This window comes from Acomys russatus, chromosome 6, assembly GCF_903995435.1.
Source record: "Acomys russatus chromosome 6, mAcoRus1.1, whole genome shotgun sequence".
In the NCBI taxonomy this organism is placed as follows: domain Eukaryota; kingdom Metazoa; phylum Chordata; class Mammalia; order Rodentia; family Muridae; genus Acomys; species Acomys russatus.
The window spans coordinates 35,264,674-35,315,834 of NC_067142.1; the positions used below are offsets into that span (position 1 = coordinate 35,264,674).

Below are 51,161 nucleotides of genomic sequence, written 5' to 3' on the forward strand. Positions count from 1 at the left end.
CTCGGTTTTTGTACATTTGCCAAAATTCATCAGCGTGTACATTTTAGGCCTGTGCCTTCTGCTGTGGGAAGAATGTATCCCAATGGCGTTTAAAAGTTGTTGGAAGGAGGCAGACTCGGAAGGAGGGAAGTTATGAATGGGGCCACCAGGCACATGTGCACTACCTTTACAAAGCCTGAGGAGAGAGGATAGCAGCAGTGCAGGGAGATGGGTGTGGCTCCCTGTCCCAGCTGGGAGCCCAGAGAGCGACAAGATGGATGTCTTGTCCAGAAGCCATGGCCGGACACACCCATCTTATGTGTGGACATTTTTGTCAGAACCTTCACCAACACCTGCTTCCCAGCTGTTCCAGTCTAATTTTTTTTTCCAGTCTAATTTTACTCTTGTTTCTTTCTGTCCTCCTCACCTGCTCCCTAAGGACACACACACACACACACACACACACACACACACACACACACACAGAGAGAGAGAGAGAGAGAGAGAGAGAGAGAGAGAGAGAGAGAGAGAGAGAGAGAGAGAGAGAGAGAGAGAGAGAGAGAGAGATTCCTTCACCTACAGCTTTGCCTCCCAGTATTCCACCACTGCCCTCCCTTCTGCAGAGGAACAGGACCTGGACCCATTGCCCACAGGGAGAGTTGGGAGCAGTCATGGACCAGCTGCAGAGAAGGGATCGGGGAGCACAAAAGGAGCTGTAGCCACCTCAGATGACAGGGTGTAAGCCGCCAGCGGCTTGGGAAGGCAGGCTGGGAGCCGTGTCTCATCGCTTGGGAAGCCCAGTGCAAGCGCCGACAGCTCCCCTGACGCAGGCAGTGTGTGTGTGTGTGGGGGGGGTAGTGTGGGTGCTGCTGCCAGAGGAACAGCAACTCATACCTGGGAACACACACCAGCCCCCACTCTGGGACCTCCCCAGGCCAGCGGAGTGGATGCACCTGGTACATTTTTCCTGGGAGTCCAGGCAACATTAGACCCTCTCCTGTCTTCCTGGGTAGTCCTTCCTGGCTGTGCCATAGGAAGCCTCCTCGGTGACACCTCCCTGGGGGTGCCAGGCTTCAGGTAGGAAGCCTACTGGTTACAACCAATAGGAAACAACCATGCCACACTTATGTTATCTGGAACAGGTGAGATCTCCCCCACTCTGTCCTCCCTGGGCTAGACCCATCTTCTGCCCTCCCTGACCTCTCCTAAGTGCTGTGATGAGGCATCGCTGACCCTGCCATCTTCCCCCTTATGAGCTGTCCTGTAGCAGTATGGAACCCAGCCCTCCCAATTCCTGGAGGCCACCATTTCTCAGCTACATGATACAGGCCCCCTGTAAAAGGATTGAAGGAGCTCATGGGGTCCCCAGCTCCTAGATGGAAGGCCAACACTACCCACTTCCATGGTACAGAAGGACCCAGAGAAGTTCGCAGCTCCTGGGTTGCTTGGTGAATTGGGCAGGGCCTGCACTGCTGTCAAGATGAGCAAGGGGAATGGATCTCTGATCATTAAAAGTCAAATGCACAGTTCCCAGAAGGAATCTGAAAAGCGTCAGTTCAGCAACACTAGAGCCTTTCCTCGCCTGGCACCAGGGGTGACACGGCAATAAATGGAGAGACTAGACTAGACCTCTGGGCGGTGTGTACACATGCCACCCTCTCCTCTGTGGCAGCCTGCCTCTGTCCATCACTGTCTTGCATCTCTTTGCCCACAGCTTTACTCCCGTTTCGAGGCTGCGATTGGGTTGTGTTGGCTGATGCTGGCATCAGAGATGGCACAGGGCACTGGTGTGAGGGGTGCCTGACTGCTTTGTGGACTGGAATCTGCTCCCCAGTCTAAACATGAGTGGATTCTATGTGCTGTAATACACCTTGGTGATGGGTAGCCACACCCTACAGCGTGAACCATGACTGTGCCCATGAGAGCTGAAAACTGGAGGACTGGCCCTGGCTGCTTGTTCCTGGAATAGGGCACAGGAGGTGAGGGAGTGGAGGGATGCGGCTGAGTTTTCTGGATTGGGGGAATGTCCACAGGGAAGCAGCAACGCACTGAGAACTGCCCGGGCCAGCATCCTGGATGGTTGGACTTAGCCCTGGGACGGCCAAGAGAAGACAGGAGATGGTAGGCCTGGCCATCTGAGGAGATCCCCCTCAGCTGTGAGCCTGCAGCTCCCAGCTTAGCTGCTCCACGGGACAATTGTGGCATAGGTGCTCCCGTTCCCTCCCCTGAGCCCCTCCCTCACCAGCCTGTGCCCAGCCTGTGCCCCACATCTCAGGCACCTCACCCAGGACATCGTGTCCTTGGAGTATGAGAGAGCTGTCAGCAGCTAAGACCACACCCTGAGGTGTCTTTTCTTTCTCCTGGCCAGCCCCACCAGATTCCCCAGGCTGAGATGGGCAAGGCAAGAAGGACAAATCCAACTCCATCTTCCAGGAAGAATGCCTATTCTGGGAGCCCAATGCCAGCTCCTAGCCAGAGCCCCGCCCCCCCGACCCCTGTTGACCTGATTTCATTTATGACCATGTCTACTGTCATTTTGTCCCTTGATTAGACTCTGCACTCTTGTCCAGATCACCTGAGCTGAGGTTCTGAGGGAACTCCACTCTTACTGGGCCCCAAGAGGTCCCTTCCCTGGCCCTCAGCAAGACAGCCCCTAGCTCTGGACGTTGAGCAGAAGAGATGATGAGATGGTGTGTAGGACAATTTTTACCATCTTCCCACACCCTGTGTCCAGCAGGGGTTGAGAAGGAAGTCTGAAATCTGTCTGGCATCACTGAGGGAAGGAAGCAGAAAAGAGGGATTTCAGGGGAGGCTTAGGAGGACTAAGCAAGTGCATGTGGGCATGGGGTTGGCAACAGGAAAAGAAAGTGGCACCAGGCTGTCCTAGAGTCTATCCTCTGCCCTGCATTCAGTCCCTTCCAGTAGATGCCAGGAACCAAGCTCCAAGCTCCAGAGTGAGGGGCTGCTCAGGCAGAGAGCTAGGCACAGAAGGTAAACAGGAACAGGAGCCGAGAAAGGAGACATCTCTTTTCCAGGCCAGAAACAAGGCCCACGGGAACAGCATGCAGTTCTCCCCAGAGAAGCCTGTAGAGAACAAACCACAATCCGTTGGCACCCACAGCTCCAGTCTGACTTCCACTTTGCTCCCCCATCTTCAGGGCTATCGCTGCATCTCCCCCACCCCCCCCATCTGTCTCCTTAGGCATCCAGAACCTCTCTAGGCCAAAGGCAAGGACTGTATCACCCCCTGGTGGTACACCTGGAAAATACTGTGATGGACGATAGTGTCCATGGAAGCTCCCGACACTGACAGGCACTGACCCCTTCCAGCTGTGCCTACAGCCTCTGCCTCCACTGCCACCTCCCTCTGTTGCATGGACCTCATGATACTGGGACTTGGTCTGCCAACCTTACACCAGCTCCAGCTCAGGAAGCTCCTCCGTGATGGAGAAAGTGGGGCCACACTGCCTCACCCTGCCCCCGCCACCCCACTGGGCGCATGGGCATGGCATATGAGATTTAGAAGGAACAAGGGCACCATGACTGAAGGCATTGACGATCAATAGCCAAGGAGAATGTCTTTTCTTGGAGCCCGATGCTAGTTCCTAGCCAGAGGCCCTGATTAACCTAGTTTCCTTTCTGGCCATGTCTCCTGTCATCTTGTCCCTTGATGGGGCTCCGCGGTCTTGTCCATGTCACCCGAGCTGAAGTTCTGAGGGAGTAGAACAACTCTAGAGAGAGTAGCCGATGGCTTTCATTTTGCAGATGAGGAGCTGAGCTCAGCATTGTTAACTAACGTGTCCAAGACAACGAGACCAGTGATGATGGAGCCAGGTTTAACCATGGCATCCAGGGAGCCCTGAGCAAGAGGTGCCTGTGGAATGCCTATCTGCAAATCCAGAACTAACTAGTGTGGGGAGGGGCTCTGCGCTCCACCACCAATTCACTGAGGACTCCGGACGAGGACCTTTCCCTCTCTGGGCCTTGTTTGTTCTTTGAGGGAGTTAGACTACACTATTCCAGTGTCTGCCCTGAGCTCATGCCTAGAAGTGGACTTGGTGGGGTTAGGGATCCCAACTGATGCCCCAGAGGTAAGCTAGCTGCAACCCCCATCTTCAGTACCCACAGAGGACTACATGGGCCCCTCGAGTTTTAAGGGGTGATGTTTAAAGTGGGCGATCAGACTGTAGGTCAGCCCTCAGGGATGCAGTCTTCTTGTTCCAGCGTCCCTCTTTCAGGAAGAGACATTTCCCTTAAAGCCTTGACTTTCGATGCTATGATCAGAGCGGGGGGTTTTTTTTGTTTGTTTTTTGTTTTTTAACAGTACCTTCTAGGTCACCAGAGGGCGCTCTTACCTATTGCTTCAATGCTGCCCTCTAGGCCCTGGTCAGGATCTGCTTTGCTTCCTGTATCACATGGCTTTATACAACCAGGAACTGCCCCCCTAGATTAAGACATCCCTCTGAGAGCCTCACAAGGAGCAGCCCGCCTGCTCTTATGCCCTGCAGGGCCTGATGCTGCCTGGGGCATGCACAAAACAAGCCCCAAGCCTAAAACCCGAACAGCTGTGCTTGGCTCTGTGAAATTCCTGGCCCTATTTTATTACCACTCAGTAACAGAACCATGCACCACTGTTTTTGACTTTCCTACCCTCGTGTTGCCCTCCTTTCCGGGAGGCATGATTTGTTGTCACATAAAGGCTGGCGAGAGGCTCCTTCTGGGTGGTTCTCATGACCAATTCCAGCATGCCCTGTTGGCCACCAGATGCCCGGGTCACAAGGCATCCTGGGGAACCTTCCTGTTACAGGGCAGCAGGTAAAGCCATGCTTGCTCTGGGCACTAGGGCGCACCCATAGGACGACAGATTCATAAAATGTAGGAGGGAGCAAGGCCCAGCACATCCGCACTGTCAGAAGCAGAGCAAGCCGGAAGGCATCGTATGTACCTCTAGCTCAGAGAACTAAACAGGCACAGATTGGGCTGGGAACTTGACAAAGTCTCTCAGACCTCAGGCCTGGATGCAGGGCTCAGGTGTTGTCTATGGTCCCGGTGCTGTAGAAAGGGTTTCCATGGAGACTGGTGGCCCTGACCTACCTCCTGACACGGTGGGGTCCTCTGAGACTAAAGCTGTTGCCTAGGGACTGGGATAAAAGGACAAAGTAGATGGGCTGGCAGAGTGGGGCCTGTTGTCCATTTTTGAAGGTTACTTACCCCTCCCTCCCTTCCAGTAAACTGAGGCTGGTTCCAAAGGACACAAAACCCTCCCCAGGGAGCTGCCCACACGAAGGTGTGCTCTGCCTGGTGTGCTGTGGGAAGGGCTCTGTCTACTCCCTCAAAGCATCCTTCAAAGAAAGTTAACATTCCTCCTTAGTGGGGGGAGGGGGGCAGGAAGATGGACATGACCTTGCACCGAAACATGCAGTCCTCTGCCACCATAGCAGGCAAGCCCAAGGCTCCTAGCTTTTGCTTATATCAGCTCACCCAGCCCTCCTACCCAGCCAATAGGAAGATTGATCTGGACACATATCGGGAGATTCATCTTGACCAGCAAGTCTTCCAAGGCTGCGCTCAGGTGTCACCTCCTTCAGGAAGCCTTTCTCGATTCCTTGATCTTAGTTAAATGTCTCTCCTACCTTTTTTCCCTCATAGGCCCCCCTGTGATTATCTAAGCAACTATTGATCCAATTGTCCTGAAACTGCTTGGCCATTGGCCAATGTGCCCTGAAGTTAGGGCTACTCTAGGGCACAGGCTAAGGTGTTCCCTCAGCAACCAAATGGTACCTGGCATGCAGCAAGTATTGGATACCTGCTCTTGAGGCAATGTATAAATTAAGGGGACAATTTGGGAAGCCTGGAGTCTTTGAGGCTGGGCAAACATCCCCAAGGACAGAAGTAAGGCTGACCACAAAGTCCCCTTTGGCTTGTCAGAACTGTCTCGCTACCAGTATTTGCATGGGTAACAACACAGCACAGGAGGGCAGGGGCAGGACCTATTTTAACCCAGGTATACTCATCCTCAGAGAACAGAGGCCCCTGAGGGCCTCTGAGGTACAAGAACATCAGCTTGTTTGGCGGTGGTGGCACACACCTTTAATCCCAGCACTCAAGAGGCAGAGGCAGGTGGATCTTTGTGAGTTCGAGGCCAGCCTGGTCTACAAAGCAAGTTCAGGACAGTTAAGGCTATAAAGAGAAACCCTGTCTTGAAAAAACAAAACAAAAACAAAAACAAAAAAAGAACATCAGCTCCCATCTCTGTTCCAGCCCCCAGACCATCTCCTGGTCCTCTCACACTCCCCTATCCAGAGGCTGGAGTAGAGGCTGGGACTCCTGGAGGCTGGTGGTCAGAGACCAAGTCAGGCACTCCAGACAAGAGCTTAATGCCTGCCTGCATCAGTGCAGCCCAGGGCTACACTGCCTCTGGCTCAGTGATTAAGAGGACTGGCTATTCTTCCAAAACACCTGGGTTTGATTCCTAGCACTCGCATGGTAGCTGGCAATATTTTGTAACTTTGGTTTCAGGGGGTCTTATGACCTTTTCTGGCTTTTGCAAGTGCCAGAGACTCACGTGGTACACAGACATATGTGCAGGAAAAACACCCACACACATTAAAATACACACACACACACACACACACACACACACACACACACACACACAGACAGACATATACTTCCCACCCCATCCTCTCTTACAGAGATGGTCAGTTGGTCCAGCTGCTTTATTCTAGCCTGAAATACCAGTAGGCATTTGTTGAGGAGGGGGTGGTTGGCCAGCACCTGCATGGCCAACCCTGTTGCTTCTAAAGCCACAGCCACAGCTGGGCCTGTACCACTTGAAGCTCAGATAGCTTCTCATTCCATAGCTACAAGACACAACTCTGAACCCAGAAAACCAGCACATTACTTTTCCTTAAGAAAGGTCCTGGGGAGCTGGAGAGATGGCTCAGTGGTTAAGAGCTATCTTGCAGAGGACTAAGCTTCAATTCCAGCATCCACATAATGGCTCACAGCCATCTGTAACCCCAGTTCTAGGGGATACAAAAGGGATGTACATGGTGCCCATACGGACAAGCTGGCAAAACATGCATACAGATAAAGTAAAACAAATAGGGTTTTTTTTTTGTTTGTTTGTTTGTTTGTTTTTTTAAAGAAAAAAGAAGCCGGGCGTGGTCTCAGCACTCGGGAGGCAGAAGCAGGCAGATCACTGTGAGTTCAAGGCCAGCCTGGTCTACAAAGCGAGTCCAGGACAGCCAAGGCTACACAGAGAAACCCTGTCTCGAAAACTAAAAAAAAAAAAAAAAAAAAAAAAAAAGAGAAAGGTCCTGCAACACTGCTGTGTTTAAGCTCACAGTTACCGCAGACACACCACCTTCTCCTGCCAGACTCAGGGAAGCATTTTTAGCACGTTTAATTCTTACAATTCTTTGAAAAGAAGTGGCTTTGTGTCCCTTTTCACCAATAAAGAAGTCCAGTCTCAGAGAGTTTAAGTCACTTGCTTAACATGGCACAGCTGGCGAATTGAGGCAGCAGTTTGACTCTGAGCTTACAATTTAATCGCTGCCACACTAACTATCTGCTAAATAGTTGGCTATCTACTGTGAGCTAGGTAGACACTCCTTTGGGCTGGAAACAGAGCAATAAACATGAAAGACAAGCCCTTGTGGCTCTGTCATGCTCACCAGAGGAAATCGTTACAGTGCAAACTATACAAACAATTGTGCCATACTGTGATAGATGTGTGGAGGAAGCTATACCAGAGAGCTTGCCAGGAAGAAAGCTGCCATTTTAGATAAGGCAGCCAAGAGAGGCCTCAGGGAGAAGGTACCATTAAGTATACTGACCTAATGGGGCTATATGGGCCATTGGGTTGTCTGGAGGGTGAGTGTTATGTGCAGGAAACAGCAAAGAGACCAGTGTGTCAGGAACAAAGACAGTTGAGGCTGGGGGCTGGCTGAGAGAGGTTGGGAAAGGCCTAGAGTGGCCTCCCTGAGATAAGATAGCTGGATATAATATCCCATCCTACTAATGGCAATTCTTGGAAATCTCCAGATATCCGCTCTCCTCAGAGTTGGCACTCTCCATCTGCCGTGTCATTTCATTGACCCATCCATGGCAAGCTGTGGATGAGGGAGGGTCTGCCCACTCTTACTTAACAAGAAAGGGAAACTGGGGCCCAGAGAGCATAGATAACTCAGTCATTCAGCCAAGTCCATGGGAAACAAGGTCAAGAGCAGAACGTGTTTCTGCCTGCTCTGGGGCTCCTCTGTTTACCTCTCTGGCCCATGAAGTTTCCTGACTTTGGGTGGCCCCCTCAGCCAGAGAACAGTGAATTCTCCCACTAGGGTGTCTGTCCTTTGCCTGCAAAGAGTCAGGAGATGGGGGCAGTGCAACTGGGAAGAAATGGATTGATCCTCTTGTTTGTGTAAGCTGCCCCCACCCAGAAATGCTCCACTCTTTAGAAGGCTCCAGGAAAAGGTGCCACAGTTAAACATCAGAGCAGGGAAGGCTCCTGGCAGAGCACAACAGCAGTAGCAAAAGGGAGGTGACACACTGTGGAGGTCAGAAGCCACAGCGCATGGCAGCCAGAATGTCACTGGGGCAGAGTCCCCTTCTCAGGATGTTGATATCACTGATTATAGAATCCAAAACAGGAGTGGGACAAGGACATGGGGTGGTGTGGGCTTCTGAGAAGACAAGAGGAATCTGTGTCAAGTGTAGGTGGTAGGGCTGCCTTGGTAGAGGGCAGACAGAGCCTCAGATACAACAGGAAGAGTCATTAGCATGAGGGAGTGCGTGGGGACTCCAGGAGAGTTGAATACGAGGTTAGATATGAAATAGTCAAGGGCCTTTGGATGGTAGGACACTATTATGAGCCCTCTGAAATCCAAGATTGGGTCTACAGTAGAATTTTAGCAGAGCCATTGTATATGTCATGAAGCTGGAGTGATGGCACCTAAGCTTCAAAGGAGCCTGTTGTCAGAGATTGCTTTCTGAGATTTTATGGGATTATTCTTCTGAAGGATTCTCAGAGCCTTTGCATAACTTGGTCAGACAGGCCTGGCAAAGCAGGAGTCTCCTGTGGCTGAGAATTGTTTAGGTGATGGGTCTTTCAAGACAACCCTTTGGTCAGATAAGAAGTTTGGGTATGCAGGGCGGTGGTGGCGCACGTCTTTAATCCCAGCACTTGGGAGGCAGAGGCAGGTGGATAGCTGTGAGTTCGAGGCCAGCCTGGTCTACAGAGTGAGTCCAGGACAACCAAGGCTACACAGAGAAACCCTGTCTCGAAAAACCAAATAATAATAATAATAATAATAATAATAATAATAATAATAATAATAATAATAATAATAAGAAGAAGAAGAAGAAGAAGAAGAAGAAGTAGTTTTGGTATGCGGGAATTGACTTGCCTTTTGTGTTATCTTCTAGGGTCCAGTCCTTCCTAGGCTGAGCTCCCTGATGCTGAGAAGTCTGAACTCATCCTGCAGTAGCTCTCTTTTCTTCTTCTCCTCCTCCTCTTCCTACTCCTCCTCGCCTCCTCTTCTTCTCCTTCTCTTTCTCACCCTCCTCCTCTCCCTCCTCCTCTTCCTCCTCCTCTCCCTCCTCCTCTTCTCCTCTTCTTCTTCTCTTTCTTGTCTTCCTTCTCCTCCTCTCATCCTCTTCTTCTCCTCATCCTACTCCTCCTCTTCCTCTTCCTCCTCTTCCCCCTCCTCCTTCTATCAATCATCCACATAACCCAGAACACCCACGTGGATCCACAATGGACTCAGTGCCTGAGAGCAGCTCTTCCACACACATGGCCTCTCCACAGGTACTCAGAAGTTTCTAACAAACCCAGCCAACTGTGTGGGTTTTTTTCCCCACTTTTGCTGTTCTGTGACGTGAATCCCAGTCCCGAACCATGCTAAGCAGATGCTCTACCACTGATCTGTACCCCAGCCCTTATATTTTGACACCAAGTCCTTCTGTACAGCCTAGGCTAATCTCAGATTTTGCAGTTCTCCTGTAATTCTGGATGTGTGTCACCACAACACATTGGCTACATGATTTTCCTAACAGCTGTGACCAAATGCGAGAGGTGAGAGGGCTCAGGACTCTGAACAAAGCTAATGTCGGGAGGCTGGCGAAGTGACTCAGTAGGTAGAGTTGCTTGCTGACAAGCCTGAGTTTGATCACCAGGACCCACATGGTGGAAGGAGAGACTCCTCTCACAAAAGTTCTCTGACCTCAGTGGTAACGTTAGTGTAAGCAACCACAGTAACAGTGCATGCATCTCTTGGAATGACTGCTCAGTGCCACTTCTACTCTGCAGCTTGCCAGGCAGTACATGGTGAAACTACATCTTTTCCCATCGAAAAGAAATGTATTGCTGGGGCTGGAGAGATGGCTCAGAAGTTAAGAACACGGCTTGCTCTTCCACAGGTCCTGAGTTCAATTCCCAGCAACCACATGGTAGCTCACAACCATCTATAATGAGATCTGGTGCCCTCTGCTGGTGTACATGCAGGCAAAACACTGTATACTTAATAAATAAATAAATCTTTAAAAAAAAGAAAGAAGAAATGTATTGCTGTTGAAGATGGCAAACGCAGAGCATGAGGCCAAATGAGAGGCCATTATAAACCAGGACTGCGTAACAATAGCCCACCCCACTGAACCCATCAGAGACGCCATGACCTCTGTCCACCTGTCCTCCAGCTACTCACCTCCATTCCAAGCAATGGAACTTGATGAAGGATGCACGCCCAGTTTACCTAGTGACACCCTGGGGGTGCACGGTAGCCCCATCTCAGCTGAGATGGTCACCTACAAGTGAAAGTCTGTCTAGGAAGGGATTTAAGCAAAGGGGGGGGGGGACTGGCAGTGCTCAGGGCAGAGAGTAGATACTATGCAGACAACCTAACTTTAGAACAACAGCCACCAAGGCTGGGCCATTAAGGTTATCATTGCTAATGCCACTGTGGGGAGATACCAATTCCAAAGTGATTATTTGTCTTCCTAAGTGACCCCACTGCCTTTATAATAGTAGCTTCCAACCCATTATTTATTCCAACCCAAACGTCCACTTATGTTTTTTCCACTAATGTTTCATTTTTTCCTCATGTAGGTTTTGTTCATCTCTTATTCTATTTATTCCTAGGTGTTTCATGTATTTGTTGCTACCCAAAGCGGTTTTTGTTTTTTGTTTTTTTTGAGACAGAGTTTCTCTGTGAAGCCTTGGCCATCCTAGACTCACTTTGTAGACCAGGTTGGCCTCCAACTCACAGAGATATGCCTGCTTCTGCCTCTCAAGTGCTGGGATTAAAGGTGTGCGCCGCCATGCCTGGCTTAAAGTGGTAATGTTTTTATGGTGATATTTTCTAGCTGATTTCTGCTGATTATGGAAATACAAACCATTTTTAGATAGATTCTTTTATCCAAACTCCTGTTAAATTCGTTTAGTAGTTTGTGTTGTGGAATTCCGTCCTTTGAGCATGGCATAGCCATGGCCATATTGAAATCAGAACAGCTGTGATTCCTCATGAGACCCTCACAAGGTTGGACACACTAAAACATTCTCTCACAGAAGGAAGGAAGGGCTATGAAGTCTTATGGGGCACAGGCACAAAGCTGCATGAAACCTCATCCTTAGGAGTACACATAAGTAGTCAATGGTTGTGGTGGGGCGAGTCACTCTTTATCAGTGGTGTGCTCACCTATAAATGTCCATGCTCAGACAAGCAACCCCAACTAAGTTTTGATCACCAAGCTAGAGCTGGGCAGGACTATAGAAGAAATCTCCTGTGTACTGTATGGATGCACTGCCTGTCAACTAAAAACTATGGCCTATGGCTGAGGCAGGAAACAGGTGGGACATCCGGCAGGCATAAGGGATTCTGGGATAGAGCCAGGCATACAAGATTCAGCCAGCAAGGTGTGAGGAGGACAGGACACATGGTACCTGAGCCCAGATAACCAGCCACGTGGCAGAAAGTAGATTAGAATAATGGGTTATTTTAAGTTATGAGCTACTCAGAGAAGAACCTAGCTATATTGCCTAAGTATTTGTATAGCATTTAGTGAGTCTCATGAGTCCCAGGAGCATTGGGCAGGAGGAAAAACACAGAATCATTTCTTTGGCTAGATGTTGCCCCTCTTTCTGGGATGAATAGAAACAGACTCCTCAGGAAACTCCATGCAACACTTGCTGCCTGGGGAGGGACACCATAGAACTGGGAATAAGATACAGAATCGAGGTTTCGTCTTCTGAAGGTGGGGTGTCCCTGGGGGGATTTCTAGGGTAGTATGGAATGGTATGCCTTTTAGCAAATGAGGTCAACCATGTGAGTGAAGGCATGTCCCTAAACGTTCCAGTCCCTAAAAGTAACTTGTGTGGGGTAGGATCATGAGCAGGCCCTGGCAGCAACTGTGTGGACTTTGCTATGGGCCATAAGAATGCCCTCTCCTGGCCTCAGTGGGCACCTGCACACGTGCAGCACACACACACATTCACACACAGTAAAGAAAATAACTGCAACAACAACAACAACAACAACACTGAAGGTAGGAAAAACCCATGACTCGGCATATAGATGGGGACTTAGCTCCAGCCGATATAGGGAACTGACAATTAGGGCAAGTCTGCATCTAAAATGCTCTGAATAAAGGATACCTTAATAAAAGGAATGCTCGGATAGGCTTTCATTTTGGTAGAGAACATAAACGCAGCACTGACAAAACCATCCTTGGAAATGACTTAACAAGGGAATGAAAGAGTCTTTGACGGCCTGGACTGTGAGGCCATTGGACATGGAGGGGGGTGAGGGGAGGGTGGTGTCAGCAGGTGGAGTAACTGAGTGAATGACTCCTCCCCTTCTTGAGACCAGGCTAGCCATTAGGCCCTGAGGCAGTGAGTCCTGATGAACTGTCTCATATGAGCCACAGGGCTAGCAGACAAGACGTGCTTCTGGTTCATTGATGGTGGAGGTTCTCTTGGATATCAGGGATGGAAGAGATGGTAGGAAGAGCAGATATCACCGTGAGGATCGGGCATGATGGGAGCCCACTCACCATGAGGATAGGCATGATGGGGGCTCACTCACTGTGAGGATCAGGCATGATGGGGGCTCACTCACCGTGAGAATTGGGTATGATGGGAGCTCACTCACTGTGAGGATTAGGCATGATGGGAGCCCACTCACCATGAGGATCGGGCATGATGGGAGCCCACTCACTGTGAGGATCGGGTATGGTGGGAGTCCACTCACCGTGAGGATTGGCATGATGGGAGCCCACTTACCATGAGGATTGGCATGATGGGAGCCCACCCACTGTTAGGATTGGCATGATGGGAGCCCACCCACCCTCCACTCTGAGGCTTTGGATCCTTCCTCCAACCCACCAGCCCCAAGTTCCTCTGAAAAGAATTCATCTCTCTTAGTCTGCGGTTTTAATGAAGTACAGACAGCGCCTCACACACATATCCTTGATGCCCTCACCCAGGTCCTTTGCCCTCCATGGCTTTCTGTTCCTGTGGTCACAGTGGGGACTCAGCATTCATCCAGTGGACCACTCTTTCTGGAACTTCATCAAGATGTGGAGAGCAAAGATTCCCATAGTGACAGGGGGTCACGCTGAGCCACAATTCAATTCAGAGCAAGACCACATCCGCTACCCTTCTTCTATTTCTTCTCGGAGGACTTTGACCCTTCTGGCTGCATCTCACCAGAAGCTCCTTTGTTCCTGTCTCACGCAGGAACATCCACCATCATTCCGGACCAGCTTCCCAGGCCAGCAGTGTGGGTATCAAGAGCAAAGCTTCAGAGATCTGCCATCCGTCTCGTGGTTGTAGGGTGGGACAGGACTAGAGTTCCAGACCAAGCGGGCCTAGGAGTTGTATTCTGTAAGATATGGGGTATTTCAGATGATCCCGAAGGGCTTGTAGCCCCTACCCCACCTGTCCCATTGTGATGACTCTGCAATATTGGGTAGGCGTTGACCCAGAGCTGAAGTATTTTCTTACTGCCATATATTGTTTGCCTTGCTGAAAGGAACCCACTGATGAGAGACTCAGTGTGGTCTTCTAAACATCTCTATCTGACACAGCAACAAAAGGATGTGACGAGCAAGAGTCTTATGCCTCATCCTGAGGCATGTGCCAAGCCACATTAGGTGGGTAGTGTGGGGCCCTAAAGTAGCCAGTGCCTCATTCTACAGTTGGACAAATCAAACCCACAGGAGCTTCTGTGATGGTGAGGTGAAGTATACAACGGAATACCCAGAGGCAGGCAGAAATCCAAGGCTCATGGTAGACCAGCTGAGTCACCTAGAGAAGGCGGGTCCTTGAGGGCTCGCTGCAGCCAGAGGCTGCTTCTCTGGCTCTTGTTTTCTGTTCCCATGTCCACTTGGTCCCCTGCTATTATTACCTGTAACAATGAGGGTGGCTGTGCTGACCGCCTGTCCCAGTGGGTTCTCGGCCACAGCCTTGTACTCGCCACTGTCCTTAAGGGACACACTGGGGATGACGAGGGAGCAGACACCCAACATGTCGGTAGTGTACATCGCAGGGTTTCTGTCCAAGCTTTGGTCGTTCTTGAACCAGGTGACGTGTGGCTGGGGTGAGCCCTGAACGGCACAGGTCATGCGGCACTCACAGCCCTGGGGCAGAAGGTGAGCCCGCAGACCCACCAGGAAGCGAGGCTTCTGGCTCAGGTTGGGTTCCCGGTATGTTGGAGCTTTCACTGTGATCCTGTCTGTGGTGAGTTCCGGGGCAGAAGGAAGGATGGTTACAAAGAGAAAGGGGATCTACACATAGAGAGTCCACGGTACTACTGAGGCCCCATTAGTTGAGCCTTTCCCTACATCTCATATGCCCAACCTGACACTGCTTTTATCCTTTTCCTAGAGTTTTGTTTGGATTTTAAAAATTGTTAAAAAGAAAACTTTAAAATTTATTGTGTATAAATCAGAACACACAGAAACAGAAACAAGAACAAAAACCTATTGTCTCACTACCTATAGATCACAGTAGCTGCCATTTTGGCGTAGAACATTCTAGATATTTTTTGCATTTTATAGAAGTGAGATAATATAGCTAGTTTTGTAAATTTTTTTCTAGTGACCCCTTGAAAGATCTATACCTATTTGGTTTATACAATATAGTTTTAGAGAAATACTAACTTTTAACTTATTGCTTACTGTTCTTTTTGAGAATTCACCCAAAGCCCTCTTGACACCCTGATACTCATAGCCTGACTCTTTCTGTCCATTGAGGCGTGGCCTATCCCAAGTCTGGTGTAGTGGGCATCAGTGCAGGTAGGCATTGAGCTGGAGGTGGAAGGATCACTGCACATCTAGCTAGACTCATGTGCCCCCATTTCACACATCCCACTACCCAAAGCACAGACAGACAGCTAAGTTTCTCCCTCGTTGGGGAACCCTTACCTCTCTGCCTGGGGATACACCAGGGCTGGCTGGTGTCTGATGGTTGGCTGGTCCCCAGCTCATTCTTGGCCAGAACCCGGAAGTGGTACTCATGGCCAGGGAGGACCCCCAGGAGGGTAAAGCGGTTGGTGTGGACACGGTCAGCCACCTCACGCCAGGACCCGTGAGATGAGGAGCGCATCATCACTGTATAGTATAAAGGGATGCCCCGAGCCTCGTCTGGAGAGGGTTCCCATTGGACTGTCACTGCCCCAGGAACATTCTCCTGCAGGTAGATGGACCCTGGTGCCTGTGGGCATGCTGCCAGGGAAAAAGAACAGATCAGTCATGCTGCAGAATAGTCAAAGAAAGTCTGCTACAGTCTTCTCCAGGCCCCCAAGTTTCCTGGGGGGGGGGTTCCTATAGAATGCCAGTGTTGCCAGGCAGGTAATGTGCCAGAGGGAGCTAAGTCTGGGTATACAATTATCTCTACAAGGTGAAAAGTATTCCCCAAAGAATACTCTTCTTTTTTTTTTTTCTTTTGAGGGCCAACAGTGTGGTCACCTCACATACTCAGTATAATGACCTGTGCCCAGGGCAGGTGCAGGCTTTACAAGCTGTCAAGAGGCCACAGCTGAGCAGGCCTCACCTGCCACGCTAATGAAGAAGCTGTAGGTAGCCTCCTTCCCCTGTAGGTTTTTCAGCCTTACGGTGTAACGGCCACGGTCCGAGAGGCTAGCTGCAGGAATTAGAAGCTGGGTGAGGCCGTCCTTCACGGTGGTCACACTTCTTTTGGGCAAAGGCAAGCCATCCTTTAGCCAGGTCACCTCAGGCATGGGGGTAGCCTGAGAAACAAGAGGAAAGACAGATTGAGAAGAGGACTTTGAAAAAAAAGTGTCTGTTAAAGGCATTGCTTAGTTAGCATATAAAATAATATATTTAATTGTGACGTTTTATTGCATATATATCACTGTGTCTTCCTGAGATTCACTCCTATAGTCCTCCTTCTGTTTCAAATCACACATGTTCTCTCTGTTCCCCTCTCACGTGTACACACACACACACACACACACACACACACACACACACACACACACACACGAGAGAGAGAGAGAGAAAGAGAGAGAGAGAGAGAGAGATCATGCTATTTATTTTTCTTCCCTTAAGTCCTTCATGATTCCTTCCCTCATGATCGTTGTTCTTCATGGAGGAAATTCTGTAAAAATGAAAGTATGTAGGCCAGGCCTAATGCAAAAGGGCAAGAAGCCCGTTCTAGATGGGAGAGGACGCGCCTGAGTACATGGAGATGAACAAGTACCTGGCTAGGAATAGGCTCCTGGGGAAGTGGTGCCGTGTGGGGCTAGCCAGTAGGTCTGGAGGGATTGGAAGGGAGGCTTAGCCGGAAGGCTCAGTGAAACTGTACTGGCCCTCAGCCCCACACCCATGCAGACACCTAGATTTCACCCTGAGTGACAGCTGTCACAGGACAGTGCAGCTGGCTCTGGATTCCCATGAGGGTGCTTGGTGGATGTGAGAAGAGACTAATTAGGAAGGGAGTAAATCCCCCCACCTCGTGCCCAGGGCAAGCTAAGGAGTGACTTGGGAATTCCTGCAATACAGAGACACTGCAGGAAATAGATTATGCAGCCTGGCTTACAACTGTGATGACTGTGAAGGAGAAGAGAGTGGCAGGCTTAGGAAAGGAGCTGCCATGAAACTGCCCTCCAGCAAGTGCTTTATTAGGAGAGAGACCCTCATGATCACAAGGGTCGCGATCAAGCCTTATGGTAGAGACATTGCAGGAGCATTAGGAGAAATAGCTTAAAGTGCGTGTAGGAGAGCCAGCCACCAAGGCCAGCACGAGGAGGCCATCCTTCCGAGAAATCCTCCGGAGGAGATGGTTTGCTTTTTTTTGTCTTTGGGGACTGGTTTTGTTTCGCCCCACTCCTTGAGATCTGTGGACCCATAGCAGGAGCAGTCAGTTCTTTGCCTCAAGGGCCAAACTGTATGGCCTGATGTCTCTAGGCTGTGTATCTGATCTCATAGAGGGACCAGTTTCTTAAGTGCCAGGCCTATGATCTAACAGCGACCATTCTCAGCTGAGGAGCCCCTCCAGTGGCAGGATGATGATGCTACCGACTGCCTGTGGGACACCATCGTGGGTGCTCTGGGAATGCTAGTAGTAATTTCCCGTGGGGAATATTCCAAGGGTTTAGGCATTAACAACACGTGGAAGGCTCAGAGAACAGGGCCCAGGTTACTACTAACACTTCCTCGGCCTTTTGGTAAGCGCAGGGGAGAGATGGAACAACTCAATGCCAGCCACGTGAGAGATGGTGGAATTTAAACACAGAGGTTAAGCTATTGTCCAGAGTCAAATGAGTGAGTGATGATGCCATCAGGCAGTTTGTGTTCTTACTAACACACTGAATACTGAACATAGAGTCTGGAGGTGTTGACATTTGCTGAAGGTCATCCAGACTAAACTTTGATCATTCATTCATTTGCACAAAAATATATTCTAGAAGAAAAAAATGATTATCTACCCAGCTGGCTACCTTCTCAAACTAAGACGGAGAGGAAAGGTGCAGTACCAGAAGCTACCACTAGAGGGGTATGCACCCACCGTACACTTGTGCAGGACCGCCAAATGGCATCCAGAGGCCAAATGCCAGCTTGGCTTCAAGAGCCATTTTCCTTTCTACCCACCGCACACTGGGCCTGATTTCCGAAACAAGCCCAATCCTATGACTTTGGATAAAGAAGAATGAGGAATAAAGGATACCCCAAATTATCTAGTTTCCTGGTTGCTCTGCCACACATCCTTCCAGGTATACTCACTTCAAAGGAGACCGGAACTCGAATGCTGTCCCCAACCTTGACCATCAGTGTATCCTTTGTGCTGGAGTCCACGAGGAACTTGGGACAGACTAGAACACACAAGATGGTTTGCCACCTCCCTCCACAGTTGGCCCACAGCTCAAGTCACCCAGGATGTAGCTAGAAGGCTGAGCCAGTATAATGGCCTGAGGGAGAGAGCTTGGAAGCACACACTGGGGTGAAAGGCTCATGGGGACAGTCTTGCGGGAGGGCCAGAAGTAGAGATAAAGTCGCCACCAGGGAAGGTGAAGTCTAGTGTGGAACACAGAGGGCGGAGACAGCTGCGTTTTTGTTTGGAGGTGAGAGTACCATTAGCCTGAGTCAGGGAGTGACTTTCTTGGTCCCGTCAGTAACGGACAGAGGCAGGGCAAAAGTCTAAGACTCTGGACTCAGGAGCTCTTTGCTTTCTATTGTAATTGTCTCCTTGTTGTCACAGTGACAACTAGAGAGTTTTGGTGCAGCTCCCAAAGATGAGGGGTTTGCTCCCAGCAATCAAGGCCCAAAGGGAAACCTAATTGACCTCGCAACATCAGGGAACTGGGGCAGGTACCGCCTCAAAAGTAAGAAGAGCCCATGCCTTGGAGTCATTAGTTTTAATTCTTGGTTCTGTGTCATAACAATGGGGAGACCTTGGGCAAAGCATCTTGGACCTTTGTTTTCATCTCTGTAAATCGGGGGTCAAAAATATTTACCATGTGGGACAGGAGCCATAATAAGAAGGCATTTCTATGTGAGGTCCACTTAGCTTGGTGCTTGATTCCAGCCTCTGTTAAGAAGGCAGCTGATGGCTCCATAGCAGTGCCTCTCTTTTCCGGGAAGGGTCTCTAAGACTCGGGTGGGGAAGGAGGTGACACTCACCAGTAGCAGGCATGGCATGAACCAACGTGTCCAGGGAAGTGGGCTGGCCACGGCCGCCATCATTGACTGCTGTCACCCGCACAAAGTAGCCTTCTTGGGGCCGGAGCCCCTTGGCTGTGAAGGTGGTGCCTGGCACAGTGCCTACGTGGCACGGACTCCACTGATGGGTATCTGAGCCACACAGTTCCACAATATATCCCTGGGCTTCGTCATCATCTTGGGTGTCCGGCCCCATCCAGTTCAGGGTGATGCTAGTGCCTGATGCGTCTGTAACCCGGAGATCTCGCACGGGCCCTGGAGGTCCTGGCCAAGCACCATGGAAATTTCAAGACTGTGCCAGCTTTCCTTAAGGAGCCTACTTGCTAAAGATTCGGAATTTTTTTTCTCCCCTTAGGGGTTTCTGCAGAAGGTATTTTGCCTTGGCTATGCATGTGGGTCCCTGGCTACCTCCTCTACTCACCCACCGACTTGCCAACCCCTAGCTACCCTGTAATCCTTGAAAGCAGGTATTTTTACTTGATAATCGTTTATGCTCCATTGTCTCTGGGGACTGGGGTTCTACAGCTGGATGCTGAGTTTGAACTCTTGGCTGGGAACACCACCAGCATGGCCTTCTTGTTCTTTGTCCATTAAATGGGATCAACAGCAGGTCTACCTACCCATGGAGTCCTTGGAACAAGCAAGAGGCATGGCAGGTGTGGTTTGAGTGGTGCTCCGCAGTGTGGCACTCTGGCTATCAAAGCTAGCTGCACATTAGACCTTCTGTCTGTGAGATACTAGTCCTAAGGCACCAGGATTTCCACCAGGAGTCGCTGGCATTTCTAAACATGTGGTGACGTTTAAAACCACTGGCCTAGGGGAGTACTTCTCAGCCTTGGATTTGAACCCAAATCACTGAGGACTTCATTAAAAACACAGATCCTAATTCAGGAGTTCTGAGGTGCAACCTAAGATTTTCTTTCTTCTCTTCCTTCTTTCCTTTCTTTTTCTTTCTTTCTTTCTTTTTTTTTTTTAAGATTTATTTATTTTATTTATTGCATATGAGTGCTTTATCTGCAGAAGAGGGTATCAGATTACATTAGATGGTTGTGAGCCACCATGTGGTTGCTGGGAATTGAACTCAGGACCTCTGGAAGAGCAGGTGGTGCTCTTAACCACTGAGCCATCTCTCCAGCCCTTTTCTTTCTTTTTACTCCTTCCTCCCTCTCTCCCTCCATCTGTTCCTCCCTTCTCCTTCCTTCCTCCCTCCCTCCATCCTTCAGTCCCTCCCTCCCTCTCTCTTTCTTTTTTCTTCTTACCAACTTATCCACCTACCTATCTACATATCTATCATCTGTCTGTCTGTCTAAAACATATGTCTCCTTCTGTTCAGCTTCTTGGTGCTGAGGTTGCAGATGTGCGCCCCACTACACTTTGCCTGAGATTCTGCAAGAAGGTTCCCAGAGTGACATTTGCAGTCTACAAATTTCGCTCAATAGTAAGGGATTTAGAAGATACAGTCAAACGTTGTGGCTGCTGTGGACACTGCACATCCTGTTTCCTCCACGCCATGGCTATCACTCATGAGAGAGCCAGTGATCAGTAGTGAAGCCGGATAGATTTGGTCTGTTTGCAAGGAAAAGACACATGGGCCAGCTCACTTCCCCTATTTTTTGTAGGATATTCTACTGTTAATGGAGTTGTGCAAACAGTCCATCACACAGCTGATTCTACATGTGCCTTGATGGCTTGCCATCTTCTAAACTCTATGCCTTGAAGTGAAGCTTTTAGCAGGGGTTTCATGAGAACAGTGGCCTCTACTTGAATCAGGGGTTTGAATCAAAGTTAGACAACATGTCTTTCTTGTGGGGCATGGACATGTGAGAGGCTGGTGTCATGCCTATCTTTAATGGCAGATCTTTTGCTCTTTCTGTTGTCCAGAGAATGTCTCTTGACATCTCTGAGGCTGCTGCGACTACAGGCAGGTGAATGCTGGGCTAGGCTGCCTGCCTGCCAAAGACAGAAGCTGGGATGTGGGCACCTAGCTCCTGGCACAGTGCTGGCCCCCTTGCACGTGATGAACAGCTTGAACTAGGCAGAAAAATTGAGTTAAATGTCCATGCTACTTGTTCCCCAGGGATGGGACTACCCGCTGACAGTTGGGTGATACCACTGGGTTAGCACGTCTGAGGCTACAGAGTGGATGGCGTGATTGTGATCTAGCCAAGTTTGTATCCCTACTGCCTGGGCCCCTGGACCTGTTGAACTTCAATTTAGGCCCTTGAAGACACATCTCATCCTAGCAGCCTTTCAACTTGCCTTCCATCCCTCCTGAACACCTCCCTTCTGCTCCACAGTTTCAGAGCTACCCCATGAACATCCCTCCCCCACATCATCCATTGGTGCCCTGCTTACTCATGGGATCCCGAGCAAAGACAGCATCTGATGGAGGCCCAGGCTCTCCAGGGCCCAGGGGAGCCACAGCCGTGACCCGGAACTCATACTGGCAACCCTGTCGCAGATCCACCACAGTGTATCTCCTTTCTGTGAAGACCACATCCCATATTAGTCTCCCATGGTGGGACCAGAAAATGGGGACATAGCTCAGCACCTCCAAGTATAGAAGAAGATGGAGCCTGGGGTCTAACACAGCCCTCCTGCCTTGCATCAGCCAGGTGTGACAGTGGCTTCTGAGGTGAAAAGAGTACTGCTTAAGGTGTTTTCATCTCCATCCTATCTGGTTCTGCCACAACCTTGCTGGATGGTCTTGATGGCACTTGAATGTCTCCGAATCACCTGCCTCATAGATCTGTAGTACTTAAATACTAAATGGTAACTTTAGAGATGTGAGGAGACAGTCCCCAAGGGGCCTTAACTCCTAAGTGGCATGGCCATTACAGGGCTCCTGACAATTTGTTGTGAGCCTGGTGTTGGGCTTCCAGTACACACAAAGCACAGACATGCACAGGGTTCTGGAAGCTTTCTTAACACCTGCCCCATCCTTAGCCTTTTCCAGGTTCTTTCTTGTCTCTGGAAGCAGCTGGCTTCTCAGATGCCTAACTGGAGCCTCTGTGTTATCAACGAGGAGGCTGAGCTCTGCAGAGGAAGAGGGCTGCCCAGGGCCAAAGCTTGATGTCGGGGTGGGAGGGGGCGGGGATGGGAGAAAGGGGGCAGGGAGGACAGCTTTCCCTCTGGCTCCCAGTCTGAGGCGTCTACCCCAGGGTTCCTCAAGCTCAGCTCTGGTGATAGACTTGGCTGCGGTGGAATGTTTAGCAGCACCCTTGGCTTCTTTACACAAGATGTGAAGAGCATGTACTCTCCACCCAGCTGTGACTTATCACAAATAGCTCTTGACATCACTAAATGTCCCCTGTGGGGACAAAACCCGCCTCAACTGAAAAGCAATTATGTTAAGCTGATCTGAGCTGGCAACGCCAGTGGATCCCACAGGCAAGAAGGACTTCCAAGGCGACTTGGAATGGGGCCAGTGAGGAGCGGGTCCTCAGACCGACTCACCAGCCACCGGCTGCTCATTCACAGGCATCCAGATGTTGCTCCCCTTCTTACGCTTCTCAACCAGGTAGCCCAAGATATGGGCACTGCCAGGGCCCCGTGGTGCCACCCATGTTAGAGTGACGCTCTGGCTGGAGGCCGACAGGATGGCTGGGGCAGAAGGGGGTCCTGGGAGAGCTGAGGGCAGAGGGTGCCAGTCAGCAGAGGCTGAGGCAAGGGAGAGGGCGTGGGGGAACCTAGGGACACAGGAACACTTTTGTCTTCTGAAGAGGTCCAGTGCTGGGTCAGCTTTTTCTTGGACACTATTCTGGCGGCTCCGGGACAGAGATGATGAAGTAGAAAAATGTTCCCTAGCCTTGGATGGAGTCTACAGCTGGTTCTAAGATCCCTTAACCTCGCCTACGAATAGCTTGCTCCAGAACAGGCATGCGATAAAGATGGTGACTAATTTGCAGGTCCCGAGAGAAGGGGGCCCCAAAATAAGTTGTAACGAGTGTCCACTGTGCTCTAGAAAAGCCTCAAGTCCCCCCCCCCCCTCAACTGCTCAAAGCAGAGCTAGCAGCCCTCAACCTATACTCTGGGGAATAGTAGAGAGGGCAGAGGAGTTCCCTTTCTAAGTGACATCTGTTCTCTCACCCTCAGGAGCCACCAACACCTCCTCAGATTCCAGGGCATCCCCGGCTCCCTCCGAGGTCACGGCCCGTACACGGAAGGCATACTTCCTGCCCCGCTCCACACTGGCATCAGTGAAGCTGGTACTGTCTGCTGGGGACTCTCCCACCTTCAGCCAAGTGCTCCTTCCAGCCTGTCGCCTCTCCACCACATAGTGTTGCAGGACCTGACCCCCATGGTCCCTTGGGGGCCGCCAGCGGAGGCAGACACCTGCTTTGTGGCAATCCTGCACCTCCAGGGGTCCCTGTGGGGGCTGAGGCTTGTCTGAGGACCCATGGAGAGGAGCAGGAAGAGAAATGAGTCAGAGACGCTGGGAGAGGACCATGTCCCACTTAACCCCTCATCAGTGGATAAGTCTGCAAAGGGATGGACTGCCCAGAGATGCACATGGTCCTCCGACATAGCCAGAGGCAGAGGCAAGGTGCCGGCTCATGGGGAGGTCCCTAATGTCTCTTGGTGTCTGGTCTCTGCTTCTACAGTCCTGTCCTAGGAGACACCATGGAACCTCTCCAGCCTGTGCCCAACTCCAGTCAGTGCTCAGCATCGACTCCTGTTTAGCCCTCTGGTCTAGGCAATCTGATTTTGTTGGTACAAGTTGGGAGCCACCATTCCACTGAACATCTTCCTCAGATAGAATCTGCTGTATTAGAGCTCATAGAGGCACAGCAGGGTCCTCTTTCAGCTTGTACTTGGCCCTGGCTTATCTCTTCTTCCTAGGCAGTCTGAGGACAGGGAAGTGTGCCAGTAGGGGTGGCTTTGAATCTTAACTATCATGCAAATGAGGACCAAGGCTAGCAGAGTCCATCCCCAGGCCAGCAGAGTCCATCCCCAGGCCTGCCAAGGCTACCACGAAGGACCTGAGATGCCAGAACCCTGGGGCCCTAGTTGGAGAACAGTCAGGGTTAGCACCTATAACTTGTAGAGTGAACTCAGCTTGCACGCAGCCTTCCTCGCTCCTCAGTGTCACGCTGTACCGGCCACTGTCCTTCCTGCACACGCTGGGGAGGCACAGCCGTGTGTAGCCATCCCCCAGGGCCACCTGGACTCCCTTGTGGTTGCTGCCCACCAGCTCGTCCCCATCTTTCCTCCAGGCAGCCTGAACAGGGTGGTGGCTCCGGAAAGGGATTTTCACAGTCACTGGCTTCCCAGCCTTGAACACCAGTGGCTCTCTCAGTGTCTCTGTCACATCTGGAGTGATGGTGGGGGGATCTGGAGAAAGAGCCGAGCAAGGGAATCAGAGAGGATCAAGCCCTGGGGCCTGGGGAATCATGAGAAGAACCTAGAGAAGGAAGTCCCTCCCCCACCTCATGAGGACTAGCGATGGGAATGGGTTGGGTCTGCAGCAGGAGAGTCAGAGGTCAGACCTCACCAAGAACTTCCTGGTAAAGAAAGGGATAGGATGTTGGGTTGGGAAAGACATGGGTTAGCTTCGTAAACAATCTCCGTAGACTGAGTCACAAATCCAGGGCTTCCACAGAGGGGCATTTTTCACCTGGTACAGAGATTATGGGGCAGGGAAGGGCTGGCCTCACCCTGCACGGTCAGGCTGGCTTCACTGTGGTGGCTGCCGGCTACGAAAGTGTATCTCCCAGCCTGGGACCCCTCCACGTGGCTGAGGATCAGTCTGTGCGTCAGCCCATCTTGCTCAACGATGACACCATCTTGGGCAGTGAGCTGGAGACAAGGATCACCATGGAGACAGGGACTCTCATCCACACCAGTTCAGTCCTAACTCTCCACTGTGCCTAGTGCCTCGTGAACTCTCAAAACAGCCCTACGAGATCAACGTTGTAATAAGTCCCATTTTATAGATGAGCAACTCCTCCGAGGTCACATAACTGCTAAAGGCAGAGGAGTCAGATTTCACTGACACCATTGTGCTGTGTCACCCAATGTGACTGCTTGGATGGCTTCTCAGAGAGACCACTGAGTCCAGCTGGTCAGGATGTGTGTTTAAAAGACTCTGAAGGCTAAGTGGAATCCATGAGACAGCAGAGGCTGTGCTGTACATTCAAAATGTGTATATTTTAAACACACCACACGCCAGCTATTTAAACATCTCCTGGAGTCAAAATATCAGTAAAATGAATTGTGAAAACTCCTGGCAAAGTCTCTCCCATCTACGTCTCTGCTTTATCATGCTCCCCACCCCCACACACATTAGTTAGGGAGGAGAAGGTGTGAGGTGTGAGGTGTCAGTACCTCGACTCCGTCCTTGAACCAGGTGCCAGATCCCAGGTCACTGGAAAGGGTGCAGGAGAGTATGGCAGCTTCCCCCAGCTGCACCTCTGTATCAGTCAGACCCTGAGAGAAGTGGTTCATGGAGCCTAGAGAGACACAAAGGAAGTCCCCAAAGCCCAGCCTTGGCCTTCATAGTCCTGCCCACCGCTCAGCCAGACCCAATGCCCAGCCTCCTGTTTCCCTAGGCTGGTACAGAGATGAGGGTGGAGCATCCTCCCCTGAGGCCCCCAAGTCCCACAGATGGGAATTCAGGCAAGCTAATACTCCAGGACTTTGGACACGGGGTTTTAAGATCTCATGCCAAGCAGACCTTTGAGTTTCACACAGCTTGGATCCTTTCTGCACAGGGAGGGAAATGGAAAGGCTGCTCCCTGAATTTGCAAGGGATTCTGGGAAATGGAGACACTGGTAGGGACAAGTTTCTGTGCTGAAGGTAGAACTGGCACGTAGGCACCCCAGTATCCAAGGGCCCTACCCTCTGGCTCCACCCTATGGAAGCCACCAGCTGGGAGTACCTACCTCGGGCCTCCGAAGAAGAGCAGCCAGTGCCAGGCTTGTATCTGGATCTGGGGCTCTGGGATGCATCTTGTCCCTGGCCATAGACATCTGACCTGCCCTCTTGGGTATCTTTCCTGCTGCCAAGATGCCCATGGAGGCCTCTCTGCCCATCTTTGCTCCAAGATTCTCTCAGAGACCCTCCGTCCTCACTGTCAGTCCAATGCCCCTGATCTCTGGCCCTCTCTGTGGCCCTTCCCTTTGCTGATCCAATTTCAGTGCCACACTGTGCCTGACATCTGCTCCCACAGGGACCAGGCTTCCAGCCTGACCAGCTAGAGTCTTCACCCCCCTGCCCTTCATATGTCTTTGAGGCCCCCGATCCTTGTACCTTGCCAATCTCAGCCTCCCAGGATTCCCACTCCTGGGGGAACACTCTTCCTTCTGCTTGTTCTGTCTCTAACTGAAAACCTGGCTCCTGGGTCCCTCCTGACACACTTCTGAAGTTCCTTTTTCCCAGTGGACTATCTAATTCATTCTGGGATTCCTGGGGTTTTGAAATGACACCATCTCCACCTGTGATGGAATTCCTTCTGCCTGGGACACTTGAGCTCTCTGTAAAACCAGCCCTGCTCCTTCCAAAACCAGAGCCTCTGCTCTCCAAGGAGCAAGGACCTTGACATTCCCCAGCAACCTCTTGGCCAGTTGCACATCCCTTGCCCTTGGAGGTGCTTTGCCCATCATGGGTTTGCCTGAAAATGGCATCATTCTCCTCCAGCGAGCTGGAAACCCTGAAGCTGCCTTGGCTGGAGCCTGGAGCCTGGCTGTGACACATGTCTCGCCCATTATGAGGCCCTGACGTGGCGTTGATCTCTCCCCCAAGCCTAGAACTACTGTCTATCATCTGTCCTGCCCCTGAAAAGTTCCCAGAACTGGTTCCCCGACTTCTATCATTCAGCAGGGAGCCTCTGTATCCCTGAGGTGTCACTCCCCCGTGGCCAGAAGCTCTATGCCTGCCTGTTGCCCCCAAGCCTGATTTATCAAAGTCTGAATCATTTCCTGACTCCAGAGAGGCTACCCCTGACCCATTCTCATCCTCTGCTGTCCTCCTACCATCAAGAAGCCTAGATGTCCCTACAGCTCCTGCTTGATCTACAGATCTGTGCTCCCCACTGAAAGTCCTTCTGTCCCTAGGAGACCCTGGGAATCCAGAAGCATCTTTCCGTTCTCTGATACCTGGTTTCCCTACAGATCCATCAGCCCCCAAGGCTTCAGGGATCCCTGAGGATCCACAGCCCCCAAGACTGTTTTTAGTACCCTGCCCATCTGAAAAGATATGTGGCCTTCCTGGTGTCCCCAGCTTCCCTGGGCCCATAGCACTGTCCCTGTGTGCTATGCCACCTGTAGTATCTGGCATTCCAGCCATCCCAGAGCCCACCCCAGGCCCTGTCTCATCTGCAAACCACATTTCTATGCCCTTCTCCGCACCATCCTTGGTGCTCGTGCCTACCCCTGCCACTGCCTGGTAAACTGACCCAAGATACACAGATTCATGGTCTTTGGGTGCAGCTAGTGAGCCTGGCCCTCCTAACCACCCTGAACCATTCACATAGTGCATTTTTCTCTCTGACCCCATTTTCCCGGGCCCCACTGAGGTTCCTCTATGTTCAGCTTCATTCTTGGATCCTGTCCTTCCTATTTCCCACGAGCCATCCCTTAAATCTGCTTCATTCTGTGACAAAATGTCTCCAGGATGTTCCAAACCACCTTGGTAACCTGCCTCACTTTCAGAAGCTCCTAAACCACTCTTATAACCTGTTTGACCCTCTAATTGGCTGACTCTACGACCCTCATGTTCTGACCCCATAACTTCAGAACACCCATGATCATTCCTATAATCAACCTTACACTCCGGCCCCATGGCCCCAGAGCCCCTGGTCACATTTTTATAACTTACTTCACTTGCTGGTCCCATTCCTCTGAAGCCTGCTGAACCATCTCTAAATTCCCCCTCACCATCTGGCCCTGTCCTCCCAGACCCAAGACCCCTTGACCCTTCTCCATAAATTGTTCTGTCGCCAGTTCCCCAAGGCTCTGGAATCCCAGACCCATCTTTATAACCTAACGCATTGCCAGACCCACAAGCCCAGTGGCCTTCTGAACCAGCCTCAGCATGAGGAGATGGTACGCCAGGGTGCCTGGCTTTGTCCCAATGCCCAGTTCCAACTCCAGAGGTCCTGGCACCAAGAAGCCCGATTCTTTCTCCATTGCCTTCCTTGTGCCCTCTCTGCAGAGACCCTGGCCCCATGGATAACTGAACCCCAGTGGCATCGTCAAAGTGGCCTTCTCTAAAGTCTCCAAGGTCTCTGAAGTTTTCATAATCTCCAGGGTGACCCCAAAAACTTATTCCTCCAGAGTCCCCTGCTTCTGTCTCCGTGTATCCCTCCCCAACTTTTCCCACTGTTCCAGAGGCCTTCATACCACTTCCACCCACAGACCCTGCTGTCCCAGGACCCCCTAAGCCATGAACATAGTGCTTTCCACCAGGGCCTGTTTGATCCTGGCCTCGAAATACACCCCAATGCTGAGCTTCACTGGTGGACACTCCACAAAGGTCACCTGAGCCATTTCTGAGACTGGCCTCTCTCCCTGACACCTTTCCTTCAGGACCATACTGACCTTTGTCTCCAGACCACAGTCTCCCAGGCACCCCTGAGTCATGCCTGAAAGTACCCTGCTTCCTGGACTCTGTCTCCACAGGTGCCCCACAGGTGGCTCTGCAACCAATCTCAAGGCCAGATCCTGTTCTTTCTAGCACCCCCGAGCGATCACCCATCCCTTCAGAATACCCCAAGCCCTCCTCATTCCTAGACTCCACCCATCCTGGACCTCCTAAGCCATCCTTGGAGTCCAGCCCACATCTGGACCCTTTTCCTCTGGGCCTCCCTGATCTATTCCAGAAATTTCCTTCAGATCCTACTGGCCCTGGCTCTCTTAATCCTTCCATGTCTCCCGGTGCATCCCCAGAGCCCAGAACACCTGGGCCTGGGGACATAACTAGCCTGTGGTTTCTGGCATCTACCCTCTGACTAGCCACCATTAGCCCAGCTACTTGGGAACCATCCATGTCCCCTTCCTTCCTGCCGGACCCCAGCACTCCAGACCCAAAGTGGGCCCCCGTTGTTATGAGATTGGACCATGTGTCATCCTGAGGACCCATGTTTTCACAACCTGTCCTTCCTGGGCCCCCTGCTCCCCTCTGCCCCACTGTCCAGCTTTGAGGAAACTGGGGGCTTCTGGAATCTTCCTCCACCCTGCCCAAGGCTACAGCTGAGCCTTGCCCATCCCTTCCCTGGAGCTCTTGTAGGCCATCTTTCCAGTCCCTGGGATCTTCTGGGCCTTCGGGTCCAGTTTTGTAGCCCCTCCCTGCAATCCTGTGACCACCTGCCCCTTGCAAAGAGCCCTCAGCTTTGGCCTCAGGACTCCCACACCCCAGAAGTTTCCTGCCTCCAGATAGTGATGATTTCTGGGTGTGATTGTCAGAAGACATCTGTCCTAGATATCCTCCTGTCTCCCAGTGCACCCCATCTTCTCCATGGCCAGCGTGCCCATCTGCCTGAGTGCCCCTGAGTCCTCCAGCCTCCCCTAGGCGAGCTCCATTAGCCCACTCTGCCGCTGCTCCCCTCCTCCTGCTCAGGTCACCCCTTTCTTCCATCTCATGCATATAATCACCCCACATCTCTATCTCCTCCTTTTTCAGATGAAACCCCTCAGCATCAGACTGTGATCCCCAGGGCACCCTGTGGCCTGCCCCAGCTCCCAGATGAGGGTCACAGAGCTGTCCCTGATCATGTATGTCCAGCTCAGTGCTGTGGCTCCCTCTGGGCACCTTTCCTTCTCTGCTGCTTTCCAGTCTTCCATCCCGAGGGTGACTGGAGCCAGCCTTCCAACCTCCTGCTGCCCCCCATCTGCTATTCACACTGCAATCTCTTCCATGGCCTTGTTGTTGTCTATCCACAAAGCCCATACCTGATTCTGTGTCCCCTCCCTGGAGATGAAGCCTTCCGGGAAGGTTTCTACCACAGTCTCCCTCTCTGTGGGGCTGACTGTCCCCTGGAAGAGTGACTCTGCCTTGCTCTTCCTTCAGAAAGCCCTTTTTGTCCCACCCAGGTCTCCAGGCAGAATTAGCTAGGTCTTCATCCCCTACCAGGGAATAACTGCCCTTGTCAAAGGTGCTCCTCTCTAGGCCTGCTGCGAGCTGTGCCCCCCTTGTCTCCTTGGGGGAGCCCTGCTCTCTGAGTTGCCCTCCCTTGCCGCTGATGCCCCCAGAGTCTTCTGTTTCTGAGGTCAGAGCTTCTGGAGTCTGCAGCCGGCCGTCTGTATCTGTTGTCTGAGGGCCTTTATCCTTCCCACCTTCCGTGAGGTGTTAATTACACAGAGGTCATTAGCCCATAGAGAGACAAGAGAAAACGCCCTGTTAAATGAGGCCAAGGCACCTGTCTGACATGGCTGTCTTGCCTAGCCCTTGCCCTCCCCAGTGGAGAAGCTGCCCATTGGAGGAAAAACCAAAACCAAAACCAAAACAAAAACAAAAACAAAAACAAAAAACAAGGATGTTCCAGCACATTGGTAGATACATCCCATCACCACCACCCCAAGCCTGTATCCACAGGCTACCCCATCCTTCCATGTGGGTCATGTGGTTTTGACATATAAGCTCATATGTCAAAGTCGTGATCTTATCAAGCTTGTCCTACTGTCTGCCTCACCTATGCCCAGTTCACAGTTTCCTGGGATTCTGTTGCCCCCAGATGCCAATGCCTAGGAGGGTTAGGGTATCTCCTGGTCCAGCCCAGGGGCTTCTCATCCACGTCAAACATGGAACGGTGTCACAAACCCTATCCTAAGTCTGGGGGGGGGGGCGTCATCTTGGATCTGAGTCTCCAAAGGAACCCTCAGAGGTCTAAGGGAGTAATACTCAAACAAGAATATATCTAAGGAGCATTTCTCATTCTCTCTGAGTGAGAGAAGGACACAGAAGCAAATGAAAAAGTGGAGGAAACCCTCCCATCTGCACTCTGAGACCTTGTCTTGGTAAAGGCAGGGCAATTCAGAAGTGTGGCCACTCACCTTCAACCACCAGCCAGGCACTGGAGGCATGGAGTCCAGCGTTGAGTGAGTAGAGGCCCATATCGGAGCAACTGGCCCCTTTCACAACCAGCCGGTGGGTTAGCCCATCAGGGGACACAAATACTTCATATTTGTCACTGGGCCTCAGTGGCCGGTGCTGGAAAAGCCAGGTAGCACTGGGACAAGGGTTGGAGAGTGTACATTCAAAGACAGCGTCACCCTGTTCCTCGCAGCGGGCCTCTGCCAATGGGACCACCACTCTGGGAGGGATGGCTGTCATGGAAACAGGAAAGAGTGAGGGCATCAGCCTTGTAGCATGACCCAGGGAGTCTGAGCACTGGGGATAGGAATTAAGAAACCCAGTTCAGACCAGTTTCACCTTGGCTAGATTAACTCTTCACCTCAGTTCTATAACCACCACCAGGCATCAGTACCCACCCCCATACATACGCAAAACGTGGGTTTGTAATCATATTGTGATCACTGAGAGATCTTAAATTCTCTTTTTACAAATGAGGAGGCTGAGGCTTAAGAAATTAAATAATCTAGGTATAGCAGTATACACTGACAATTCCAGTTCCTGGGGAGGCTGAGGCGAGAGGATCACAAGTTCAAGGTGAGCTTGTAGCATCCTGGGTTTGTGATAAGCCTGGACAGCTTTAGAGAGAGTCTATCTCAAAATAAAATAAAGAACTGAGGGGCTGGTGTCTGACTAGAATGAGCTAAGCCCTGGGTTCAGGGAAAAAAAAAAAAAGACTTATTCCGTCCTGGCAGCTTAAGAGTGGCCCACTCCCCAAGCCCATTCCTCTGCCCATGCCATGTTGTTACTGGGCTTTCAAAGCCCATCCTAAATCTTAGCATCCTAGGCCAGCTGGATGCTCTTTTCTCTTCTTGTTCTCCAATTTTGGTTCAGCCTTGTTCTTTATGACCTGTCTTCCAGCTCCTTCCTCCAGACCTCCCCGTGCCCTTCCAAGAGGCCCATGGTTGGTAGACACAGGGCCTCATGGGTACAGGACAGAGTTCAAGGAGGGACACTTCCAGGAGAGGAAGAAACACAAGAAGAAGGAATAAAAGCGGCCTGTGTCACATGGGCCTGTCCAGCCCAGGTGGAAATTCTTTGCTGGGGAGTTGTGGGAGAGGGGGACCTTTATAAAAGGGGAGACACCGAAGCAAAAGGCCATACTCTGGGTTTGATTTGAAGTTAATCAGCTGAGACAGAAGGTCTGTGGCCAGGGGCATTCCATAGACGGCTCTGCCCCTGAGTCATTCTGTAGAGCCTAGCTGGGTACCAACAGCAGGCATATCTGGCTGTATCGGCTCTTCCTAGCTGTCTTTGCAATGGGTGTATCCTCCTCCATAGCACTGGCACCGGCCCTCTCCTCTCCCCAGTGTAAACTTCTGTGTTGAAGAACACTTACTGCTGGCCTCTAGCTCCGTGGAGAAGACCACAGTGTCCTCCACCATGACCTGGTAAAGGCCAGCATCCTCGGGCCGCAGGTCCTGGATCTGGAAGTGGTACCGTTTTCCCAGCCGTCTCAGACAGTGCTTGATCTGGTTATCAAAGCCGTAGGGGATCATCTCACCGTCCTGAAGCCGGGAAAGAATGGGTCAGGGCCTCAATGGGTCCAAAAAGCCTCCTATCCTAGCCTCACTCTGACTGCCACCAATAGTTTTCTTCCCTGGCCAAGGTCAAAGACAACATGATCCTAGAGCCATAAAAGATGTGGGGGCCGTGGGACCGGGACAGAGAGCAAAGCCTGGACTTGGAGGCATGGGTCACGAACAAGGTAGGTGGAAATATATGTTCTAAGAATGCCCAGACCCACCGTGAGACCGACCCCACGGGAGAGAGCCCAGTCCTGTCACTGCCTACACATTCACTCATCCTTGCTAAACCATATACGGATTTGCTACTTGCCGAGAACTAACAATAGCTAGTGCTTATTAGATGCTTGCTGTATATCACGCACTATTTCAGGTCCTTGAGATATTGCAATAAATAGAACAAAGAGTCCTGCCCTGAAGGACCTATAAAAAAACAAAAACAAAACAAAAACAAACCATGGGAGAGAAAGAGAAATAATAAGCATCATAAATAAGTAATTCTTATATGGAAAATAAAACTAATAAGAACAAAGCAGCCTAAGGGGGTGAGGGGTTCAGAAGCACCGGGGTGGAGCTGGGAGCTCAGCAGAGGCACTTGGGTGAGACGAGGGAGTAAACCACATGGGTGTCAGAGCTTGGCCTGCTAGGCACAGGGAGCAGCTATAGAAAAGGAACAGGGCCAAGGCCAAGGAGCAGGAACGGGGCAGCAAGGAAGAGAGACAGGTGGGAAGAGCTAGGTCACAGGAATAGACAAGTATGCAGAGTTATTTCAGTGTTGCCATCTTCTATGAGGTAGCTCTTCTGGTCCCTCACTTCACAGATGTGGAAACTGAGGCACAGGAAAAGATGTCTAGTCTGAGGTGACAGAGCCAGAGTGAGTTTGGCTGCAGAGCGGATGTCTGCTTTGCAGCCCCCAATCTCACATACCCTTCCTGGCCTCACATGGTTGGCGTGAGCTCAGGGTTCTGCTCTTACCTTGCTCGGCACTAAATGCTACACAGAGTGACAGGCCTGGCTCAAGGACAGATAAGAGGATCCTGGAGACTGCCCGCTCAGGGCCGTAGCTAAGTCCTCATGTATATGCCGAGTCATGGATTTTTCCTACCTTCGGTGTTGTTGTTGTTGTTGAAGTCATTTTTTTTACTGTGTGTGTGAATGTGTGTGAGTGCTTACCCTCTGGGTGTTGTGGGCGGTTCCTTGGGACCCATCATTTCCCTCCCAGGACCCACAACCTCTAGCCTCACCTTGTACAGGTAAATCTTGCTCTCAAGGTTCTTGAGATCCAGCTCCAGGTCAAATGTGGCGACCCCTTCCTTGGTGACCCTGATGTGTCTCAAGTTGGCAATGGCGGTGACATACTAGAAAGCAGACAAACCCTTTAAGGGAGCTCTAAAGCAGTTACTTTGGGACACTCCAAATCGTTGCAGAATCTGGTCTCAGCCTTGGCCCACAGTGTCCCTGAGGAGCAGCAGTTTGTGTGTGTGTGTGTGTGTGTGTGTGTGTGTGTGTGTGTGGTGGGGGTGGGGCCATCTCAAATGAGGATGCGTAGTTTAAAGATAAGACATCAGGTGAGGGAGGAAACCAAAAGAGGGCTCTGGGTGTTGATTCGTCTGCTCCTCCTGCTGGTAAACATTAGGTGAGCATCACTAGGCAAAGCTGTGCGCTCAGCCCAGTGTTGATACAGGAAAGAAAGACTGAAAGAAAAACTGAGTCCCTGGCTGGGAGGCTGGAGAAGCCATATTCAAAATGATAAAAAGCTACTTTCAGAATAATGAAAACCAGAGAAATAGACTTATGTCAAGTTAGACACAAGAAGGAAGTTCCTATGTAGTTTATAAGATGCTTGGACTCAGAGTACTAGAATCCCCGAGAAATAAGGCCCCAAGACTGGCAATGATAACAGTGATGACAGCAATTGCACGGACATTCATCCAGACCCTTACTGTGTGTTAGGCATTAAGCTAATTGCTGTAAATACCTTCTCTTACTTACCGTCTCAACCCTATATGTTAAATTTTTCTACAATCCCTGTTCCACATGTAAGGAAATCAAGACACCAAAGTCCTAGCTTTTCTAAAGTCCAGAGTTCAATAAGTATCAGGCCTATGTATCACAATCCAGAGCAAGCTTAGGAGTCTGGATCCTTAGCAGGACCTCATGGTGCAGTTAGATGGAAGTAGACTGTCTATTATATTGCATTTCCAAAGCTGGCTCTGGCTCTGCGGCCCCTTCAGACCTTGCGCTCCAGGTGGGGGAGATGAGGCAGGGCGAGAATACCTGTGCCATTCTGTCCTCTTGTTCCTTCTTCATCTCCTGCAGTTTGCGCAGCATGCCCCGGAAGTCGACGATGCCATACTGCATACAGATCTTCTCGTAGTCCTTACGGTCTGCAGCCATCAACAGCTGCCACACCTGCTCAGACTCCGTCTTTTTATCAGGGGCTGGAGGTGGGGCCCTGGGGATCAAGGCAGGAGGGTCAGAGGCCAGTCCCAAGTATCGATCAGCTGGCCCTGGCAATCTGAGTGGTCTGTGGAAGCTGAGCTATGTGTGTCTGAGTGGCAGGCACGGAGACTGAAATCTCTGGGGTGGACTACTATGTCAAGTGAAAGGACTCAGAGATTAGATGAGCCTTACCCTTGTGGCGTCAGCTTGCAGGAGACTGTGGGCTCCTAACAACTGGCAATGTTGATTTCTGAGTAAGGTGTCTGAGTAGAAGAGGGGTTAGAATTGAATTGTTCTGTTACTTTAAAATGTATTTCTTAATTACTGATCAAGTGGGCCCTTCCATTTTGCAAATGGGACTGAAGGGGAAAGGATATGGAGCTTTAAAGTGGCCAGATGCAGAATGCTCAGTTCTGAGCTCTGTAGTCCTCCCTTGTACTAGTGGCAGTTCAGCTCCTTCCTTGTATCAGATGTGGAGAGTGAGCCCAGCTTGCTTATGGAAGGTACCCAGACCCACCTCTTTTTCAGCATCTTCCGAAAGTCCATCAGTTCCTTCCTGAGGTCTAGGAGACAAAGAATAAGTCTTGAATCCCAGGTGGGATATAAGGTCCACAAAGGCTAGATGATCCAGGGTTAATGACCAGTGTTTTTATTTTTTATTTTTCTGGTAACCCACAAAGTGTGTGTGTGTCTATGTGTATGTGTGTCTATGTGTATGTGTGTGTGTGTGCGTGTGTGTAGTTACACCAGATGAGGAGCAACATGCAAAGGCCCCAGAGGGGTGTTCCAACCACTCTACCTACCCTCCTGAGGTTCCTTTTGCCTTTTTCGGTTCTTCCGAAAACCCACTGGACCATCCAAGGAAGAGAGGAGAAAGGTGGGTGCAGACAGGCAGGGAGAAAAGCGAGACACTTGGATGGTCCTCCAGGGAAATGGACCGAGCCCCTGAGCCCTTGCCTCCCACCTTTTCCAAAGAGCAACAACATCCCAGCAAAAGGAATAGAAGAGGGTGAGGGTCTCCCATGAGCTTTGATACCTCAAAGCTTCACTGTGAACATCACTTCACGAGGGGGTCAGGGACTCACTCACACGTCTACAGGGAAGTGGCAGGAATAAGGAGGAAAAGCGACCACTGACAACCACAGCAAACTCAGCAGCATCCAAAGAGCATCTGAGAGTTGCAGGTTCAGAGGATGAGAGCCAAACTGCTAAGTACACCAGACTCTGCCTTTTGGCTCTTCCCACAGCCATTCCTGATCGTCTTCTTCATCATCGGCTGCCAATGGAGGGTCTACAGGAACTCAATACACACTTTCCCCTTGCAAAGAACAGCTATCATGTGACACAGTTCTAGCCAATGGCAGGTAAACAAAAGCTCCCAGTTTTTTGTTTTTGTTTTTGTTTTGTTTTGAGTTCTAAGCTTTTGCTTCCTTGATGAAAAAAACAGGTGTACTTGGGCCCTTCCCTTTTCCTTTCTTCCTGCTTGAGTATGGATTCAGTTGGGATCTGTAGCGGCCAGTCACCCTGCTAAGGATGGCAGAGCAGTCATCTCCTAGGACAGCCCAGAGCTGTACGTTGAGCCCTGGACTCCAATCTTGGAATGGCTTACTATGAGAAGTAATTTGGTACCTTTCTTTCTTGAACCACTCTTTAGGATTTTTCTGGTAAGTAGATGAGTGTCAGCTAACCTGAGAGTCTAGGTTTCCTCTCTCAAGAGGTAATCAACCTTCCAATTATTACAACCCAAAACTTTAAGAATCCTCCAACACCGTGTGAACTGAACAGAGCATGTCTGAGCTAGGATTTAGTCTCTGTGTGGCCTGTTTGTCTCTCTGAAGTAGACCTACACAAAATAGCTGTTGTAAAGTAGCGGAAAAACTGAGACCCAAGTGGAAAAGAAAGTGACTTTGTAGAAGATGCAGGACTAGAAATTGATAACTTCTGGGTCTTGGCCCCATTCGGAGCATCTGCCACAGGGTGTGGCTAAAGGTGTGCCTTTTAGGTGCATGCAAACTGAGTGCCACTGGGTGGAGCCAGGGTTCCTGCGGGGAGATGGGGGAAATGGCAGCAGCCTCTGGGTGCTCCCTCCCTTCCTGCCACCCTGTGGTTCCTCTGAGAGTGTTCTCAGGAGAGAGCCAGTGCTCTGTGTGCTGATGGGCTCATGGGACCAAGCCTACCTTCTATGACGGTAAGCCTCGCTGAGCACGTGGCTTCTCCGTAGGCATTCACTGCAGTGCAGCAGTACAGATCCGAGTCCTCTCCAGTCAGCTTGGTGATCTGTGGGGAGGCCAGGGGCAGGAGAACAGGGCTAACACCTACCTTCCTCCATGCACTACACATCGCTGTGTGTTGGAAGTACGAAGATGTGCAGACATGTCTTGTCCTCCCCTCCCCCACACCCCCTCCCCCGGAAGCTTGGTCTTTATCAAGATATGCAGACATCAGAACATATTTTTGATCCAGACAGAGGACAGATGTTCTTGCCATCAGAGGCAATATACGCCACAGAAAGAGCTTGCTCTGGGTATCAGGCACACTCCACACTGAAGACCATGTCCGTCATGTATTACTAGCTATGGGACCTTGGGCAAGTTCCCTGGCCTCTGAATTCGAATTTCTTCACTTGAAAGATGGGGATAATATCTCAAAAAGCAGTCAATAGTCATGATGAACTCACGTCCTCTGTGATAAATGTTTGGTTCAGGGATTAACACTTGTGAACATTCCACAGCTAGTGTCTAAAATATTACTAAGATTGCCAGGCGGTGGTGGCGGTGGTGGTGGTGCATGCCTTTAGTTCTAGCACTTGGGAGGCAAGAGGCAGGTGGATCTCTATGAGTTTGACTGCAAAGTGAGTCCAGCCAAGGATACACAGAGAAACCCTGACTTGAAATGCGTGTGTGTGTGTGTGTGTATGTGTGTGTGTGTGTGTGTGTGTGTGTGTGTATGTGTGTGTGTGTGTGTGCCTCTAATATTAACCTTAATTAAGAGTGCAGATGCTATTTGACTGATGCTAGGATACATTCCAGTGCACCTTCTGTAAGCTGAAAATATTATCAGTCAAAAATGCAGTTAGTACAGCTAACCTAACAAAGTTTGCCCTAGCCTTGCTTGCCTTAAAAGTGAATTAGCACTTCCTCATGCCTGTGTTTGGACAAGATGATTAAGCCCATTTTATAAAAGCCAGTTAAGTACCTCGTGTGATTTGGTGGGCATAATGTACTACAGAATACAGTTGTCCTATCTATGACTGATGGAGGCCGTGCGTTGCTGCCACCGCTTAGAGTGGTTCGCACCTACATATTTCTAACCTCCCTACTACTGTGACCCTTTAATACAGTTCCTCGTGTCATGGTGACCCCCCCAACCGCAAAATTATTCTCGTTGATACTTCATAATGGTACTTTTGCTACTGTTAACAAATAGTAATGTAAATATCTGATATGCAGGATATCTGACATGTGACCCCTGTGAAAGGGTCCTTTAACCCCCCAAAGGGTGATGACCCACTAGGGCAAGATAGTTTATATGAACTTTTAATCTTTATAACTCCTTAAAGTATGCACTGTAATGATTCTATTCTATAGGTGAGAAAATAGAAAAGAAGCAGGTAAATAACTTTCCAAAGACAAGACGGTGACCCTGAGACTGCCCCAGCATGACCCAGAATGACCCAGGTAGCCTCCTGTGTGTTAGAGAGGTATCAGCAAACCCACCAGGGCTTCCCCTGGCTCAGGAGGTCTTGAATCATCATCACCCTTGACGTTGTATAGACCCAGCAGTGGGAATCTCTCTCCCTCACCTGGGGACGGGACGCCGTTAAGACTTTAAGAGACTAGGAAGAGACCCCATGCACCGTGTGTAGGAATGTCTCAGGGCTCACCTGCAGCACGTGCTCCTTGCTGCCAGGGGCAGAGGAGATCTGGTACTTGCTGGAGTTGCTGAGGTCCCCTCTGGTGCTCTGCCAGTGCACTTCAGGGTTGGGCTCCCCGCAGACCACTGCCCGAAAGATGGCATTTTTTCCTGTGGCAGGAAGAAGCAACTTGGGGGTACAGTGGCAATGCGTGTTATTTAGATTTAAACTTACATCATCTGCCCTGTTGTGGGCATCCCAACTCTCACAGCCGGCTGCCTCCTGCCAGGAGCATCTCTGCAGAAGAGTCTGGAAGGTCCCAGGGCCAGCCCTTGTGTCCCATGATCTTGTTTCAGATTTAGAATGGTTTCATCATTTTGTTCGTATACCAGAATGCTCTTAACTAAAATTTACAGCAGGGATCCTTGCTAGCAATGGTGCTTGTGAGCCTAGGCTGGCTTGTGAGCCGCCAGACATGTGGCTCTTTAGGGCAAGGCTGGAAGAAAAGGTGTGTGTGTGTGTGTGTGTGTGTAGAAAGACACACACACACACACACACAGAGAGAGAGAGAGAGAGAGAGAGAGAGAGACACAGAGACAGAGACAGAGAGAGAGAGAGACAGAGCAGAGAGAGCAGCAGAGAGAGAGACAGAGACAAAGAGCCCAGAGGTCAGTGTCTTCTTTGTTCACACTCCACTTTTAAAAAAACATTATTTTCCTTCACTTTTATTTTATGTGTATGAGTGTCTTGCCTTCATGTCTGTCTATATACCACTGTGTGAGATGCCCTCTGCGGCCTGAAGAGGGTGTTGGATCCCCCTGGAACTGGAGTTACAGATGGTATGAGCTGCCATGTGGGTGCCAGGAACCAAACCCTAGACCCCTGGCAGAGCAGCCAGTGCTTAATCTCTGAGCCATCTTTCCAGTCCCTCCATCTAATTTTTTGAGGCAAGGTCTTAAGATCTGAACCTCATCAACTGGCTAGACAGCCTGTCCAGCAAGCCCCTAGAATCCTGCTAACCCCTCCTTCCCAGTGTGGTGACTACAGGCACACTTGTGTGTGTGGCCCAGTGTCCAGCTTTTCACGTGGACACTGGGAACCCAAGCCTAAATCCTCGTGCTTGCAGAGCAGGCATTTTACTGACAGCCTGGGAAAGGGGAGGGATTTTTTTGTTTGGTTGGCTTTTTGTTTGGTTGGTTGGTTTTGGTTTTTTGAGACAAGGTTTCTCTGTGTAGCCTTGGCTGTCCTGGACTCGCTTTGTAGACCATGCTGGCCTCGAACTCACAGCAATTCGGCTGCCTCTCCCTCCTGAGTGCTGGGATTAAAGGTGGGCGCCACCACGCCCAGCTGAGAAGGGAGGGTTTTAGCCTGTTCCTGTAGACAACTTTGAGGCAGGGAGAAGAGGGAAAAGAACCTGGGGACCTGCTTTCCAGTTTAGTATTGACCAGCCCTTGTCCCCTCACATCTGCACAGCATGGACTCTTCATCCCTTTTCCCCATGGTCTCCTTAGGCCCCTGCCTCCCAGGGATCCAGGCAGACAGATACTACTTGAACATAGGATGAATAGATATATAGCTGATGGATATAGGAAAGACTGGGTACCCAGAAAGGTTAGGTGGCCAAGCCTCTCCTTTGTGCTTTCTGGGGAGTGGGAGAACAGGAACCATGACTCCCTCAGCAGTATCCACTAGTGGCTCACCCTCCGGGAGAGCCAAGGTGACAGGTTTCTGCTTGAAGTCTGGTGTGCTGCAGCCTTCAGGGATCTCGTCCACCAGTTGTCTGATGCTTACTCCCGGGATGGAGGACTTCTTAGGGGACTTTCCTAGAGAAGGTAGGAGGAATACATGTGAGGATTGCACTGGCTCAGGCAGAGAACCAGGTCCCTAGTTTCTCCAGCTGTCAAGGCAGGCTCGCCCAGCCCACCTGCTGTCTGTAACCAATGCCTTTAAGATTTCTAGTGGAAATCTGGTGGTTCCTCTCTGATTGTGTGCCCCAGGAAGACTCCGGGTGTGTCACTAGAGAAAAATCAGGTAGGAAAGGGCTGCTTCTCAGGAAGCAGAAGTTCAGTTCGCGTGGAGGCTCAGTAAAGCTGACCAAAACTCTAAAACCTCCATTGAAAAAGCAGAGACGGTGTGTTCCTAAAGAGAGCTGGGATCTCCTCCCTGCCTTCTGCCCACATGAGGAGCCACAGCGAAGGGTGGAGAAGAGGCAGTTAGCTCTCTTACCTGCCATCCTCCCAGCTTCCTCCTCCTCCTCTGAGTGGAAATTGATCTCCTGAGAATGACAGATGAATTGCTTATGAGAGGCCCATGCTAATATCGGTCCACCCCTTCTATACTACCAAGGGCACTGGCCAGGATCTAAGGTGGGTGTTGGGGGCAGGTGATGTCCCTAAGAGCTTGTCTAACCCCTAAAATGAAATGATTAGTTCCCCACCATTCCCTAAAATGGCTGTACTAGACCAATTTCTCAGGGAAGATTTCAGGGTAGAAGTAGATGCTGCCCCATTCCTGAGGAAAGGAAACCATGGTGTTGGGGCTGTATACGCTACTGATGAGCCTCCTAGTGGGACCCAAGCTCATCACCATTCAGAGAGTAAGACCAAATTCATTCGGGAGTCTTGTTCAACAGTCTTGACTTTGGAATGCAAATTCGCCAGCAATCTCTTAGATTTTCTACTGGAGCCCTGGAGCCTTCTGCTTCCTATCATCAGCCAATGTGGAATCCTTCAGATCTCAAGGTCTATAGGGATGAGACCCTGGCTTATTGACTCTGAAGCTTTTCTCTCTCTAAGACAATAAGATCACTAGAAACCCACCCAGCTGCCCTCTGAACTTGTGAACTACAGTATGAGGTAAACAGGAGTGTATCCCAGCTTCTTCCAACCTTCCACCACTATCTCCCACCCCCACAATTTCCTTTCACTGCATCCATCTGTTACTGCCCTACAAGAAGGAATAGTATTGGCTCTGAGACTGCATGAGAGGAATGAGTGAGTTAAAGGGAGACTTGTAAGAATGTCTCAGCAATCCTGCCTACCCCCTGAGAGGTTGGCACATGGCCAAGTGGTTTCATTGGTGGCACTTGGGGGGTGGGGTGGGGTGCTGTACTTGCTGCCCAAAGAAGTCAGCCATCAATATAGAATCACACAGCAGAGCTAATTCTATCCTCCAACTGATACGTTTTCTTGCACAACTGCCTATTCATTGGCACTTCTGGCCCCCTCTACAGCCTAGTCATGGCCCCCCTGTGTGCTGGAATGCCACAGTGTGCCAACCGCGTTCTGGGGCGGTCACAGGCACCACAGGAGACACAGCCACTGCACTGAAGGGAGTCACAAGGGTGGACAGGAGAGAGGACAACTCCAGTGAGCAAGGCTCAGCTGGCTACTAAGTGGGGATAGGTGCCCCTAAGAGCTCCACTCCTCCCCCTCTCAGGTTAGCATCTGGTAGAAGGAGGCACACTGGCACCCAGCCACATTGGAGGTTGAGTTTGACACAGCGTAGTCACTGTTCTTACCACTATCACCAGTAGGTTGTGTGGCTATTTGCCACACATTAAGTATGATCCAGAAACCAGCCCCTTACCTTTGCCTCCTGCAGGGCCAGTAAAGAAGCAAAGAAGTAGGAGCCTGTAGTGCTCAAGGGTCCAGCATCATGCTACTTTAGGAATAATCTAGAAGAAGTACAAGCCCAAAGACTAATGAGTGAGAGATGTGTCTAGCTATAGAACAGAGGGACTTAAGCTTAATTAGAAAGGAAGAAAGGAGTGTGGTGGCACACTCCTATAATCCCAGCAATAGGGGAGGCAGAAGCAGGCGGATCTCTGGGAGTCCCAGGCCAGCCTGATCTACAAAACGAGTCTAGGACAGCCAAGGCTACACAGAGAAACCCTGTCTTGAAAAAACAATAAATAAACAAACAGATGGGATAAGAAAGGGGATTAATTCTTTCCCTTGTGATTTATTCTCACAATTAAGAAGAGTTCTAACCTAACTCTTCTCAACAAGAGCACTCATTTCAGCCTGCCTCAGCTAGTCTCTGAGGTCGGGACCCCAGGCTGTGTTTCCCTTAACTTTCCCCAGGATCCACAGTTCTCACCAGCCACCCCAGAAGCAGTTCCGTTCTGCCAGCCGAGGTCTATGCTACCTCCAGCCTCTCAACAGAAAGGAAGAACAAATGGGATTCCTCTCAATTGCTTTGGCCTTGAGGTACTTTTCTGAACTGCTAGTAAGATTTTTTAAACTTAGTTGCCATATTATATTCTCCATCAGGCAGTGCCTGGAAAAGCAGAGCCAGGGCAGAACCACTTAGGCAGGACCCACTGAAATTCCCTTCTCCAGGGGTACTGGGGTCCCCTAGAGCTGTCAGAAATTCACCCCAGCCTGTTGTCAGCCATCGGAATGTCTGTGGGGCCACTGTCTGCTCTTTCCCTATGCAGGGAAGCTGGAGCCCAGACCAGCACCTCTCTCCCTGCCCTTCCCAGACCAGGTGGACATCCAGGTACACTGTGGTCACTCACCTGCATGGCCCACCATCCTGCAGCCTTCTCACACTCCTCCCTCCCTGTTTCCAGCTGCTGCTGGCTGCCAGGGGCTCTGAACTGTCTGGCTGTGGACAAGCCGAGCTGGAACAGATGTAGGTCACTGCGGGCAGGCGCCTTGCTTTGCTTGCTCTCTCTGCCCCTCCCACTTACCCCACCTCCTCCTCCTTCTCCTCCTCTTCTGGTCCAGGCTTGGCAGGCTGAGGCCCTCAGGGTTAAAGGACCAGTCAGGGAGGAGGCCAGATATGGAAGAGTCCTGTGGCATCTACTGGTCCAGCTCATGTTTTGCAGCGTCTTAAGCTCTTTGCCCGATCAGCTGAGGGTACGCTTGCTCCAAGATGCCTCATTTATCTGATCTTTTTTGAGTGGGGGCGTTCTCATCATGCTGAGCCTCACTGTTTTTTCAGTTAAGCTCATCCCTTGGGACCCTTGACATAGTAAGTCACACTGATACATAAAGCCGCTGTCCTTTTGATAACTGTATCCCATAGTGGTACCAAACAGTCAACAAACTTAGAGAGTGAGTCACAAGACCCAGAGGGACTGCAGCGTGGAGCCCAGCGGCTAAGCCCTAGACTCAGGTCCTGTTAGGCCCTGGGTATACAAGTTTAAGCAAACATGGAGACTTCTCCTCATGGCGTCTAGGAGGATGGAACAATGTTGGCCATCCAGTTACAAACTGTGAGCGGGCTGTGAAAGAACCAAGAATGAGCTAAGGATGCCTGTGGGTTAGGAAGCTAGGAAAGAGCAGTCCTGATGGAGTTTGGGCGGCTGGGGGAGGGGGTCTAGAAGCCACTGTAGGGATCCTGACTTATCTGGAAAGGGCTGTTGAGTGATGTCAGAATCCAACTTGAGTTTGGCAAACGTTCACTCTGGCTGCATGGAGAAGGAACTGGAAGAAGATAGATAGAAGATAGTCACAGGATCTGGGAACCAGAGTCTGGTTCCCAATTCCATAGTCCCCCAGTATTCCAGTGTATGGTAGAAGGTACCGAGGGAGGAGATGAACATGGCCCGCTAGGGAACCCTTAGTATTTCAGATGTGTCTGCTGGTCCTCAGGGAGATGATGCCTTCTTCTCTGAGGCCTAGGGATGGCTGTGAGTTGGTTTTCACTACAGACTAACCTCTATCTTTCATGTTTTAGAGGAACCATGTTAAAGATGGTTCTGCTCCATTCACTGCATTCCACGTAGGTCTTTCTCCCTGTGGTAAGACGGGAAGTCTAGGTCTGCAAGAAGCAACGTTGAGTCAAGTGATTTCCCTGACCTCATAGCCTGTTCTCAAATATGATACCCAGTAACATTTAGTGGGTTATGTGAAAGTGAGAACCTCCAACTGTGCGGAGGCCCTGTGCAAGATACTGATAGTCCTCCCTCTTGCTGGCAGCCAGGAAGGAAAAGACGTAGTACCCAGCCCCTCCCAGGAATCTCCCGGTTATCACTCAAGCCAACAGATCTAGTGTTCTGACCTTCTCTTTCCCAGTGGTGGCATTTTCCCACTTCCTTTTGCACACCACCTGCTAGACTTTTTTATATATAAAACCCAAGTCTTTGCCTTTATTGACTAAAGAATAAAACAGAGGATTTGTATGCGCTCTCCACTCTTCCTCCAAGCTAAAGCTCTCTGGTCTCCACAAGAGAGAAACACATTGTATGACAAGCAGCAAGAGACCCAGGCACCGACGAGGCTCCCCTCTGGGCCCCCCTAACATCCTCATGGTATAGACTTGATGACAGGGTCTCGGAGATGCCAGTACTGCCATCCAATACTCCTGTGATTTGCTGGGGCGAAGGCCACAAACTTGAACAGCTGGTCATTCCATATAACTTCGGAGAGGACACTAAGTTACAGAGATCACACAGCTAGTGAGTGGGTCTGAACCTCAGCCAAGTTTTCACACTTAACTAGCATTCTGAAAATTGAATACAGCTCCATTCCTTTCTGAGACAGGTACCAGAACCTGAGAGGCAGAAGCAATAAGCAGCCAGGCTCGTCTCTGTGGTTGAGGAGAAGCACCACGCATCAAGCCACTCTGGGAGCCCGCTCCCACCATCTTCACCAGGCTGGGGAGGTGACTGTTCATCCAGTGCTACACAGGACACTAGCTGACTCTGCTGGCTACCATTGCTGATTTTGTATGGTTAGTCATGTTGTGGGTCCCTTGTCCATTCCTATGGAATCACAGCACACCGCAGCACTTACTGCTTCCCCATGTGAGTGCGTGACATTCATTCTACTGGGTACTTTGCGTAGCCCACATGAAATAGAAATGTATTACGCCCAGTTTACAGAGAAGGAAGCATTGAGGGTGAGTGATCAAGCTACATCCCTGCTGCCACACAGTAGGAACATGAATGAGACAACTGAATTCCTCCACTCTTGCCCCTTGGCCAGATAGCCAGACCCTTGAAAAGTAGATACAAAGATAAAGGGCTTCCATTTTGCAGCCTTGATGGCTGTATTTGTCTCTGGTGCTGAGCCCAGCATTAAAGGAAGTCTCCTAGGATAGACTAGAAATGCAGCTCTGTGGCCAAGATTTTGTCCAGCATCTACAGGGCCATGGGTTCTACGCTCGGCAAAAACTGAGGGGTTGTGGGGAACTACACCAGGAACTATCAGTAGCTGAGAAGTCCCCAAGACTGCAATTTTAAGCCTTCTTTACAAATGAACAATAATCATAAAAATTCCATTTAACCCATTGATACATTTAACTCACAGATGCAAAGTGCCTTGTAATTGTGCCATTCATGGATTGTGACGGGACTTATTTCACGGTTAATTCTTGGGTCCTTCTCATGGAGTAATACAGGGATGCTGGTGACAGGAAGAGGTGAACATCCTCTCCTTTCCCTTTCCCTCTGAAGCTATGGGAATAACTCACTGAAAATGGTGTTGGGGGTTCTTGGGGAAGCACACCCACTTTGACACCAGAAGAGGTTCCATGTGGGCAGGAAGCAGGAGGGCAAGCCTCCGGGGATCCTGAGGAGGCATCTTTTCCTTCTCTATGCCCAAACCATCAGCTAGTCCCCATGCACCATGACCTTGATGCAAGAGGAACAAGCCTATTGAGATGAGGGTGAAACCTACTCTGACCTCATGGCAACCATGCAACATGCCCATGACAACCACATTGCTGTCACTCCTGGAGTATCAGCCTTCCGGCAAAGGGGCTTTGGACTGGCAAGAGATGGTGGAGGAGCCACTGCTGTAAAGTCTTCTGGAATCCCCACACATTTCTTAGCTAAATCATACCCTGATCAACCTCAAACACCCAAAGCCAAAAATGACTTTACTAGGTGGAAAGACTAAATCTGCATGAGCTTGGGTGCTGGGTAAGAAGCAATGAGGCCATTTGGAGGAACTGGATGAAACTTGAGTGAACCCAAGGCAGATAAGAGTGGGGGAGCTAGGTGCTGGGTGTGGTGGTGCACATCTTTAATCCTAGCACTCAGGAGGCAGAAGCATATGGATCACTGTGAGCTCAAGGCCAGCCTGGTCTACATAGTAAGTTTCAGGACAGAGAAATCCTGTCTGGAAAATAAATAGATAAAGCAAAAATAAACAAACAAAAATGAAGAGTAAGGGAGGTAAAAAACCTTCATCCCTAGAACTGGACCAGAAGAGCAGCCTGACAGACTATTAGAAACAGATGCCATCAGGACTAGGCTTGAAGTGGAATCTCTCTTCCTGGCTCTCCCACCTACACGAAGAGCCTGTGTACTACAAATATAAGCTTTTTATAGCATTCAAAGCCTTTCTGCCCACTGGCACCTCCTCACCTGACTCGTTCTCCAACTCAACATGATGACCCGTCTCCTGACTTCATTCTCCCTCCTGTCTGAAATGCTAACTGTTCTTGCCCTGTGATCCCCGTATCAAGTGGCTTTTCTACATGACTGCATTCATTCACTGCAGTTTTGTGTCTCAGGACTGTCCTGGAGTCATGCTCTGTCTCCCTCAGCTCTGGAGCTATCCCAAGGGACAGAGGGTACCTCTCCTTCCTTGAAAATTTTCAGTAGGTCTGCAGTCCCTGGGGACAAGACTGAATCCTCAGGGCATATTCACTCACAGGTCCTTTTCCTAGGCTAGAGCCCCATTGATGAGGAGATGAGGAGAAATGAGCTACCCTTTTCCTGTCCCACCCTGCCCAGAGGAGCTCCGTCTATAAAGAAGAGGGTTCTGGTCAACCATTCATTTAGTAGATATCACATAGGAGGAGCCTCAAGGTCTCTTCCTCCACAAAGTAGGAAAGAACTCAACAAAGGCATCCATCCCATGGGTTTCATGAGGAAGGCTGTGAAGTGTCCTCTGTGCTTTGCTGTGACATTTGGTATTCATTTGAGAATAGCTGAGGAGCCATGGGAGGTGCATAAGCAGAGAGATAAAATATACCGTTTTAGAAAGAGCCCCTAGGTATTGCCCTGTCTCCGTACATTGGCTTCATATTCCTGAAGGTAGAGGCAATGTCTTCTGTAACAGACTTGGGGCACCAAGGGCAAGGCCAAGGACTCTCAACCCCTGTACTTAAGCCTGGTCGCACACTGAGGGGAGGTTTGATACTTGTGGACTGACGGACCTGATGTGAAAATTGAAGCCTAGAAGGGACATGAGTTGTCCTTGGGGAACCTTCACTTCTGCTGACCAGGTGGTACCCAGGATCATGGGAGAGAGAGATTCCATGACAAAATCCCCCTGCCTCAACCATGGCTTCTTCCTTAGAATCAGCTGTTCTCCCTCTGGCACCAACTTCCCAGATTCCCAGCAGCCTAGCCACACACAGCTGGTATTAAAGATCAGGTTGAAACCCTATCCCTGACCAGTGGCTTGGCGCTGGAGCTCTGGCTAGTGTTGGTACCAGGGACACAGCTAGGCTGAGAACTCAGCAGGGAGCTTTCTCTTAAGTTTTGGGGAAGCTTTGCATTGGGAGGAAATGCCCCTGACTAAGAAATTCAGAGACAGGACCCTGCCCCAAAAGCTGGAAGACAAGAGGACCCTTCCCTGATAGTAAACACAGCTTCCAATTGCCATGTGTGACGGCAGAGGCAACCGCAGCTGCCTGAGGGGACACAATCCCACTGTCAGGTCACCAGCATCTGTGCCTGGCTCTGACAGCTGCTCTCCAAAGCCAAGATGGAAAGTAGTGCACATTAACTCTGCACTGTGTACAACTGTGCAAGGCATTTTGTATTGTGAGCCCTTGTTGTTATCTTCTTTCATTGTTTGCTTTCCACCATGGGTTTGAGGAAAGATGCTTGCACAACATTGTCTCTGCTTAGCCCACTCATTCATTTTCAGATCTTCAGTGTGGACTTTGATAATTAGTCCATGCAAAGTAACAACGTTCTTGCCATTCAAATGATCTTATCCATGTAGGAAAATCTCACGGGGGCACATGCTAGTTGGTTCTTTTCTCACTTTAAAGTAAGAACTCAGGAAAAAGGGCTGGTCATATTTATTGAGTTGAAAATATTTCTTGGTATTCATTTCTTGAATGATTGATGCCTAAGAGAGTTTCTGTCCTAGTTAGGTTTCTGCAGCTGTGATAAAACCTTGGCCAAGGACCACGTGGGGGAACAAAGGGCTGACTTGGTTTAAAAGTCATAGTCCATTATGCAGGGAAACCAGGACAGGAGCTCAAGGCAGGAGGAACAAGGAGGCAGGAACTGGGGCAGAGACTGTGGAAGGGTGCTGCTTACTGGCTTGCTCTCCATGGTTACTCAGCCTGCTTTCTTATACAACCCAGACCACTTGACCAGGGGTGGCAGCACCCACATATCAATCATTAGTGAAGAAAATGTCCCATAGACATATTCACTGGCCAATCTGATGGAGGCAGTTCCTCAATTGACTTCCCTCTTACCAGATGACTCTGGCTTGTGTTAATGAGAGAGAGAGAGAGAGAGAGAGAGAGAGAGAGAGAGAGAGAGAGAGAGAGAGAGAGAGAGAGAGAGACACTAATAAACATAAACTCCGTGTGGCCTGCCTGACTCTAACTTGGCATCAAAGAAGACTTTCTGCATGGAGCCTCTGTGATTGTTACTTCTGGAGACACTTAGAGACCTGCCTGTGACTGTGAGGTTCAGGGGGAGATGGTGCCTTTCCGGCTCTGTATAACAGGACTGTGGAGGGCTGTGTGTGAACATGGGAACCGCGAATATGAGCAAACACTAGGACTTGATGGAATTAAACTGTGATAGGAAGTCCAGTTTAGACACATGGTTGGTTAAATCCTGGAAGGGGGGTGAGGGGGGGCCTGAAGGGGGAGATCTCAGGCCCAATGACAATACTACCAAACAGTCACAGGGCCACCAAGTGGCTTGCCAAAAACATCCATCCCTCCTAGGTGCTGAGTAGAGATGAGAGCTGACTGGCAATGGAAGAACAGAAGAGAGGCAGAGTAGAGAACAAGCTTTCTATTGGTGGAGCTTTAGAAAACAATGTGGGATTAATTACCCTACCATAATTTGAGAGGCAAATTAATTAAACTCCACGAAATATTTAAATATCCCCAACACAAATACTACGCGAGTCATTAAAAAGTAAGGGTGGAGCGTGGGATGTGTTTGGTGATATACAGGCATTTGGTTCTGCAAGATGGAAGAGCCAGCTCTGGGAGGTCTCACTATCTAAACCTCTATGTTTTATTTAATTCTTAGCATATATCCTCACCATACCTAATTACTACCCATGCAGTTTCTCAATCAAGACCCAGAAAAGGATGTTGGGTCCTCTTACAGGAGTCAAACCCAGCATTCTAGAGAGGGTTTTCAGAATCTAGGAAACATTGACAAGGTCAGGTGGATCTGAAGACTACCATAGGTCAGTAGCCAAGTACCATGACTGAGGGCTGCCAAAATGATTCAGGGGGTAAAGGCGCTTGCTGCCAAGCTTGTGACCTGAGTTCAAGTCCCCAGGACCCACATGATGAAAGGAGAGAAGCAACTTCTGCCCATTGTCCTTTGAACCTCATACAAGTGCCGAAGCACACCCCACCAAAGTAATAAATTAATAAATAAACATATGTGCTTTTAAGTGCCCTGAGTGCCAACATCACGTAAGCACAACCCTCCATGAGGTGGGATTCTTATGCCTGTTTTGTAGGTAGGGAATTGAGAATAAGGGGAGGTGAAGGTAGGGTGAGCACTCACTGGGAACAGAGACAGCCAGACAACCCCTCCTCTCCAGCAGGGTCTTGACCATGTTGGAAAAATAAACAGAAAGAAAGAGAGAATCTCTCACCAGGAGAGGACTACTGTTAGTACCAGTTGTCAAAGGCAGGAAGTCTTGGTTTAGCTCTGTGACAGCCCTTACTGCTTCACTGTCCAGCTGCCCAGCCTGCAGTGGCCGATTTCTCTCTCTCACACACACACACACACACACACACACACTGTACTCCTCTCTCTTAGATTCCTACTGCCTTGTCCTGAAACTCTCCTACCTCCCACCTCTCAACATTTAACTCTGGAAAGTGCCCAGGGAGTTCCTCAGCTAACCTAGAGTGGGCCCCGGGACACCATCTGTCAACCTGCTGTGTTAGATGCCTGTTGCTTGTTGCTAGGGGACTAACAGGA

The 51,161-nt window shown here is 50.3% G+C and overlaps 1 protein-coding gene across 1 annotated transcript; it reads right to left on the reverse strand.

The window, feature by feature from the left end:
- Positions 1-13,842: 13,842 nt before the first annotated feature.
- Igfn1 (immunoglobulin like and fibronectin type III domain containing 1) lies at positions 13,843-43,574 on the reverse strand. Its single transcript, XM_051148211.1, has 25 exons — positions 43,569-43,574; positions 41,273-41,321; positions 40,747-40,869; positions 39,077-39,216; positions 37,371-37,470; positions 35,997-36,041; positions 35,711-35,756; positions 35,029-35,206; positions 33,996-34,109; positions 32,565-32,733; positions 31,147-31,419; positions 30,380-30,429; positions 26,041-26,158; positions 25,483-25,607; positions 24,813-24,954; positions 24,190-24,489; positions 23,245-23,544; positions 22,612-22,785; positions 21,511-21,639; positions 19,117-19,419; positions 18,220-18,308; positions 16,028-16,223; positions 15,400-15,699; positions 14,382-14,708; positions 13,843-13,856 (listed from the first exon to the last, which is right to left on the reverse strand). The coding sequence occupies exons 1-25, from the start codon at positions 43,572-43,574 to the stop codon at positions 13,843-13,845; spliced, it is 3,810 nt and encodes a 1,269-aa protein (XP_051004168.1).
- Positions 43,575-51,161: the final 7,587 nt, after the last annotated feature.

Bases quoted from the DNA above. Each gene is read 5' to 3' on its own strand.
- Igfn1 (XM_051148211.1), bottom strand. The intron at 36,042-37,370 runs GTAGGCTTGGTC...TGGATGGTCCAG, and splicing joins GAGGCTTACCGTCATAGAAG to TGGGTTTTCGGAAGAACCGA. The intron at 30,430-31,146 runs GTGAGTGGCCAC...ACCTCACGGAAG, and splicing joins TGCCTGGCTGGTGGTTGAAG to GTGGGAAGGATAAAGGCCCT.